The sequence below is a fragment of the Rutidosis leptorrhynchoides genome, chromosome 4 (genome assembly GCF_046630445.1).
Source record: "Rutidosis leptorrhynchoides isolate AG116_Rl617_1_P2 chromosome 4, CSIRO_AGI_Rlap_v1, whole genome shotgun sequence".
NCBI classification, from domain to species: domain Eukaryota; kingdom Viridiplantae; phylum Streptophyta; class Magnoliopsida; order Asterales; family Asteraceae; genus Rutidosis; species Rutidosis leptorrhynchoides.
The window spans coordinates 35,240,092-35,304,757 of NC_092336.1; the positions used below are offsets into that span (position 1 = coordinate 35,240,092).

The 64,666-nt window shown below is 33.9% G+C and overlaps 3 protein-coding genes across 3 annotated transcripts; all 3 read left to right on the top strand.

The window, feature by feature from the left end:
* Window positions 1-36,563: 36,563 nt before the first annotated feature.
* Window positions 36,564-38,641, top strand: LOC139840551 (beta-galactosidase 5-like). Its single transcript, XM_071830813.1, has 6 exons — window positions 36,564-36,608; window positions 37,625-37,720; window positions 37,809-37,921; window positions 38,021-38,087; window positions 38,169-38,261; window positions 38,624-38,641. Exons 2-6 carry the CDS (start codon window positions 37,625-37,627, stop codon window positions 38,639-38,641), a joined length of 387 nt encoding a protein of 128 aa, XP_071686914.1. The 5' UTR covers window positions 36,564-36,608.
* LOC139839371 (beta-galactosidase 3-like) lies at window positions 38,215-43,709 on the top strand. Its single transcript, XM_071829425.1, has 13 exons — window positions 38,215-38,261; window positions 39,046-39,189; window positions 39,304-39,392; window positions 39,479-39,584; window positions 39,675-39,762; window positions 40,052-40,170; window positions 40,249-40,410; window positions 40,515-40,696; window positions 41,107-41,326; window positions 41,454-41,564; window positions 41,648-41,964; window positions 42,323-42,659; window positions 43,207-43,709. Exons 2-13 carry the CDS (start codon window positions 39,121-39,123, stop codon window positions 43,318-43,320), a joined length of 1,914 nt encoding a protein of 637 aa, XP_071685526.1. The 5' UTR covers window positions 38,215-38,261; window positions 39,046-39,120; the 3' UTR covers window positions 43,321-43,709.
* Window positions 43,710-51,745: 8,036 nt separating this feature from the next.
* Window positions 51,746-60,363, top strand: LOC139839372 (beta-galactosidase 5-like). Its single transcript, XM_071829426.1, has 17 exons — window positions 51,746-51,904; window positions 53,373-53,468; window positions 53,548-53,660; window positions 53,760-53,826; window positions 53,936-54,028; window positions 54,479-54,622; window positions 55,220-55,308; window positions 55,407-55,512; window positions 55,626-55,713; window positions 55,805-55,923; window positions 56,017-56,178; window positions 56,260-56,441; window positions 57,723-57,942; window positions 58,025-58,135; window positions 58,759-59,075; window positions 59,169-59,505; window positions 60,138-60,363. The coding sequence occupies exons 1-17, from the start codon at window positions 51,746-51,748 to the stop codon at window positions 60,249-60,251; spliced, it is 2,517 nt and encodes an 838-aa protein (XP_071685527.1). The 3' UTR covers window positions 60,252-60,363.
* Window positions 60,364-64,666: the final 4,303 nt, after the last annotated feature.

Consider the following 64,666-nt stretch of genomic DNA (forward strand, 5'->3'; position numbering starts at 1 on the left):
GTTGGGGAGTGTTTAACTTGTTCCAAGGTCAAAGCAGAACACCAGAAGCCGTCAGGGTTACTTCAACAACCAGAAATCCTAGAATGGAAATGGGATGGTATTACCATGGATTTCATCACAAAGTTACCAAAGACTGCCTGGGGTTACGACACCATTTGGGTGATTGTTGATCGTCTCACCAAGTCAGCACATTTCTTGCCTATAAAGGAAACGGATAGAATGGAGAAACTATTACGATTGTATATAAAGGAAGTTGTTTCAAGGCATGGAATACCTATTTCCATTATATCTGATCGTGATAGTAGATTTACCTCAAAGTTCTGGCAATCACTACAGGAGGCACTAGGAACTCGTCTGGATATGAGTACCGCATATCATCCGCAAACCGACGGGCAGAGTGAAAGAACAATTCAGACTCTTGAAGACATGCTCAGGGCATGTGTGATCGATTTTGGAAACGGATGGGATAAGTATTTACCGTTAGCAGAATTCTCGTATAATAATAGTTATCATGCGAGCATTAAAGCTGCACCATTCGAAGCATTGTATGGAAGGAAGTGTAGATCTCCTATCTGTTGGAATGAAGTAGGAGATCGACATTTAACTGGTCCCGAGATCATACACGAAACGACTGAGAAGATAGTACAAATCAAGGAGAGATTGAAAACAGCCCGTAGTCGCCAAAAGAGCTACGCCGATGTCCGAAGGAAACCATTAGAGTTTCAGATCGGTGACATGGTTATGCTAAAGGTGTCACCTTGGAAAGGTGTAATACGTTTTGGAAAAAGGGGTAAACTAAACCCAAGGTATGTAGGCCCGTTCAAGATCATCGAACGCATTGGACCGGTAGCTTATCGACTTGAGTTACCGCAACAACTCGCCGGAGTACATAATACTTTTCACGTCTTGAACTTTAAGAAGTGTCTTGCAAAGGAAGACCTCACCATTCCTCTTGAAGAAATCTATGTCGACGAGAAACTACAATTCATCGAAGAACCAATCGAAATCATGGATCGTGAAGTTAAACGGCTCAAGCAGAGCAACATACCAATCGTTAAGGTTCGTTGGAATGCTCGAAGGGGTCCTGAGTTTACTTGGAAACGAGAGGATCAGATGAAACAAAAGTATCCACACTTGTTTCTCGATGACGCAAAATAGGTACAATTTTAAAATTTCGGGACGAAATTTATTTAACGGGTAGGTACTGTAATGACACGCACTTTTTCGATCGTTCTATACTTATAAGATTAATATTTACATAAATTAAACCTTACCAACATGATAAGCAATCCAAATTATTGAGACTTATGTTTTTGAAATGAGTTTTACACAACGTTTGACCGTCTAGTTTGACCGATGATATCACGAACTATATAACATATGATAATTATACGTTTGTGTATATATATGTATATATACATATTTAACATGATCTAAGGATGTTTTAATATCTCATTTTGTATTAATAACAATAAGTTATAAGTATATTTTGAAACTACTAACTTAAGTTTTCAAAACGATAACCATACGTAACGTTATTTGACATAAATACTTGTAACATATAATGTTTATACATATATCGTATATGTAATGTATTTAATCACTTTTAAAGACTTAAATACATAAAACAATATAAGTATATTCACAAAAGATAGCTATATTTGAATTCTCATTCCATTTTTCACAAGATTTTCTATACGTATATCTAGAGTATATGTACTCGTATCATACCTAGCTTCTATACGTATTTACTATTGGTATATACACATCAAATCACCACCAACCAGCCCTTGTTCAATGCCTTATGTATAAGGTAACTACTTTTGTTATCTAGTATGACAATTTCACATGATTAAAAGATTTTTTCACAAAATTACAAACTTATACACCTTTTACACCACCATTTATACTCCATTCCATTTTCATTTTACTACACATTTCCTTTAACTAAAACACACTCTTAAGAAACTCCATAACCATTCAGCTAGTATCCATGAAGATCTAGCCATAAAAACATCACTTAAACACCATAAGAAAAACCTTACAAAAACACTTCAAGAATCCTTTCAAGAACACAAGTTTACTTCCAATCTTTCATCCAATTCCATCACTCTTTTGGTTCTAGGTCTTTACTCCTCTTTTACAGCAATCTTGTCCAAGTAACTTGAGGTAGTAACTATGTTCATAACCTTATTCGATTCATATATGTATAGCTATCTTATTTTATGGTATAAAATTTTAACAACAAGAACATAGTTTGAATGTTTTCAAACTTGTTTGCAAACTAAATAGATCCTTCTAACTTAACTTTTAAAATACTTCAAGACCTATAATATATCATAAATATATGCTAATTTAACAAGGTATAACTTGGTTTTTCAAAGAACACCTTAAAAACTGAATTTACGACGTTGGAGTGCAACCGGGGGCTGTTTTGGGTTGGATAATTAAAAACCATCTTAAACTTTGAATTGGAGGTTTATTTTCTGGAAAAATGATTTTTACTATGAATATGATAACACATAAAAATTTCATGATTTAACTCAAAGTATAAGTATTTTTAGAAAAATAATCATTTAAGGTTGTTTACATGATGGAAAATGATTAACTTCATAAGTTTCACTAAAGTTTGACCTATGACCTGTGATTTCGAATACAAACTAAGGTATTTACAGTTCATAGTCTTAAAGAGGGACTCGATCCAAGGAAGTGGCAAGTTGAATCAACGAAAACGGAGTTGTAACGAAGAAACTATGACCAAAACGAGATCGGATATCTAAGACTAGTTTAGCTACGAAAATAATTGGAGAAAATTAAATAAATCACATCTTTTTAAAATAACATGATATTTTATATATATGTACTCATAATTTAATTTTATATGGTTCAGGATCACCCGTAAACAATACGAGAAGATTAATCATAAGATCCCATGATTGTACGCAACACGTCATTTGACAACACCGGTACTTTATGTACGCAACACGTCATTTGACAACACCGGTACCGTGGGTCAAGATTAATCTCGACCAATACATATACGATGGGGGTTTTTATTTATTTCATTGGGGGTTTATTAAACACCTAAAAATGAACCATTAAAATTGAATTACTAACATCGGACTGCTAACTACGGACTAAGGAATTATTAAAAGTATTAAAAGTATTATAAGTATATATATGTGACGTTTGTTTAAAAAGAAAAGGTATTGATATATTATATATGGATAGGTTCGTGATATCAATCGGAGACCAAGTCAAAATTACATATCTTCAAGACGAAAGTGAGTATATAGTCCCACTTTTAAACTCTAAATATTTCGGGATGAGAATACATGTATTTTATGTTTTACGTTATGGACACAAGTAACTGAAAAATATATTCTACGTTGAGTTGTACCACTGGCATACTTCCCTGTAGCTTGGTAACTGTTATTTACAGCGGTATTGTAAACGCGAATCCTGTTGATAGATCTATCGGGCCTGACAACCCCAACCGGACTGGACGACCAGTATTCAACGGTTGCACAGTACTTCGTTTTGTGACTACACTTGGTACGGTGTAGTAAGATTTCATAATAAAGGGAATATGCGACGTGATTAAATGTTAAGTATGGTTACCAAGTGCTCAACCACTTAGAATATTTTTATTAAAATGTTTATATATGAAATCTTGTGGTCTATATTTATATCGCTGCCGGCATTAAACCTATATCTCACCAACTTTATGTTGACGTTTTAAGCATGTCTATTCTCAGGTGATAATTAGAAGCTTCCGCTGCAACATGTTGAATTTAAGCAAGATCTTGAGTATGCATATTTGTGTCAAAAATAAAACTGCATATCCGAGGAATTGTAATGTAAAATATGCTAGAAATCGTATTGTTATCATCACATGTAAAGTTTGTAAGTCTAAGATTATCGCTAAACGATAATCATCTTTATATTGTCTAAAGCTTGTATTAACATAAGAGTTATGGTTTGTAATGTAAAATAAATGCAGTTGTTCTTTTAAAAATGTCGCATATAGAGGTCAATACCTCGCAATGAAATCATACGTTATCTAACTCGTTCTTATGGTTAAGGACGGGTTATGACATGAGATGTTTTCAAGAATCATGAAGGGTTTGAACGCAGATTGTAATCGTCAAGATACAAACGAGGTTTAAGATGAAATCAAGTGGTAAACTTGAAGAATTATTTAGTTTCATATGTTATAATCAGTATTTTAATTCATTTTAATTATCCAATGTTAGTAGTCCACAGTTGACAGTCCAATAATTCATATATAGCTTAATATATAATATTCGAATTAATTAATACGTATCGTGACCCGTGTACATGTCTCAGACTCGATCACAACTCATAGTATATATATTATTGTAGAATCAACCTCAACCCTGTATAGCTAACTCAAGCATTACTGCATATAGAGTGTCTATGGTTATTCCAAATAATATATATAGATGCGTCGATATGATATATCAAAACCTTGTATACGTGTCCCGATATTTAAAGTGCATAAAATAAATAACAGAAATTAAATGACGATAAATAAAGTGAGTAAAGTAAATAACAGAAATTAAATGACGATAAATAAAATTGCGATAATTAAATTGCGATAAATAAATTGCGATAAATAAAATGTAATCAGTTAGCTAGGAGCAGTTAGCTGGAAACAGTTAGCGTGGATTCTTAACAAAATTTTTTCTCATAGTTAATTCATTTGTTTCTAACAAATTTTATTTTGTCCAATGTTTTTCTTTATTATGCCACTTGTTGGATTTTGATAAATCAAAATCCAAATATGAAATTGGATGAAAATGGTTATTCTGTGGTGAACGGATTTGTATATCGGTGGATGCAAGTAGGATAGTAAATGACTATTGAATCAGCTTCGAAGAATGTACAGTTTAACTTATTAATGTGAAATCTGAATATTTCTCGGGTATTACCTACCCGTTAAAATATTTTCACCATTAACAGTTTATACAAAAGAATTTTTAATTATAATCTTTATGAAAATATACTTACATATATATTTTCTTCAGATGTAATTATTGATTTAATGAGTTAATATGATATTAATTTCATTTGATTTACCGTTAGAACTAGAATGAATAATCTCCAAAACTTTAGAGATTACTTAATCGCCATGTCGAACGAGGATAAATGATGTAGAACATCATGTAGAACGATGATTATGCTTGAGGTACAGAATGAGATGTTGAGGCATGGATTGTTGATGATACTGGTGTTGTTGCTGATGGTACTGTTGGTACCGGTGATGTTGTTGAAGCTGGTAAATTTTGCACCATATTCTCAAAATTTATATCTCGAGCGCGAAGTTTGTTGACTTCTTCTATTATTTCGGGATGATTGTCGGTCGGAACGAGTGAATGAATAAGGTTTAGAATTTTAGATAGAATATAATCGTGGTGAGATATTCGTAAATTGAGTGTGAAAATGGTGTTTCGAATGGGTTCGCCCGTAAGTGCTTCAGGTTCTTCGTCAAGAATGCAGGTTGGTGGGTGGAAAGGATTGCCTTCTTCTCGTCTCAATCGGTTAAGTCGACTACGAACTAATCCCCAATTCATCCAGAATTAAAGATGACTAGTTGGTTGATTCATTTTATTTACACTGCTTTCGGAGCTTAGGTGAATATCCATGTCAGAATAGCTGTCGGAATAACTATCGGAATAGCTATCGAAATCTGAGGGACTCGAACTGCTTGAGGGATTCATCTCGTACAATCAGATGAAGGATTTTCAATAAGAAATAGATTATAGGATGTAGATTAGTACCCTGCAATACATAATTTACATATGCATATATAATACTAAAATCCCATAAGTTACGGAGGAATCTACGGAAGCTGTCAGGCAAAGGTAACAATAACAGATACACTAAGATATGAATTTATCTATACACTGTCTATGCAATAGAGGCAGTAAGATGTGTCTAGACCTTAAGGATGATAAGCAAATAATTTTTGACACTAAATGATAAACAAAACTTTTGACATGCAGACACGGTCGAAGTCCAGACCCACTAATGCATCTAAACAACTATCAGTTAGACACACAAATGCAAGACCTGGTTCGCTAAGACCACCGTTCTGATACCACCTGTAGTGATCCGTCCTAATCCACCTGAATGAATACATTACATTTGATTACATCACGAGGTACTTAACCTCTATATGATACATTTTACAAACATTGCATTCGTTTTTAAAAGACAAACTTTTTTTACATCGAAAGTTGACAGGCATGCATACCATTTCGTAATATATCAAACTATCAATGACTTAATAATAATCGTGATGAACTCAACTACTCGAATGCAACGTCTTTTGAAATATGTCATGAACGACTCCAAGTATTATCTCTAAAATGAGCAAATGCACAGCGGAAGATTTCTTTCATACCTGAGAATAAACATGCTTTAAAGTGTCAACCAAAAGGTTGGTGAGTTCATTAGTTTAACATAAATAATCATTTCCATCATTTTAATAGACCATAAGATTTTCATTTTTATTTCTCATAAATATACGTCCCATGCATAGAGACAAAAATCATTCATATGGATTGAACACCTGGTAACCAACATTAACAAGATGCATATAAGAATATCCCCTATCATTCCGGGACATCCATCGGACATTATAAAATAACATTGAAGTACTAAAGCATCCGGTACTTTGGACGGGGTTTGTTAGGCCCAATAGATCTATCTTTAGGATTCGCGTCAATTATTAGATCGGTTTACTAATTCTTAGGCTACCAAGCAAAAAGGGGCATATTCGGCTTCGAACATTCAACCATAGAATGTAGTTTCAATTACTTGTGTCTATTTCATCAAACATTTATAAAAGCGCATGTATTCTCAGTCCCAAAAATATATATTTAAAAAGGGAGCAAATGAAACTCACGATACTGTATTTTGTAGTAAAAATACATATGACGACATTGAACAATGCAGGGTTGGCCTCGGATTCACGAACCTATATCATTCATATATATATTAAAACATATACTCGTAGTCGAACAATTATAACTTTATATATTATGTAATTAATTTGTATATATATTTGAAAATGATTATTATCTATATAGTTATATATATATATATATATATATATATATATATATATATATACATACATATTAAAAATACTTAATTTGTTATATATGGATATTTATATAAAGATTATTAATCTAATTAATTTATACTTATATGTAATATACTTATAAGTATATTTTTATATACTTAATAATATATAATATTAATAATAGTAAATAAAAGTTGTATTTGATTATGATGATAATATTAATAATAATGATAATAATGTTAATAATTCTATAAGTGATACTATTAATGATAGTTTTTATAATGAATCTCATAATAATGATAATAACAGTAGTTTATAATAAAATAAATAATCTAATAGTAATGGTAATGAAAATAATAATTTTGATAATAATACCTAATACTTACTAATAATAGTAATTATAACAATCTTATTTCTAGTGATTTTTTTAATAATAATACTTTTGTTAATAATAATAATAATAATAATAAAAATTCTAAAATGATACCAATACTAATGTTAACGATAATTATAATAGTTTGTATTATTTTCATACCAACAATAAAAATAATCCTATTCTTAATAATACGTATAATAATAATAGCGATGGTAAACATTAATAATCTTGTAATAATAATAATTTCGATAATGATAGTAATATTAATCCTAAATGTAATAATTATACTTATAATAATATTAGTAGTAAAAATAATAGTAATCTTAATGTTAACACTAATGATTTTAATAATAACTATAGTTATGATATTAATAATAACAACAATTATGCTACTTATAATAATAATAATTATAATACTAATAAGAACAATAACAATAATAATCATAATAGTAACAATTATAATCATAATAATAACTAGTAATATAATAATAATAATAATAATAATAATAATAATAATAATAATAATAATAATAATAATAATAATAATAATAATAATAATAATAATAATAATAATAATAATAATAATAAAAAAAATGGTTACTACCTTAAAGGCTCAAAAAGATAACAAATCGCCCAAGCCGGGACTCGAACCCGCGACCACTCACCAACCCGGTAACACCCTTAACCATATTCTCTACGTTTGCTTTTCTGAATTGAATCATATCTAACATTATTTAACCCGTCAGTTCCTGTCACCACTTTCTTCTTCTTTTAATTCTCAAATCGACCAGAGACACCATTTTCACAACCAGAGATTTAATTCAATTGTTTTAGGATATGAAATTAATTCCTAAAAGTTTTATAAGTGAGATAATAAATTAACAAAACACGGAGAAGGGGAAAAATTAAATAAATAACAGCGATTGCTGTGTCGATGTTTGAAAAAAAAAAATTTGATTTTGAGATTAACAACGTTTGAGACAGAAGTTATAAAACGAAATAGGTTTCAATTCACCTTCTGAAACTATTGGACTCATTAACTTAACTTAATTCATCACAGAAATTTCGAATTTAATTGATGAACACAGTTTTGACTTTTAAAAACTAAAACTTTGACTCCAAAATTCATCTTCGATTTTGCAAACTAGAATTTGAAATTTTACAGATAGTACGAATAGAGGATTTCCAACAAGACTGTATTTTTAGTTTTTGAAACGGTAATCAATTTTGAATTACGGGGTAAATTGTCAAGAACAGAGGTTATCGGTATAAAAAAAAAATTCGACTGGATTGACAATTTGATTACGTTTGAAAGTAGTTTTAATTGATATAAAGGGTGGAGAAAATGATTGAATTCTTTAATATCATTGAGCAACAGATTCGTTTATATTGAGGACTGGTTGGCAGTTTTATTCGATGCCAGAAGAAAGAAAACAAAAAAATAAATATCAGATAGATATTGGAAACATTATGATACTGATATATAAAAATTTAGACAGAAACAAAACTTGATAAAGTTAGATAGTGATATCAAACTAAATTCATACTAGCTTGTTGTATATATATTGAATTCAGCAGATAATAAAGTAGATCAGATGTTGACATTGAACAGAATACGATTCCTCATTTGTTTATATATATGTGATTAATACTAAAGAATATTAATACATATTAATAATAATCATTAATATTTATAATACTAAGGATAATAATAATAGAATTAATAGTAGTAATGATATCATAATAACACTAGTAATAAAATTAATTATAATAATAATGATATTAATAACAATAATATTAATAATAATAAATTAAATGTATCAACTTCATATTTGTATATTATATGTTATAATAATATTAATAATACAAAAAAAACTAATATTAATATTAATAACAATAATAATAATAATAATAATAATAATAATAATAACATAACAATTACATTTAATATATTAACCATACATATTATTAACTATGTACACTTATTTTATGTATTTAACATATTTGAATGTTTAATATTTATATATTTTATAATTATTACAATATATTAATACTTATTAATAGAAATCATATATAGATTTATAATAATACCATATACACATTTATATATATATATTCATTTTAATAGTGACTTAATTATTCTAATTATTATTTTACATTTTTAATTCCACTTGATCAAAGTATACCTTATTAATCAAGATGTTTATATATATATATATATATATATATATATATATATATATATATATATATATATATATATATATATATATATATATATATATATATATATATACTTTTATTTATATTTATATATATTTTCATATTTATTTACACACAATTGTTCGTGAATCGTCGGGCATAGTCAAAGGCTAAATGAATTTATATAAATAGTTCAAAAAAATTTTGAGACCCATTATTACAGACTTTGCTTATCGTGTCGGAATCATGTAAAGATTAAGTTTAAATTTAGTCGAAAATTTCCGGGTCGTCACAACCGTGTTGTATATATATAATCCACACGCGACGGACGCGTCATTCACATATATATACACCACGATTGTCTAGGCCACCACATGAGGAACCCAACCCGCAGGTTGATCTCTCCTACCGAGGCCACCAAGCAATAAGGACGCACTGGGCTCCAGCAGACTAGCATTAACCAACATGCAGTCATCACAACTAACTGTATCAGTAAGTATAGCTAACAAGCATGGCAATCATAATATAACATGCTACTCTATACTATATTCTCCAGTTAGTCCCACTCACCGAATACCAGCAACCAGCTCAGATAATCTACTACTGAGCGGCTTCTTTATCCTTATCACCTGAACATAAGGCAAATCAAGTTAGTTACTGTCCATTAACATCAAATAACACAGTACATAAATTTTTGTATCAAAAAGTGTCCGCTAAAATTATTTGCTTAACACTTGTGCACTTTCAAAATTTACATCATGCACATCAAAATACAAACGGGCAGCATAACGGCTAAAAATCAACACTTAGTAAAATATTTCACTGCCAAAGACACTCGGTCGACTGTCATAGACAGTCGGCCGACTGTCTTCACTCACTCGGCCGAGTGTCTAGTCACTCGGTCGATGGTCTTTCACAGACACACTCGGCCGTGGGTCTTACATACTCGGTCGATAGTCGAGTTGGTCGGTCGAGTGTCAGGAGACACTCGGCCGACTGTGTTTATCTGCAGAAGTTGAAGACAAAGTGACGGGTTTCACCCAAATTCATCAAATTCTTGCTCTAGAGCTCGATTACGACCTCAAAACTGACCAAATCAAAGACACTAAAAATGTTGAAACATAAACCCACAAAATTTAGACTCAAACAACATCAAATCTAACCATTTTGACCCAAATTACACACTTTGTAAAACTTTACACAAAAACTCAATTTTCTCAAAAATTAAAGCATAAAATGCTATGATTCTTACCATGATAGAATCAGTAAATCACAAGGAACAAGAAAATGTAAATGATTTGAGCTCAAGAACAAGGATTCAAGATTAGGGTTTGGTGTAGGTGGAGAAGATGAAGAACGAGGTGTTTTGGGAATTTTCTGGAAAATGCAAGAAAGGGATAGACACAAGTCTATTATTTGGGATTAAATCCCATACTGTGCAACAAACGGGTATTTATCAGTTATTTGATATCTTTCGTTCATCATTTGGCAACCCAAATGAAGTCCAAATTAAATAAACTAACCTGTTCTGTGACCCTTGTCACAAACTGGTCCTAACCACATCCTTAAATAATAATAACCATTAAATAAAAATAAAAGCATATAATAACACAATACTAACTTAAGGGCAATCTAGTAATCTTACAGCTAGGCCCGGTTGAGGATGTTACAGTTTAACACCCACTAGCTCGATAACTTCCACCAGTTACCAAACTCACACTGAGTTCTTTACCCCATAAACAATCCTAGAAAGCTCAAGGTCTACCACATATCCCAAGCGTCTCAAAATTATTTGGTCATCCCGATTCAAACCACGCAAGCATCCAACTTGTAACAACCATGCTTTTTCCGTAACTTCCGTTAACTGTCTGTTAATCATTTTAACGGTGATTATTTGACTTTTTATGTGTTTAGGTGTATTAAATGCATATGTGATCCTTAGTGGGTTATTTGAATTAATATGGGTTAATATTAATTGATAAACTTATTTCGATTAATGGAATACGATAAAAACGATACGGTTTGAATAACTGCTAAAACTACTTTTCGAGTAATGAAACGCTCGGGTTTATTTTAATAATTATTTTAATAATTATTAACTTTTAAAAATATTTAATTTATTTGCTATTCTAATAAATTAAACGTTTGGTTGCGTTTTAACGATCGGTTTAGCGTTCCGGGCCTTCGGTACGTTTAAACGACACTTAAAACGGACCACGAGTACAAGGAGTTGGACAACGAGAGCCCGGGATACCCCCTTGGGCCCCATTCGGCCGAATGGCCCACCCTCCCCCTTAACATTTCTTGTTTTGGACTTTACTAGTTACTAGTGCATGTAATTAGGCCCTAATTATATATTAACTTGTAAAAATCAAACACGGCCATAAAACCCCAACCCTAATTCAGTCTACATTTACCTCCCTCCCTCTGCCCCCATCAACGATCACACCCACCATCACAACCACATCAATTTTTCACTTTTAGATTAAACCTTGAACACGAACGTTACAATTCACATCATCCTCTATGCGTTGGTATAACTAATTTGTTGATCAAAGGTATATTTATATAAAACCTAATTTCTAAAATCTGACTTTATTGAAGTTTCATAGTGTATGTAGTCAATTGCTCAAGTCTATACGCGTACATGTTAATTGCATTCGTAAAATTGTTCGATTGATGTGATTAGGGTTAATCCCGAATTTGTTTTGTGTAATTATAGAAACTTGACTTTGCTAAATGTTAAATATTATTATATATTCGAAATCCCCTAGAAAAACTAATAATTTTAGGCTTTGTATTCGCGTATTTTCATTTCTGAATGTGTAAGTTACGATTGATTGATGTTTTGTTGATGAATCTGTGATTATGTCGAATTCTGGAAAATTGTGCATGGAATTAAATTGTATAATGATCATAAATGGATATAGGACTTAAAAACACTCGATTTAGACAAGGATATCATGCGATTTGGATTTTTATAGCTCATGTTATGCATAATTGAACGTTCTTGGTAAAACTGATTTACTCGGTATCATGAAACTGACTTTTTAATTCATTTGAAGTGAGATATTGATTTAGGTCTTTGAATATTTGAAAATTTCATATGTTGTAGTTAACTTTTCATCTAGGCCTTGCGTTATTTGGATTTGTGAAGCTTGAGTAATGTGCGTGCCGAAATGGTGACTTGTATGCTGTCCAAATCTATAACGTATGCACCTATAGCTTTATAGCATGAGTTGTGGACCTTTTGAGATATTGGCCTTCTAAATATTGAATCTTTATATTCTATGTGATAAAAGTCTAGTTTATTTCAAACCTCAAAACTTAATACATTATGTACACTAAAGTCGTAGATTTGGTAACTACTGGATTGAGCTGAAACAGAATGTCCAACTTGCACGAATAAACTGTACTAATTGGCTAAACAAAAATATCTCATTTTAGGATATGTGGTAATTTGACTTGTCCTTGAACCATGTCCACTGACCTTGCATTAATTTCATGTTCCTAGCTCCGGTTATAGCCATTACGAGATTGGTGCGCAGTCTGAAACTGATTCGGTAAACCATAACTGCACCTCTTCTGAAACCCTACTTGTAGACATCGTATAAGGCCCCTGGCCGGACTTTTTGGAATCTTTTTTGAGTCTACTTGTGCTCTGGAGTTTGCCATATTTTCATGACTTACGTGCTATGAAATATTGTGCGTTGGTTGCAACTTGTGCATGAACTTTATGCTAGACGATAAACCGTGAACGCGTACTTGACAAACTGTGAACTGAAACATGTTAGTTGACTTAGGATTGACATGTTGACCAAAATTTGTCATTAACCTACTGATGTTGACTTTAGTTGACCACTTTGACTAAGTTTGACTTTTGGTTTGACTTTGGTTGACTTGCATGAACTAGTTGACTATGTGTTGACTTCTACTTTGAAACGCGTCGAGTCAAGCAATAGGACAACTTACTCTATGGAACCACTATTATATAAGACATAAATATTGACCAACCTAAATATGTATACTTATGTTGCATTACTCGGCAATAAACCGTACAAGTTACTTGCTTACTTTTCGTTCAGAGCTTTTCTAAGGTGAGTCTACAGTCCCGCTTTTTACATATTTTCGGGGATGAGAATACACGCTGTTATACTTACATTTTCAAATGTTTTTATGTTGACACGAGTACTTATTATTACATATTGAGTTATTGTTCACAAAGCCCCTAGCTTGAATACATTTATTACCTTCATGTAAGCACAATTTAGATGGACGAATCCGTTAGGTTAGACGAACCTCACCCTACTATAATTGTGGTGCATTTACTTTGAACTGTTTGTACACTCGAACAAGTGTATACATTTTTATAGGGTAAAGGATAAGTGTAGTGTATACTATACGCAGGTCTTTATGCTAGTATTCAAGTGCTCATGGATTATGTATACTTTTCAACTTTGGGTTGTGCTTATTGAAATCTCGTGGTCAAATGCGATTAAATTATTTTTCTGAATAATGTTTTTCAGATACTATGTTACGTTATTTAAAACTGTTGTTTACAAACAAGAGAGATAAAACTCGATATTGTATTGTCTACGAATATTTAAAATTTGACATGATAGTGTCTACAAATATTTGAAACAGGACACAGTGTTGTCTACAAACTTTAAACATGAAACTATTGTGGTCTCATACATTATAATTGGTCACTTAAACTTGTGTTTTGCAAACAGGAGAAAAAAAACATTTTGAATGTCATACACAACTGAACTTGACATTGATGTACACAAACAGACTAAAACTTGACAAACGTTGTCTGCAAACTTTTAATACTAAACCTTGGTGGTCTTTCACTAATAAACGTTTTCTGAAAATCATTTCTTAAATATATTGTATTGTTTACCTAAAACCTGTAGATTCACTCAACATTATTGTTGACCCGTATTGCGTGTTTTATTCTCAGGAATTAATTGCTTCCGCTGTAAAACATTGCTGTTACGTTGATGTTAAAGCGAAGGGGTACAAAATAGTAGTATTTTTGCTACAAAATACTAAATACGATACAATTTTACACAAGTTATTTATTTATTTATAGAGTGGATATACCTAAACTTTGCTACAACACTTATAGGCAGTGTACTTAATCGTACAGTAGTGTAGTTTTTAGTAAGTCCGGTTCGTTTCACAGGGATCTTTAGCCAAGTTTAACGCTATATTTTTAAAACTATATTAGTATAAATATAAATATAAATATAAATTTAAGTAGTATTATTATTATAAAATGGGGTTTTTACCGTTTAATGACCGGTTTGTCGATTTTAAAACTTTAGTCGCAGTTAAAACCTAATGTAAAATATTAAATATATAAAAGACTTAATTTAAAGCATAAAGTAAATGACAATAATTAAAGTGCGATAAATAAAAGTACGATAAATAAAATGACAATAAATAAAATTGCGATAATTAAAAGTGCAATTAAATATGAAATAAAGGAATTATGCTTATTTAAACTTCCGTAATCATGATGTTTGACGTGTTGATTTTAGTTTATTACCATGGGTTAATTGTCCTTTATCCTGGATTATTCAATATATCCGTCTGGTTTTTGTCCATAACAGTCCATCAGTCATAAATATAAAGTGCGAGTGTCCTCATCAAATTATCCTTATATCCGAAGTCAAATATTCCAACTAATTGGGGACTTAAACTATAATTACACCAATTTTTCTTGTATATAATTCACCCCTATTTTAATAAGTCCATTGACTATTAATCCATTCCCGTGTCCGGTTAAATGAACGATTATTAGTACTTATAAATATCCCGCCCATCGTGTCCGATCGAGTGTATATGGTTATTTATAGGTACATCCAATTGTAAATCTTTATATTAAATTAACAAACTATAATTTAATTAAACAAATATAAAGCCCATTAATAGTCCATAGTCTAATTTCTACAAGTGTCGTTCTTTTGTCCAAACCCCAATTATGGTACAAAGCCCAATTACCCAATCTTTAATATTTAGCCCAACATCACGATTACTTCGGCTTAAATAAGCATAATAATAAATTAGCTACGAGACATTAATTTAAAAAGGTTGAACATAACTTACAATGATTAATAATAGCGTAGCGTTATACGGACAGAATTTCGACTTACACCCTTACAACATTCGCTAACATACCCTTATTATTAAAATTAAAATTATAATTAAAAATTAAAATATATATATATATATATATATATATATATATATATATATATTTATACGTTGAGAGAAAGGAAAGAAAAAGATGTGTTTTTGTTCGCTGAAACTCGTCGCCTTTTATAGATGTGGCCAACATTTCAAGGCCATGCGATCGCATGGAAATTTGCACTTCCAGGCCATGCGATCGCATGGCCTGCTTTTCCAGCTCACATGGATTTGTTTTCTTGTTTGCCAATGGTTTTATTAAATATATATAATATATAAATAATTTTAAGAATTATTTATATATTATATTATATTTATGTGCATAGTTGACTTGTAATTTTTGCTCCGTTGCGTCGCGCGTTAAGAGTTGACTCTGGTCCCGGTTCTGAATTTTTGAACGTCCTTTCGTACAATTTAATATCTTGTACTTTGCGTTTTGTGTCTTGTACTCTTGTAATTTTGAGACGTTTCTCATCAATAATTTGAACCACTTTGATTGTACTTTGTACTTTTTAGCTTTTTGGTCGTTTGCGTCTTCAATTCGTCGAATCTGTCTTTTATCTACACCTTTTATTATTTAAATGAATATCACTTGTAAATAGAACAATTGCAACCAAAAGCTTGTCTTTCTTGAGGGATAATGCTATGAAATATATGTTCGTTTTTAGCATTATCAAGTATTTCCACACTTGAGTGTTGCTTGTCCTCAAGCAATATAGTCTTGAAAATAAAAATACTAGAATCACTTCTTTTATTCTTCACACTTTGTACATCAGTGATTTCTATACGGCGGTATAAACAATGATAGTAACGTTGTGGTTTACAGTCCCACATGACTATGAAAATTTAGATCCTTTAGAAAATTGGATCTTTATGAAAACATTTGATCTTTTAAAAATTCAATCTAGCATTTACCCTAGATAAGTTTTCCGGAATAACCCTTCACCGGTGTTTGCAAAATTGTTTTTGTGGGTTTTGTGGGTTTCAGATTTGAAAATTTTAGCTCAAAACTTGCGGTTTTGTGTCACCCACTTGCTAATCTTGTATTAGGACAGCAACGCGTCCAGTATACTTGCTCCGTATATTACCTTTCGGTAAACTACCGTCCGGTTGTAAAGGAAAGCGTTGAACAAGTAACTGTTAAGGCAATGTCCCGTGACATGCTTTTGATTATGGTCTATAACGTGACATGCTTTTGATTATGGTCTATAACGTGTCAGATGCAATTACTATCCTTGGTAGGAGCAATAGTAAAGCTCACCCTATAGTTTTTCGGTCTGGCACAAGGTCCTGTCTTTGACCATGCTATGCAACCACCGTTCTTACGGTTGACACCCGATTTGGTTTAGGTGACCTAATGAATTCCAGGTGAATTCCTAGGATTTTACGTTCAATGGAAATGAACGCATTAAAAATGGGTTTTCAGAAAACAAATCAGTTTGTAGTTTTGATCAAAATATTTTCTCGTTCAAGCTCGAGTTTAGATATCATCTAATTCCATGAGTTTGAATTCTCAATCTTTAAAAGTCAATCTCAAGGATTGAGTAATATCAGTCTTAAAGGCTGATTTTTGATCTTTTAAGGAGATTATCCTTTCTGGGGATCTGATTCATTAGTCTTATCAAGCTAATTTGCACGGCGCCCTCCCCATTTTACGAGACAGATCCTCTCATGGTTAGGATAAGTCTGACCACATGGCGACCCTATTTGATGCTGAGGTTCGTGGATTTCCAGCTGATTTTCGAGAAAACTTTTCAAGGTTTTTTGTAGACTCTACAATTGGTCTGGACGACAACTTCCTGACCTAAATCAAGAAGCGCGTGTCTTTTTCAGAAGACTTTAATTCCTTTTAATGATGGAATTGATTCATCGTGTAGATCCATCTTTCTTTCAAATGTATTATAAGAAATTGGGTAAAACTTGATAAAATTTTGTCCAAAACAAAAGTATCTTCAATTATTTGTACAAAAATATGTGATATATGTTTTAAATAACTTGGTAAATTTTTCCCACACTTGGCTTTTATTTTCCTTTCTTTGTCTTTTTATTGTCCTCTATTCCATTTTTAAATGAATTCTAACATTTTGGGTTGTTTCTCAATTTATGTTCTTTCCGAGGTAACAATAATTTCGGTGTTAACACCTAGTTTTACCGTTCATAAATATGTATAAACATGATTTTGAATTCATTTATTTGAAAATTTTGAAAAATTTTACTAGAATTGGGTAGTCAGTATATAAGACTAGGGTAGTTCTTTATTATCAGAGAGCACTAGATTCTAATACAACTACTGTGTTACTAGTATTTTTAATGGTAATCAAGTGTTTAAGCCAGAAAATTTTAAAAATCTGAAATAATTTAACCCCTTCCCACACTTAAGATCTTGCAATGCCCTCATTTGCAAGAAATCAGTAACAATTTAAATTATTGAGGGTGATTAGCGTAGAAGAATGATTAAATTTTATCAAAGTTTCCAAACATATTGGCGTTTGTTTGTTGAATGATAAATGGTGCACATTATTTGTTCATTCTGTCTTGTTGTTACATCACATTTATTTTTCGTTTTGTCGTCAAAATTAGTAGTTTTTGCTGAACTTAATGCCAGTCTTTGAAAATGCGCTGTTTTACCCTGTTGTGTATATGAAATAAAATACATACAATACAAATATAAACATGCATGGTAATTTGAAATGGGACTTAAAATCCCACTTTCAAATCAAATATGAAATATCAGTACAACATAATAAAAATATTAAACTTACATAAAAGTATCAATATTTGTATGTTTAAACATAAATAAATAGAAATAATAAAAAAGATAAAAATCATAAAGATCACCAACGGAACTATATCAATCTGGATAGGGGTTCCAGTTCATGTCGTCGGGCGGGTTCCATGGTTGGTTATAGGTGTACCGATAGGCCTGGTTAGGGTCGTAGAGAGTAAATGGTGGTCTCATATCGGGCTGGTGTGGAGGAAATTAAGCAGGTCGGGTCGGTACGTAGTGATCCTGAGGTGATAGCCGGCTCATGATCTGATGCTGATGATAGTGCCATCTATCATGCTGTCGTTGCCTGGAATGCTCGTACTCATTCCGGGCTTGCCACTGCTCGTATCAACTATGTCTATCCTGGTTTGTCATTTCTACCTCATCTATACGCTGGTAGACGTCAGTCATAGCCTCCCTAATGACATCCCTAATGAAATCCTTAATGTCATATGCTTCCTCTATTTCCTCATCTGAACCTCTCTCTACCTATGAATGACGACCAACATATGGTACTGCCTGATTACGTCTGCTCTTCAATACCTTAGCACCCTGATAGACCTTCAATCCTAAAGTATCATCCTGTTCCCTACATACCATAAGAGGACCCCCTTGATCCTAATCTACACCCAAATACTCTCCAATGAGAGTAACAAAAATACCTCCTCCTATTATTCCTCCTACCTGTATTCCGGCTACCACTTTGGACAGATAAAAACCAACACATTAGGGAATATTAACAAAGCTTCTATTGTTTCGAATACACTTAAGGTAAAATAAGTCATGTAAGGTCATCTTCTCCTTATTTTTACCTCTTTGTGTAATCGAATTAGCTAAAAATCTATGTATACTACGTAGCTCTGCTTTGTTAATATCTAAGTAGGAGTGTCTTCCTCCTAGCGAAAAACATTATAATTTGACATACGCCTCCAGACGGTGTTCGCGTCAAAATTCCTATCTACCCTTTCACCATGATAAACCAAATTCATACAATCAGGTAGTAGTAATTCACTAGGAGTGTAAATCTGTAAAGCCCTACCATGTCCAGCATGGACATCCTGTACATCCTACAGCCAAGTATAAATCTAAGAAAACTTCTATCATCTAATCTATCTACATCTGCATTTAATGCTATAGTACTCATAAGTTCAACACACCATTCCTTATATACAGGCCTACGAATGGTGAATAGACGTTCCCAATCGGGAAAAGAAGAGCTGCCATACCTTTGGATCATATGCAGTTTAACTGAGTTAGCTAGTTGGACCCTTTCCAAAGGCTCCCAATCGATTACCCTCGGTACTTCTACATTTTTCGTTACCAGTTTGAATTTGTTACTTTGATATGTCGGGTAATCTCTCCAACTCCGATCAAATCTTAAATTGGGATGCAACTGTTCTTCATGAATCGTTGGGTATTGTACTATCGGATGTATCGGAAATACTATGTAGGCATCAACATATTCTTGTTGCGGATCATAATAAGGTACGTGTTGATCAGGTTGTTGTTGTTGTTCCTGTTGTTGCTCCGGTTCATATTGCATTTCTGGTTCAGGTTCTGGAGCAGGTTGCCTAGATGATGATGATGCACCATCAGTATTGGTAAATCTCTGCAAAACACATTAAAGACAAAATTTGTGCATCCAAATATGCATTAGTGTTAGCAAAATAACAACCTGAAACAATTATAATAACATGTTCAATCAAAATTAAACTTATACACATTTTCACAATTTTCGCAATTCTACACTTTTTTAAATAAGCATATATGAAAATATTTACAAAGTTCATAAGCATTCAACTCAAATAACATGTTAAAACAACCATTACTAGTAATTAAACAAGTTTCAAATGGCATTTACATCAATTTAATCAAGTTCGTGAATTTTAGACCTAAAAAGTCCACTTTAATTCTCAAAAATCATGTTTAGGATCAAAGTTTGGATCTTTTAGCTACCTAAACATGTTACACTACTTAATTTAGCAATAATTCATGAAAAAAATGCCATAACCTGTTTATATCAAAAAGCCCCAAATTGCTCAAGAACACAAACCCTAGATTCCTAAAATTTTTGAAGTTTTTGGCTTCAAATCATATTAAATAGCATCAATCTAGGTTATACAGGCACAATATAATAACAATTTAACTCTAATTACACTAGAAATTAACAAAATCAAATTAGGTAAATTATAGCTCAAGAACAATAAAAATCAAATTTAAAGAGGTTTAGGGGTGTAATTGTTACCCTTCTTGATAAACTTCTTATCAAATTCATGATTAGAGCGGATTATAGCAAGAAATTTGGCTAATTTTGGTGAAAAATTGATGAAAATTGAGAGGATTTTGGGTGTAGGTTCGTGTATGTGTGTGTGTTTGTGAAGCAGCAGAACAGCGAGCTGCTCTTTTCAATCTGGCCAGTTTTTCTCCTCCATGCGATCGCATGGAAATGAAGGCAAAACCCCATGCGATCGCATGGGGTCCGATTTTTTTTTTTTTTAATATAAAAACCTTTACTAATAAAACATAAATTAATAAATTTTAAAAATTTGTTTCTTTTAAGAATGAGGGTGTTTCGGATCGTTGTCCTAGTCCGTCCCTCGACAAAATTTTAAAATTTGACATTTTTAAGCGCGGTTTTAAAAGCAAAGATTTTTGGGTTTTTTTTTAATGTTTTTGGCTTACTTTAATTCAATAAGATTAAAAATAATGATAATAAAAGTTCTCGTCCCTCCCTTGGGTAGAGCAATTTCGGTTCAACGACCTAGTTTTCAACTCACGATGAATTTTTAGAAATCACATTTTTAACTTAATGAAATAAAGTACATTTTAGTTTTTAAATTCACACCAAACTTAAATTTAAAATGCATAAAATTAAAAATTCATATTATTAAAATTAAAAATTCACACCAAACTTATATTATATTTTTGTTTTTATACATACAAACTTATATTAAAAATATTAATTTTTCAAATATTTACAAACTTAGATATATTAATTTAAAATTTTAAAATATTAATTTAATATTTATATATTAAATTTAAAAACATGGTAAAAATTTAAAATTAAAAATCTTTTTGGTCTTTTATCCCACTTTAATCAATCAAATATTATCAAAAATATACGCCTCTCTTTTCGATAAAGTAATTTCGGCTATATTACCTAGTTTTACTCCTGACGAATTTTTGAAATATTTTGGGTTGATTGATTAAAGATATTAATACCTTAAGAATAAACGATAAATTTCGCAGTGATGTAATAAATTTTTGTATGATATCAATAATTTCGGTTACGCATACCTAATTTTATTGAATACCAATTTAATACTTTATAGCGAACGATTCAGCGTTTATTATCAAAAGGTTAAAAGTAAAAAAAAATAAAAATAAAAACTGTACATACTTACCTGTGAGATAGAATTCTCAGAGACCTGCTTTAGCTGACTCATATGAGAGTCGTGTGATTTGGTTCTCCATCGCTACATAAGCATAACCTCGATTCTTCAATATCTTTTCTTCTAAACATATGAACGGTCCTTCTCTGCATAGAGTAACAAATTCGGTATTTGAATATATTTGATAATTTGAACATTTACCTTCGTGTGACCATTTTCCGCATTTATAACATCTTTCAAGGTGTCGTGCTCTTCTTTTTGTTGCGGATTTTGATTTTTCTTTACCAAAATGTAACTTATGATGATCTTTTCTGAGTTCTTTTCTTACTCCATCCATTTTGCCTCTTATGAATGATACCAGTTCACTCGGAAGTGTGCCATTATTACGTTTAGTAATCATAGCGTGTAGCATTAGACCATGGTTCAGATCAAAGGAATTCTTCATCTCGTAAAACCTAAAAAAATAAAAATTCAGAATGGGGGGAGAAGACTAGTCCTTTAGGGTCTGCTAGGGAAAGACCATTCGGATTCCATTTTCGGAAACTACACGAAAACAGAATATCTAACTCTAACAGAAATCTATATTACCCTAAAAAGATTCGAACCTTCCCGCACTTAGTTAGCTGTGGTGTCGAAATTGTGATTAACTTCATCTTCAACTTCCATTAGATTATCTATGTAATGTTTAACTATGTGACCATTAACTTTAAATTCAATCTCATTTTAATTTATTAGTTCTACTGTTCCGTATGGGAAAACTCTTTTGACTATGAATGGTCCAGACCATCTTGATTTCAATTTTCCAGGAAATAGCTTGAATCGTGAATTGAAAAGAAGAACTATGTCTCCTTCTTTAAATTCTTTTGAACTTCTGATTCTTTTATCATGCCATTTCTTCGTTCTTTCTTTATAGATTAACGAATTTTCATATGCTTCATGTCTTAATTCTTCTAATTCGTTTAGTTGACTTAACCGTAGACGTCCGGCTTCATGTAAATCAAGATTACATGTCTTCAAAGCCCAAAATGCTTTGTGCTCAATTTCTACTGGAAGATGACATGCTTTTTCGTAAACGAGTCTAAAAGGTATGGTTCCAATTGGAGTTTTGCAGGCTATTCTAAAAGCCCAGAGTGCATCCTCCAATTTCATGGACCATTCCTTCGGATTTGATCCTACGGTTTTCTCTAGAATACGTATTAGTGCTCGGTTGGTATTTTTAACTTGTCCACTTGTTTGTGGATGATAAGCAGTTGAGATTTTATGAGTTACTCCATATCTTTTGAGAACTTTATCAAGTTGATTATTACAAAAATGAGTACCCTGATCACTTATTAAAGCTTTCGGTGTTCCAAACCTTGCAAAAAGACGTTTTAAGAAGTTGACTACAACTCGTGCATCGTTAGTTGGGAGAGCTTGTGCTTCCGCCCATTTAGATACATAATCAATGGTAACGAGAATGTAGAGATTATTATGAGATTTTGGAAATTGACCCATAAAGTCAATACCCCAAACGTCAAATACTTCACATACTTGAATGACATTTTGTGGCATTTCATCACGTTGACTTATTTTTCCGGCCCTTTGACAAGCATCACAGGATTTACAAAGAAGGTGTGCGTCTTTGAAAATTGTAGGCCAATAGAATCCAGCATCGTAAACTTTTCTTGCTGTAAGTTGAGGCCCATAATGCCCTCATGTTGGTCCTGTGTGACAATAGTTTAAGATTTGACTGGCTTCATCCCCCAATACACATCGGCGTATTATTCCATCGAGACAACTTTTAAACAAATGTGGATCTTCCCAGAAATAGTGTTTTATATCACTAAAGAATTTCTTTCGTTTTTGGTACGACAACCCTTTTTCAAGGAATCCACATACTAAGTAGTTTGCATAGTCTGCAAACCATGGAATTTCATTATAATCTATCTTCAATAGATATTCATCAGGAAAGTTATCTTGTATGGCCAATTCATTTAGAACTTCTAATTCGGGATTTTCAAGACGAGAAAGATGATCAGCTGCGAGATTTTCTGCTCCCTTTTTGTCTCGGATTTCAATATTGAACTCTTGTAAGAGTAAGATCCAACGGATTAATCTTGGTTTGGCATCTTGTTTTGAAAATAGGTATCTAAGAGCAGAATGGTCGGTATAGACCACCGTTTTAGCTAGAACGAGATATGAACGAAATTTGTCAAAAGCAAAGACGATAGCAAGGAGTTCTTTTTCAGTAGTTGTGTAATTTGTTTGTGCTCCTTGTAACGTCTTAATAGCATAATAAATAGGTTGAAATCGTTTTTCAATCCTTTGTCCTAAAACGGCTCCCATGCAAAGTCACTTGCATCGCACATAAGTTCAAACGGTAGATTCTAATTTGGAGTTATCATGATCGGCGCATTAGTGAGTTTTTCTTTAAGAATATTAAAAGATTTGATGCATTCATCTGAAAAGATGAATGGAGCATCCTTTTCTAGGAGTTTATTCATATGTAACACCCCAGCTTAACATGACCACAATATTGTCCGCTTTACCCGCAGGCGCACGGCTTTTTCTTGGCGACCACACACGATAAGCACTTTCCCAGGAGGTCACCCATCCTGGTAGTGCTCTAGCCCGAGCACGCTTAACCATAACGTACTCGCACTTTTACTCAGCCTGTGATCCCAAAACGCGTTGTGTCATTTAAGCGTGGGTATTACCTTATAATCCCATGATCACTCATGTATGTGGGCGATGTGGGATTTGCCTAGGGTGTTACATTCACCCCCCCTCAGGGACTCATCGTCCTCGATGAGGTTTGCCCCACCACCCCCAACGGCACATGAGTGGCTCTGATACCATTCTGTAACACCCCAGCTTAACATGACCACAATATTGTCCGCTTTACCTGCAGGCGCACGGCTTTTTCTTGGCGACCACACACGATAAGCACTTTCCCAGGAGGTCACCCATCCTGGTAGTGCTCTAGCCCGAGCACGCTTAACCATAACGTACTCGCACTTTTACTCAGCCTGTGATCCCAAAACGCGTTGTGTCATTTAAGCGTGGGTATTACCTTATAATCCCATGATCACTCATGTATGTGGGCGATGTGGGATTTGCCTAGGGTGTTACATCATAGGAATGGCAATTTTAGAAAAATCTTTTATGAAATGTCGGTATAAACCGGCATGCCCTAGAAAACTCCTAACTCCTCTAACATTGGTAGGATGTGGAAGTTTAGCAATTACATCTACTTTAGCTCTATCCACTTCAATTCCTTCCTTTGAGATTTTATGTCGAAGAACGATGCCTTCTTTAACCATGAAATGGCATTTCTCCCAATTAAGTACTAGATTTGATTGTTCGCATCTAATAAGCATTCGTTCAAGATTAACTAGACATGTTTCAAAAGTATCACCGAAGACTGAAAAGTCATCCATGAAAACTTCCATGCATTCTTCTATCATGTCATGAAAAATTGCCATCATGCACCTTTAAAAGGTTGCAGGGGCGTTGCAAAGTCCAAATGACATACTTTTGTAAGCAAAAGTACCATTAGGGCATGTGAATGTGGTTTTCTCTTGATCCTCGGGTGCGATTGGGATTTGAAAATATCCGGAAAAACCATCAAGAAAACAATAGTAACTATTTCCTGCTAATCTTTCCAACATTTGATCAATGAAAGGTAAGGGAAAGTGATCTTTTCTGGTGGCGTCATTTAATTTTCTATAATCAATACAAACGCGCCATCCTGTTACAGTCCTAGTAGGAATAAGCTCATTTTTCTCATTTGTGATGACAGTCATGCCACCCTTCTTTGGTACGCATTGAACTGGGCTTACCCATGGACTATCAGAGATTGGATAAATTAAACCTGCATATAGCAGTTTAATAATTTCTTTCTTAACAACATCTTGCATATTAGGATTTAGTCTTCTTTGGCGTTGCACACACGTTTTATGACCTTCTTCCATAAGGATTTTATGTGTACAATACGAAGGACTTATTCCCTTAATGTCATGAATCTTCCATGCAATAGCTGGTTTATGAGCTTTTAGCACAGAAATGAGTTGAGATTTTTCATTTTCAGTAAGAGAAGACGATATTATTACAGGTAATTCAGATTCACCATGTAAATAAGCATATTCCAAATGGTTTGGAAGTGGCTTTAACTCTAATGTCGGTGGTTCTTCTATCGATGATTTATATCGATATCTGTCTTCTTCTTTTAGCATTTGAATTTCTTCTGTTGTTGGTTCATATCCATTAGCCATAAGTGTAGCTAACATTTCAGCTTCATCAATTGGTTCAGTTCCTTCTCCTAAAGAACATTCTCCTATTTCTTGTAATTCTGGAAATTCTTCTAACAATTCTGCATGTGAATCTATAGTTTTAATATAATAACATGTATCATCTGCAGATTACGGTTGTTGGATTGCTCTATCAACTGAAAAGGTAACACTCTCGCCTCTATACTTAGGGTCAGTTTCTTACCGAACACGTCTATTATTGCTTTAGCCGTGTTTAAGAATGGTCTTCCTAATATGAGAGGAACTCGAGAATCTTCTTCCATGTCCAGAATAACAAAATCTACTGGAAATACTAAAGTACCAACTTTAACTAGCATATTCTCCATTATCCCTCTAGGATATTTTACTGATTGATCAGCTAGTTGTATACTTATTCGTGTTGGTTTCAATTCTCCAAGGTCTAGTTTAACGTATAGTAAATACGGCATTAAATTTATACTAGCACCTAAATCTGTCAATGCTTCTATTGAACTAAGACTACCTAGAAAATATGGAATTGTGAAACTTCCTGGATCTGAAAGTTTTTCTGGTATCTTATTCAACAGTACTGCAAAATAATTAGCATTCATGGTAACAGCCGAGAGTTCTTCTATTTTCTTTCTATTTGTGATTAGATCTTTCAAGAATTTAGCATATCTAGGCATTCCTGAAATCACATCAATGAAATGAAGATTTACATTTATCTGTTTAAACATATTCAAAAATTTGGATTGCTCGGCTTCAAGTCTTTCTTTTCTCATCTTACTCGGGTAAGGAAGTGGTGGTTGGTATGGTTTAACAAAAGGTTTAGCCTTAATTGTGTTATCTTCATTAACCTTTTCAACTACCGATTCTGTTTCCTTATCTTGCTCAGGTTGTGATTCTTGTGGAGTAGGAATAGAGTCATCAAAAATTATAGGTATTTCAGGTGGTTTAAGTGTAATACCACTTCTTGTGGTAATGGCTTTAGCTGTTTCATTCCGGGGGTTGGCATGTGTATCACTAGGTAGACTTTCCAGTTTTCTTTCACCTATTAACCTTGCTAGGTTACTTACTTCTTGTTCCAAATTTTGAATAGAAGCTTGTTGATTTCTAAATGCTTGAGCATTTTGTTCATTGGTTTGTTTCTGAGATGTGAAAAACTGCGTTTGAGATTCAACTAGCTTCGATATCATGTCTTCTAAATTTGGCTTTTTATCATCGTTTTGTGGTGGTTTGTTTTGAAATTTAGGTCTTTGCTGATTGTAAGTATTATTGTATACTTGTTGATTGCTAGGACCTTATTGGTTGTTGAATGGAACATTTCGATTATAATTCTAGTTTTGATTGTAGATTGGTCTTGGCGGTTGATACTTATTCTGATAATTATTTCCAGACCTTTGGTTTATGTATGAAACATTCTCTCTTTGTTCCATTGTTTGTTCAATACTGAGACAATCTTTTGTCAAATGTGGTCCTCCACACTGCTCACAACTAATTCTTATTGAGTAAATATCTTTAGTCATCTTTTTCATTCGTCTCTCGACAACATCTATCTTTGCGGAAATGGAATCTAAGTCATGGCTACAATCGGCTCTAGCTGCTTTAGATGATCTAACGATGTCTTTTTCTTAGTGCCACTCATGTGAGTGGGAAGCAGTGTTATCAATAATTTTGTAAGCGTCAGTTGCGGTTTTCTTCATAATGGAACCACCAGCTGCTATATCGATGTCTTTTCTTGTAGTGATGTCGCATCCTTGGTAGAATATTTGTACTATTTGACAGGTGTCTAAACCATGTTGCGGACATCCTCTCAATAACTTTCCAAATCTTGTCCACGCTTCATATAGAGTTTCATTTGGCTTTTGCGTGAACGTAACAATTTCTCCTTGAAGTCTCACGGCTTTAGATGCCGGAAAGAATTGTTTAAGAAATTTTTCAACTAAAACATCCCACGTATCAATCGCCCCTTCAGGTAACGATTATAACCAATTTTTGGCTTCTCCCTTTAAAGTCCAGGGAAATAACATGAGATATATCTGTTCATCCTCCACTTCTCTTATTTTAAATAGAGTACAGATCCTATTAAAGGTACGAAGATGTTCATTTGGATCTTCCTTCGGCGCACCACTAAATTGGCATTGATTAGTTACCATGTGTAGGATTTGTCCTTTGATTTCATAATCTGGCGCATTAATGTCTGGTTGAGTAATTGCGTAACCTTGGCCAGTGCGTTTAGCTCTCATTCGGTCTTCCATACTTAGAGGTTCCAGATTCTCCATTATTGAATTTGTTGAATCTGAATCACTAGAGGATTCTGATTTAATGGGTTGTTCATCGACAATCTCTGTTTGAAGGATTGGTGGTTCCGGAGGAAAGATTAATGGTTCAGGATCTCTGAATTGTCCCTAAATATCCTCTTGATTCTCAATTGTAAGGTCGGGTTCAAAAAATGGATTATCAGAAATTTGAATTGGAGTACTTGGTCGACTTGATGACGATTCTAAAGAAAAATCAACGGCGACAATATTGGCTAGATGTCTTGATCGAGTTACAGGTGGTGAACGTATGAAAGGTGGTGAACGTTTTGCTCGGTGCATTCACTGAATATCCTATTAGTTATAAAATATAAAAATTATATAAGTTATCAAATTAATAGACTTTTCTGATTTTGCCCACGTTTCGATGCAGCAGGTAGCCAAGACCCTTTAAATCGGAAGTCCACAACTCGCCACTAACAAATTCAACTATTACTACGAACCAGAAAATTTTGGATGTCTATCAATTTAACCACTTAAAATAATTTTTCGTCGAAATTTTGAAAAAATCTATGTCCTAAAAACTAGAGCGTCGAGAAATAAGAAAGAAAAAGAGCGCGTCGGAAAACGTCGAAAAAATAAATGGTCGAAAAATAATAAAAAGAACGTAGCGCGTCGAAATTTAAAAGTCTAAAAACTAAGAATTAAAAGTTGCGTCTAAAAATATTAAAGCTTAAAAAAATTCTATATCCAAAACGGTAATAACTTAAAAAGTACTAAAATCTTAGAACGGCGTCGTAAAATTCTAAAGCACTTAAATCTTAGTCTAAAGAAAAGGGCATTTAAGGGATTTTACGGCAAAGCCTTAAAAATCTAGAAATAAAAATAACTACGGTAAAATACTATACTTAAAACTAATTACAAGAGAAAAATTATAAAATTACGCTTTAACGAATAAAAATATACAAAATATAAAAATAGGCTTAAAGTTATAAAAATACAATTTTTTTTTTAAAAATATTATTTTTATATTATTTATTTTATAAAAGTATTGATTTTTAAAACTAATAAAACTATTTTAAACTAAATATTACAAATTTATTAAAACTAAAATTAATTAATTTAAAACTAAACCCTAATTAGGGTTTTAATTAATTAATAATAATAATTAAAACTCCGTAATTAATGCAGAAACAAGTCAACCATGGCGTGTCAGATCATCCCATGCGATCGCATGGTCTTTGCGTTATAAATCTATGCGGTCGCATGTAGTATGGTTTCGGGCCAGAATCTGGGCTGCTACAGTGTAGCCCGATTACTTATATATATATATATATATATATATATATATATATATATATATATATATATATATATATATATATATATATATATATATATATATATATATATATATATATATTTTCTGTTTTATATTTAATTTTTTGTTTTTATAAAATATTTATATAAATAAAAACTTATATTTTAAGAACTAAAATAAAAATAAAGAAACTTGATAATTTTATATATATTTAACAAACTATTAAAAATATATTTTTTTTTGTTTTTCTTTTTATATTTTTTTTATTTTTAATAATTAAAACGTATTTTTACAAAAGCGTATTTTTACAAAAGTAAACTAAGAATCTTTTTTTTATAGCATTGCGCTTTCGGCGTTTAAGCAGTCCCCAGTAGCGGCGCCAAAAATACTTGATGTTAAAGCGAAGGGGTACAAAATAGTAGTATTTTTGCTACAAAATACTATTAAATACGATACAATTTTACAAAAGTTATTTATTTATTTATAGTGTGGATATACCTAAACCTTGCTACAACACTTATAGGCAGTGTACCTAATCGTACAGTAGTGTAGTTTTTAGTAAGTCCGGTTCGTTCCACAGAGATCTTTAGCCAAGTTTAACGCTATATTTTTAAAACTATATTTGTATAAATATAAATATAAATATAAGTAGTATTATTATTATAAAATGGGGTTTTTACCGTTTAATGACCAGTTTGTCGATTTTAAAACTTTAGTCGCAGTTAAAACCTAATGTAAAATATTAAATATATAAAAGACTTAATTTAAAGCGTAAAGTAAATGACAATAATTAAAGTGCGATAAATAAAAGTGCGATAAATAAAATGACAATAAATAAAATTGCGATAATTAAAAGTGCAATTAAATATGAAATAAAGGAATTATGCTTATTTAAACTTCCGTAATCATGATGTTTGACGTGTTGATTTTAGTTTATTACCATGGGTTAATTGTCCTTTGTCCTGAATTATTCAATATGTCCGTCTGGTTTTTGTCCATAACAGTCCATCAGTCATAAATATAAAGTGCGAGTGTCCTCGTCAAATTATCCTTATATCCGAAGTCAAATATTCTAACTAATTGGGGACTTAAACTATAATTACACCAATTTTCCTTTTATATAATTCACCCCTGTTTTAATAAGTCCATTGACTATCAATCCATTCCCGTGTCCGGTTAAATGAACAATTATTAGTACTTATAAATATCCCGCTCATCGTGTCCGATCGAGTGTATATAGTTATTTATAGGTACATCCAATTGTAAATCTTTATATTAAATTAACAAACTATCATTTAATTAAACAAATATAAAGTCCATTAATAGTCCATAGTCTAATTTCCACAAGTGTCGTTCTTTTGTCCAAACCCCAATTATGGTACAAAGCCCAATTACCCAATCTTTAATATTTAGCCCAACATCACTATTACTTCGGCTTAAATAAGCATAATAATAACTTAGCTACGAGACATTAATTTAAAAAGGTTGAACATAACTTACAATGATTAATAATAGCGTAGCGTTACACGGACAGAATTTCGACTTACACCCTTACAACATTCGCTAACATACCCTTATTATTAAAATTAAAATTAAAATTAAAATTAAAATTATAATATATATATATATATATATATATATATATATATATATATATATATATATATATATATATATATATACGTTGAGAGAAAGGAAAGAAAAAGATGTGTTTTTGTTCGCTGAAACTCGTCGCCTTTTATAGATGTGGCCAGCATTTCAGGGCCATGCGATCGCATGGAAATTTGCACTTCCAGGCCATGCGATCGCATGGCCTGCTTTTCCAGCTCACATGGATTTGTTTTCTTGTTTGCCGGTGGTTTTATTAAATATATATAATATATAAATAATTTTAAGAATTATTTATATATTATATTATATTTATGTGCATAGTTGACTTGTAATTTTTGCTCCGTTGTGTCGCGCGTTAAGAGTTGACTCTGGTCCCGGTTCCGAATTTTCGAACGTCCTTTCGTACAATTTAATATCTTGTACTTAACGTTTTTTGTCTTGTACTCTTGTAATTTTGAGACGTTTCTCATCAATAATTTGAACCACTTTGATTGTACTTTGTACTTTTTAGCTTTTTGGTCGTTTGCGTCTTTAATTCGTCGAATCTGTCTTTTGTCTGCACCTTTTATTATTTAAACGAATATCACTTATAAATAGAACAATTGCAACCAAAAGCTTGTCTTTCTTGAGGGATAATGCTATGAAATATATGTTCGTTTTTAGCATTATCATACGTAGAAGTCAAGCTAAGCACTGGGACCAGAGTTAACATTCCGTTAATGGATTTTGACGGGGTGTTATACAACTTCCCCGAATAACTCTCACTATTGACTTTCAACCGGATGCACCCCATTCATTACAACACCACCCAAATCTGAGTTAAATCACCCTACTGAGCTCCCGTAACAAACCAACATCCCCGAAAACACAGCTAGTATCACTTGAAGTTTCACACGACAAAACTGTCTCGCACTCACGTCATCAAACCCGAAAGTTCATCCTGAAACTTTCCAAAATCAAAAATTCATATCTCAAAATCCAACGGTCTGATCATCACCAAATTTTTACCACATCTAGATCTGTGTGTGTAATACGATCTCAAAAAAAAAAGAAAAAGAAATCTATCCATTAGTATATGAACCCACAATGAATTTTCTCTCACAGTTGCGCAAACAAACCACAAAGGGTTTTCAATGAAGACTGTTAGTTCGAAAAAACATAACTCCAAATTGAACGGTCCGATCGCTACCAACTTTTTATATGATTTATATCTAAGTGTTGCACACCTACATTAAAATTTTCAAAACGATCTAACGGTTAACGAAATCATTACGAATTTTCTCTTAATGTAGCTCCCGAACCTCTGAATTTTGATAGCTCAACCGATCGTTCACACGAGATAGCGAGGAACGAGAACTCGGATCCAAAACTCGGACATCCCGAAAATATCTCCTGCAACAAACCAATTAATCTGATCACCAAATTTGTTTCCACAGCGAAAAAACTATCGTTATAACGCAACTTTCCCGGGTTACGTTATTATAAAATCATAATCTAACACATCATGACTTATCAACTATTGAGTATAAGGACCGTACTCACTGAATTCATCGTGAGCAACCTAAACAAAGTCCATTGATCACGATACATGTTGCAAACAAAACCCTAGATCCCGTCGTTTAATAACCCTGATGAAAAACCGAATCAACTGCCATATCGTATACCTGCTTACAATTCGTCATCGTGCCGGATCTTGTACCCTATAACTCTGATACCACTTGTTAGAATTTTAGGACCCAAACAAGACAAACATTTGATCGTCATAACTAACTCATGAATGATAAACTAATAATATAATGTATAAGAATGATAAGTAAATGCATAAAATGATATAAGGATATAACGTGGTTATATCTCAACTCCAAACACGTAGAATGGTTAATCCACAGGCGCAAACTAAAGGATTTTTTTTTTTTTTTTGTTATTTTCGTGCACACATTTACTTGTTACATATGTATTCATAATGCTAAACTAAGAAGAAATCAAACACTAACATGGACTCCTAAACAATTTCTAATTGCTTGTTGCGAGACGAGATTTCGCGATCGCAATAAGCTTCTCGTGATCGCAAGACTTATCAACCACCAAACCTGTGTTTCTGTTAACACGTCGCGGGTGTGAGGTATCTCTCCCCGGTCGTGAAAATTGACTTTCAGTTTCTTGTTTCTTGTCTTCTTCACACTTAACAATTTTCACTATAGTCGATAAGTTTCAATCCTGTTCGAGTATATTAATGATTATTAGTCTGGATCATGGGATTGACACAATACTTGATATAACATGTTTATTGTATATATTTTATTTTATCATTAAATTACGAGAAATGGGTTAAGTTCGTATCGCTGGAAATAGGCTCGATTATTGAGGAAATGTAGTGAAATAGCGCCAAATTAAGCACATTGATAGATAACGGCAAATAAGTGATCGTTGGGGAAGGTGATCCTGAAACTAAAACTGGATGTTCAAAATTCGATGTCCAATACAAGATCCGACTTTTACTCTAACTAATTAATTACATCTAGCCGTTATATATAATTAATAATAATAATAACTAATTTATATTTATATTTATATATAATATATAAATTAAAATATATAAAAGTAGAAGTAGATCTTCCATTCGATTATTTTTAATAATCAAAGTTACAGAAATATATATATTTGTTAATTGTTAATTGTTAACAATTTATCTTACTTGCACGTAGTTATATACTTCTGCAATCTAATAATTCGTTATTTGATTTGATTAAAATTTTGACTTCTATATAATCAAACTTCTATATTCCGTAAGCATTAAGTGAATTATGATATACATTACTAGTGCATATGTCATTAATTATGAGCCTATTAATTAGTTAGTTATCACATACACATTTCGTGAACCTGTAATTAATTTGTTTTATAGATCAAAGGCCACAAAAAACTTGTTGACCTTTATCTTTTAACATAGCTATACTTGCTGATTATTAATATTAGGGTTAACGTCAGGGGCATACGTTACGTCGCATCTAATAAACTCGGAATTTTTTTAAATGCCAAAATTAATATAAAAAAATCTATAGTATGCGCACATGTCATTTATCGTTTTGTTTATTCGTTTCTTATATGTGGGAGCAATCTGATTACACAAATCTTGTGTAAATTATGTTTTTGCTAATGAGGGTATCATTAGTTTGAGTTATCCGCTACCAATTTTTAACAGCTCACTTAGACTATGACGGTAACCACTTAGCTAAATAAAGATGATTTATAACTATATCACATTAGATTACCATCCGATACAATTATATATCATACCCATTTTTAATATAAAATGGTTTTTATAAAGATAGTTGTTTATAAACGATTTGACACACCGAGTTTCAACTACAAGTTTTACTTTAATTAGATTGTGTTTGAATGAAAGTAGCTGAAGTTTGAGCTTATAGATGAAGTTTATGGGCTAGAGCTAGAGCTGAAACTTATTTTTAAAGAAGGTACCTAGAGTTTATTATTTTTTATAAGTGTTTGGTAAACTAGTTTGAGTTTATTTTCCAATAAATTATAAGCTCTAATTTTTTCATAAGTTACTATGAAAAGCTTCTTTTTTAAGAGCTTATAATTTTCATAAGCTCTACTTTTTATGTCTACCAAACGAAACTTATGACTTGAAACTTAGTAAAAGCATAAGTTCAAGCTTCTATAAACTCCCAAAAGCTCCAATAAGTTAGTGCGCCAACCACACATGAACTTTATGTTTTATGAAATGTACACATCCTCATGGTACTATATGAATCATGTTGCTCATCTAATTAACTTTAATTGAGGTATATACTACCATTAACAATTACAAAAATGTACCATTTACATTAATAGAGAAGTAGTACTCTAGAGTATCCGGGGTTTCATTGGATTGAGGGTTTAAATTTAGAGGGAGTCATCTCAAATTGTGTGTTATGGATAGTTAATTTGGGGTTTCTCCTTGGAGATTTTCTCTAGATTGTACCTTCTTGGCAAACACTCTGAATTTCATGGTGACACGTGGTCTGGATGTAATCGGTTGGGTGGCTTCTTGCCCCACCAGTGACTCCCAACATGCTGTTAAAAAACATAATATAGAAATATGAAATAATATAGCTTACACTTAAAACCTTTCTTTTTCACGTATATCCATTTTGCTTTTACTACCTCAAACTATCTAGCATTAATTTTCTTTTTATAAATTCATTAAAAATGTATGTATTAAAAAGTTGTATAGCACAAACTCCGCATATTTACTTTTCACTTAATGATCTGTCTCTTCTGTACAGTTTTTAATGATCCGTTTCTCTACAGCTCTTAATTCAATAAGTAAAATTTTTGTTTCGTTTTCATTTAATCTGGAAATTGTTCTATTTTTATTTTTATGAGACATAAATGCAGAGACATAGTCAAATAGAAACATGACTTGATACAGGAAAAAAAAAAAAAGGGTAAACAAACCCTTGATACATAAACCATTGATACATAATCTTAATCTTAATGGACTTATCAGAAAGTATTATGTAGACATTAACAAGAGAAAAAAGTTAGTACAAGAAATATATATTATATACTCTGTATTTGTTATATCTACTTTGGAAAAGGGTGAGTATGATAACATTACAAACACCGATTGAATTAAATATTTCTCCCAAAAATAGAGAAATAGAAATAGAAATCTAAAATGAAGTAAAACTCACAAAATCCTGGCTGTTTGCCTGCCATCCTGCTTCTTAGTCTTACACCACCATCAATACACAGAGTGTTTAAGTGTAAGATTACAGCAACAACACCTTGGATTCATCAAACAATACTCCAAGAATATAATCATCACTCTACATATTTACATTTAAACCCCTTCAACACTTGTTATTTTTTCTGTCATCACCACCGTTTCCACATCCCTTCATCCCCATAATAAATACCAAACATCACCATTTTACAAACAAAAGGAAAGAAAAAAACAATGGTGGTGGTGATGAAGCTTTTAAGTTTATGCATAATCTTTACATGCTTGCAAGTGATTCATTGTATTGTGACTTATGATCATAAATCTTTAATAATTAATGGTCAAAGAAGAATTCTCATTTCTGGCTCCATACATTATCCAAGAAGTACCCCTGAAGTGAGTTTTCGTTGTACTCTTTGTGTTTGTACTTGGATAAATTTAGAAATTATAATTATTTTTATGCATACTTTGCAAGATGTTAGTAATTGAAGCTATAGCAATGAGCTAATTAACTTTTGGTGACTAAAGTAATTTTCATCAACGTGCTATAAAACGGGTAAATGGGGTAATGGATGAGGTTTTTCCATCCAAAGAGGGCGCTAGTACTTTTACTTAGATGTATATATGCATTTGTAGTGGGTTATCCGTGACAGTTTTGACCCTTTTTTTGATCTTCACATGAGGATATCAAAACGCCAATCACTGGATCATCTTGTGATAATTGTCAACGGTGTGTAGCTCAGTTGGTAATGTGTCAGTTGGTAATGTGCGAGGCATTTTCCCATAAATAAGCAGGTGTTTGAACCCTACCACCTCATAGCCACAGCCGCTGAGCCATGTATACCTCACATTATGAAATTGATAGCCAATTGTGTTCCGGCCGGGGTTGCCCCTTTTATTGCTACAAAAATTCTTGTGATTTTTTTTTTTCAAAATTAAAAACTATCATTACCAAGGGCATTAAAAAAAGCACATATCAAAACAAGATACAAACACCAAGCCAGCTACCCACACAACTAAACAAAACCGAGACAACCACGAAACAAAACCTATCCCTGACAACTACCGGTCACGCCAACAAGCAACCCTAAGACAACATAAACCTAAAGAAACCAACAAAGCCGAACACAACAAGCATACTCACAAAAACAACTCGAATATATCCCATGGACATATACATGTCTACTAAGAGACTCGAACACTAACATCTTAGTTGAAGTGGCTCCTCACATACCGCTAGATTATAAGCCATCTAGTAGTTAACTTTCACATTAAACCGTCACAAGTTAAAAGTTTGTTATTTTAAGCTCAAAGTTTGAAAGTTTATTATACAAAATAACCCGTTCCACCTATGAAGTAGATGTTACATTGATGTCTTTCTGTGTTTGTGTTCTCGTCGTGGTTTGTTGCAGATGTGGGATGATTTGATGATTAAAGCAAAAAATGGGGGCTTAGATGTAATTGACACTTATGTGTTTTGGAATGTTCATGAGCCCACACCAGGGATTGTAAGTTGTCTAGACATATGTTTTATTTCATTAAATCTAGCTTGTGCTTCAATACAAATGAGTTAAATTTGTGTTTCTTGCTTTTCAGTATGATTTCAGTGGCAGATATGATCTAGTAAGGTTTATTAAGACAGTGGCAAGACATGGACTTTATGTAAATTTACGAATTGGTCCTTATGTTTGTGCTGAATGGAATTATGGGTACATTGAGTTAGATCGAATTTTTATCTGTTCCTGCAAAATTTTTGAAGTTTGACTTTTGTATGCTGAGGGTTTGACTTTTTCTCTACTTTGGTATAGGGGTTTACCTGTATGGTTAAAGTATGTTCCTGGTATCAGCTTTAGAGCAGACAATGAGCCCTTCAAGGTTTTTAAATTTTATCATTTATTTATTTTGACTAATTCTAATTTGGCCCCTGACTTTGTGGTTTATTTGACATTATTATAGGCAGCAATGCAAGGGTTTACGCGAAAAATTGTTGAGATGATGAAGGCTGAAAAGTTGTTTGAATCACAAGGTGGTCCGATCATCCTCTCGCAGGTTCTACTTTGTTTCAACTCTTTTAATCACTGTACTTTATATAACGAGGGCTAATCATAATGATATTTGTTATAAAAATGCTCAAGTTAACATGTGTTTTTGTTTCATCTAAAAACTCACACTACTAGCATATGTGTTGCTCTGTTTTCCCATTTTCATAAGATTCGTGATCGATTTAGTTAGCAGGTATCAAGAGCATGTGATCCAAGAATTAGTGTCAGTTTTTAAATGTTGACTTTTATTGTCATGTGGAGTAATTTTTAATCAAACATATGGTATGCAATCAGTAATTGGAGGAAAAACTGGTAACACACTAAGTCACTAACACTATACATTGATCTTTGGGATGCTTGCAAATGCAGGAACATATTTTAATCTAAATTAACTAACGGTTACATAGTTTATGTTTAATAATAAGGCTCCAAGAAGGTACCATTAATGTAAATTACAACCTAGAGACTGATGTTTAATTATATTATTCTTTGAGACTATTTATAAGTGTAATTCATCAAAAACAGGACAATATTTCATTGTGATGGAAAAAAAAAAAAATCTTTATACATTAAAAAACAAATTTTACATATGTTTCATTTTAAAGGTAAATAGGAAATTAGACTAGCAATTTATTTTGGAACAGTAAACATGCACACCCTTTTTGTCTACGATCGGACTCGAACTCATAAACTCAAGTTTGACGTCTTCCCTTGATACCCTAGGGCAGAAGCCCTTTTGTCCATTAGACTAACAACTTACTTTATAACATTTGGTATTTTGTATTAATTAGATTGAAAACGAGTATGGTGCACGACGGAGGTCACTTGGACCAGCAGGAAAAGCGTATGTAAATTGGGCTGCGAAAATGGCAGTTGAGCTGAATACCGGAGTCCCATGGTCTATGTGCAAGGAAGAAGATGCACCTGACCCTGTGGTCAGTTTCCTAATTAAACACTCAACATTATTTTTTTATATAAATAATTAGTCTGTCAAACAATTTTATTTATTTTTAATGTTTTACGTACAACTAAATTTGTATCGACAACAGATAAACACATGCAATGGTTTCTACTGTGACACTTTTACTCCAAACAAACCTTACAAGCCAACAATGTGGACCGAAGCTTGGAGTGGCTGGTAATGTTTTATTTATTTTTTTTAACATGCTTTACATTAATATCTAGTACACGTTATGAAATCCATATGTTTGCTGTTATATTCAGGTTTACGGAATTTGGAGCCCCAATTGAGCAGCGGCCCGTTCCTGATTTGGCATTTGCTGTAGCTCGTTTTGTACAGAAAGGTGGCTCGTTTTTTAATTACTACATGGTCAGTAAGTTTTTTAAACAACGCGGGATTCATTGCCTTAAAGTTAGTTTAAAGAATTTTGTTGAATCTATTATTTTGTATTCGTTACAGTATCATGGGGGCACAAACTTCGGACGCACTAGTGGAGGACCTTTTATCACCACGAGCTACGATTATGATGCACCTATAGATGAATATGGTGAGAAAAATAAATTTTAAGTTGCGCGTAAAATGTATGTACTTTTAGTTAAGTTCTACTACAGGAACGTACTTCGAAAATCAATATTTAAAGGAATATGTTATAAGTTTATAATCAAATAAGGGACACCGTTATTTAAACTACTATTAACGGAATCCTTATTTGTTTCTAAATTTTTAACATACCTCCTTAAATAATGATGCGAAAAGTAAGTTTCTAAATCATAAAAGTACTAAAACAACTTACATGATTTCATATACAACTAATCTCAACTTTGAACCATTTGCAGGCTTGATTAGAGAACCTAAATATGGTCATCTTACAGAGCTTCATAGGGCTATTAAGTTATGTGAACCGGCTTTTTTCTCATCGGATGCAACATATATTTCTTTAGGGCAGAGGCAAAATGTTAGTTTTTATACCCTATTTTACAATTGATTCAGTTCTATAAAACTTATACTTGATCGAATAATTTGTGTGCACCAGGCATACATATATAAAGGAAATGGACATTGTGCTGCATTTCTATCGAATTTCGAAACAAACACTGCTGTAAGAGTTGTGTTCAACAATCAGCATTATAAATTGCCACCTTGGTCCATTAGTATCCTACCCGACTGCAAAAACGTCGTGTTCAATACAGCAAAGGTACGTTAATAGAAAGTCTGTCACATAACGATTATCGCTATATATACTATTATACTATAATTGTTAAATGCAAACTAACTTTGATCTTAACATGTTTTTTTAAGGTTGTAACTCAAACTTCACGGATGCAAATGGTGCCAACGGGTTCTATTTTACAGTCATGGAAGAGTTATCATGAAGATGTATCTCTGTTAACGAACGGTGGGCAATCGTTGAGTGCTGTTGGACTTTTGGAGCAGATTAGTATCACTAGAGATACAAGTGATTATTTATGGTACTCGACTAGGTACGCATATCAGTTTTTTTTAGAGGTTTTTGTGTGTTTAGTAGTATTATATCAGAGGTGACAAATTTGATCATCGAACGGGTAGATTCAAAAATATTTTCGATAGGATCAAGCTAAATTTTTTTTTAAAAAAAAGCTTGTCGAAAATCATCCAAATGGCATTTTTAATGGATGTAGCCTTCTAAAATTGGAATAAAATACTATCTTTAATCAGGTTTAAGATACCAATTATTTATAATATAAAAAAATGAAAATTTTGGACATAAGGTGTTTCGGGTAGACTAATATGATGCGACCAATAACACAAAAGGTACCTGCTTTTTTCATTACTTGACACGCCCATTTTGACACTTCTAGTTATCTGTTTACAGTATGTAACTTTTGAAAACACTTTATTTCACATTAACCAGTATCGAAATTAATCCATTGGAGAGATTTCTTCATGGAGGGAGAAGACCAATTCTCACAGTTCATTCTAAAGGACATGGAGTTCATGTTTTTGTTAATGGAAAACGTTTTGGGTCTGCATACGGGTCGCGGGAGGACACTAGATTTACATTTATTGCACCAGTTGATCTCCGAGGTGGAACAAATAAAATTGCGTTGCTTAGTATGTCTGCCGGACTACCAGTAAGTCATTTTTGTTCATGAAGTTTGAAGTTAATGTTCATTTGGTTTGACTGAAATAGTCAAAAAGCACCTGCAATTTCTACTTTTCTTATTGCTAATTTAGTTAAGTTCTTGTTCTCCATTCAAGAATGTCGGAACACACTTCGAGTTAAGAGATACAGGGATCCTAGGACCTGTTTTGCTTGATGGACTTAACCATGGAACAGTTGACTTATCGAGGTCAACATGGACCTATAAGGTAAGTCCACAACAATACATACTACTAGTACTACTATACCTCCTCTGTTTTTGACTATTGAATGACAAATATCCTTAAAACAGGTGGGGTTGAATGGGGAAATGGTAAATCTACATTCGCCAAATGGCATCTCATCTGTTGAGTGGAGTCGTGTTTCATTACTCAACCGTTTCAGGCAACCATTGAAATGGTACAAGGCTTATTTTGATGCACCGCAAGGTAACGAGCCTCTGGCTTTAGATATGAAAAGTATGGTCAGGGGTCAAGTATGGGTCAATGGTCAAAGCATTGGAAGATATTGGACAGTCCATGCGAACGGAACGTGTGGAGTTTGCAAGTATAATGGGGCTTTCCGGCCTGGGAAATGTCATGCAGGCTGCGGCAAACCAACTCAACGATGGTAAAAAAAAAAACATAAAAAATGTATCCCTGTTGCAATCCTAAATTTGTAGTTTATAAAACCAAAGGTTGAAGTTTTGACCCATTTACTTATGGATGGGTCGAGTCAGGATATGTTTTTTTTCGGAAGTGTAATAAAAAGAATCAACTCAAGAGGAAGCGGGTACAGGGTAAAATGTACGGTATATTACTTAAACATGTTAAAACTTGATTCCTTTTATAACCTGATAGAATTATATACAATGCCAATCAACGTTGCAATAAGTAAACGGGTCAAATTTGCCCATACGGGTCAAATTATTCCATACGGGTCAAACAAGTCGAAAGTCCCACAAAACTGACATGTTTTTCTTTACTAGGTATCATGTTCCCAGATCCTGGTTAAAGCCGACCCGGAATCTATTGGTGGTATTTGAAGAAGTTGGTGGGAACGTTTCGGATATAAATTTGGTGAAAAGAACACAAGCCCATGTTTGTGCTTCAACTTTTGAACACCACCCGATGATTGAAAATTTTCAAACTGAGAGCACGGGTGAAACGACAATGCTTCACGACACTAAGGTTCACCTGCGTTGTGGACTTGGCCAATCCATATCCGCAATTAAGTTTGCAAGTTTTGGAACTCCTTTCGGTGCTTGTGGAAGTTTTCAACATGGCACTTGTCACGCGCCAAACTCCGCCGAGCTCATAGAGAAGGTATAACTTTCCTTTACAACATTCTTTATTTCTATGCTCATGCCCTTAGGCAGATCCCCTATAAACAATAACTAGTTGGACCCAAGAGCCCGCTTCGCTGGGCTAAAGGCACAAAACAAAACAAAAAAGTCCAAAATAAAAAAATAAAATTAAAATGACCGATCTGCCCTTAGGATACAGTACCATCGTCCATTGGCTAATATATATAGCAAATGTTAATGCATTGCATTAGAAGGTGACATTTTCGACCTGTTTACTTAGAAACTGGTCAAAAAATATTACTCCCTCCGTCCAATTTAAGGTGTTCACATTTCTATTTTTGGTTGTCTTATTTCAAATGTCCACCATGTATTTCAACCAATCAAAATAGATTTTAGTGGAGAGAAGATATTTTATTGGTGGAGAATAATGTCAGTAGGATTTTCTAAAACTGTATGAAAAAAGTAGGTGAACACTTATAATGGGACGGGAGTAACTAAAATGTTTCAAAATTAATTTATTCTTGCCACCTTTAGGTTACATTTTCTTACACCTTTCCTTTTAACAGACATGTGTAGGGAAGGAGAGCTGTGAGGTTATGGCTTCAAATGCTTACTTTGCAACGGATCCATGTCCGAAAGTCTTGAAGAGGTTATTAGTGGAAGCAGTTTGTTCGGGCTAACCAAACTAGGAAGATGTAGATGACAGCAGTTAAAGAACTAGGAACTATTTAGCGAAACTGCAACTACTCGTGAGCTTGAAGAAATCAAGATTTACGAGTTACAACTACGTACCTAGTCGATAGCATGTCATTCTCAAATCCGGATATTTGAGATTCAAGGAGAAAGCAATAAGAAGAAAATAGGCAGATGAATAAAGTGGTTTTTGTGTATGCCACACAAAATTGATATCTTGGTTCTAGATGTTTTTTAAGATTTAGGTATAGATAGGAGTTAGATCCGAAAGATTGGTCTTAGTTAAGAACACACCAAAATTATGTATGTTATGAACAGGGAAAGTGACAAATATTATGATAACCGGTATGTTACCTCTATGATTTGAATTTGGCATAACGTGAATTGTAATTGTAACAAGTATCCAAGATATGATACTCCTATACAAACCAATATTTATTTTCATAGTGTTTCTTTTTCATTTTGATTTTAAATAATTTTGTCTGTATTATATAATATTTGCTAAATATTATATGAATGGATTGATTTTTAAATGTGTTTTCGTTGGTATAAATTGTATCAAATTCAAATATTATATAATACGAATAAAAATATTAAAAGTCAACGTTGAATAGAATGACTTAAAATGCAAAGTTTAACAATTATTTTAGGACGGAAAGAATATCTATCTTCTATCTATTTACTCTTTTAAAAGTAAATTATATATCAAAAAAGTTCACAGAACAAAAATATTTTTGTTATTTAATTTGAAAATGGATGAGTATGATTTTTTTTTTTTTTTTTTTTGTTAAAAATACGACAAATTATATATACGCGAAGACGTTTTCAGATACAAAAACGTGGGACTGGACGAGCCCTATAAAGCTACAAATAAACAATCGATATAAATTATCTATAGCCGAACGTCCCCTGACAAACCAAGCAAACCGAAACAAACCTAGCTAAACAAGGAAACAATCTACAAAAGCCAAACCACTAGAACCGATCCCAAGAAACAACAAACATACAAGTAACCAAGGAGCGCAACAAACTAAAAAGATGATAAAAACATAAATGATGACAAAGTATGGAGCAACCTTTTTTAAGTTACCGTTGACATTACAAACACATTGTATCAAATATTTGTCTCTAAATAAATACTCTCTTCATCCCATAAAAAGTGGTGGTTGGATTATTAGTTGGATTTAAAATATGTATTATAAATGTCAGTTTTATCTTTATGTTCAAGATAAGTTTGACGGAATTTATTTAAAATATACGTAAATGATTAAAGGTTGAGTAAATTAGGAAGGTTAAGTCCTTTGGTGATCCCAAACTAATGTGTGTGTGTGTGTGCATATATATATATATATATATATATATATATATATATATATATATATATATATATATATATAATACTTTCTCCGTTCCATATTAATAGTTCACACAAAAAAAACACACATTTTAAAGACATGTCATAAAAGTACTGTATTTTCTGTTTACCTTTCAGTTTTACACCTACATTTTCTTTCTCATTTAATCTTATCAGCATATATTAAGGGCATAATAGAACTTAAGCTTTTTATTCTTTTCTATTTATGAAAGTGGACTATTAATTTGTGAAAATCCCAAAATGAAATACTGGACTATTAATATAGGACGGACGAAGGGAGTATTTACTTTGTGCAAGTTAATAAATAGTTTGAATGAGATGGACACCTTTAACGGGAGGGAGGAAGTAGAATAGAAATATACAATGGAGCCAAAGTTATAAAATCCTGGCTATTGGAAAAGACCAAACTCTGTCATTCATTCAGCAAGGATCTTTGATGTTCCAACACTCAAAGCAATAATAATAAACAAGAGAGAAAAATGTGTGAGAGAGAAAAACAAGAGAGAGAGAGAGAGAGAGAGAGAGAGAGTGAGGCAAGGCACGTCTTCGGCAGGCACGGCGGGAGTTCGAGGGAGATACAACGGTCGCTACGAGAACAACAACAATCATGGGGGGTCAAACCGAAATCGATTATCATCGTACATGTTCTACAATTTTCCCGATGACTGGAAGGTGGTAGATTTTTGGAAACTCTTCAAACAATATGGGGCGGTGAGAGACGTATATATGGCCGGAAAAAGACTTTTCAACGGCCAGAAGTTCGCATTCGTAAGGTTTGCGGATGTTAACGATGCTGACAAACTGTTGAAGAAGTTAGAATCAATCAAGGTTAACGAGGTGATGATTAAAGTTTTCAAGGCAACTGTTAGGGCTCCAAAGAAAAAAGTTCCAGCTCCTCATAATAAGATTCCAAATCAGTCTACCGGTTTTGATGCAAATCATCTTCATGATGGGCATACCTTTACTGATGTGTTAGGGAAGAGAAAGGAGACTTTAGATCTGCGTGACAAACTTAATGAAAAGAAAAGATGGGAAGAGGTCAAGAGGGATGTTCCAGATTATGGGGATGTTAAAAGAGAAAAGGTGGTGGTTATTGATGATGTTAAGAATGCAGATAGTGATGATAAATATGCAGATAATGTAGAGTTATTAAAAAATGCAGTCGTTGGGGAGGCAAGGAATAATGATATTATTCTAAACCTGGATGCTATCATGACTGCTGAAGGTTTCTCAGAAATTGAATACAAACGACTAGGTGGGTTGGGATTAATGTTTATCTTCAAAACCTTAGATGCTGCAAAATCTTTGGTGGAAGGTTTGCACCCTCTAAATAAATGGGTCCATAAAGTCGGTATGTGGGATTTCAATAATTGGCCGGAACAAAGAATGGCATGGCTCACTATTAAAGGAGTTCCACTACCATGTTGGACAGATAGAACTTTCACTTCGATTGCCGAGTGGTGGGGGGTGGTCTATTTGTTGGAAAATTGTTCGCTAACAGGAAATCAAGATCTATTGCAAGGAAAAGTTTTTGCTAAACTACATAATCCGGAACTTGTTAATGAGTCTATTAAGCTAGTCTATAGATCAAAAATATATTTTATCAATGTTAAGGAGGAAGTTAAAGAAATTGTTGAGAAAAAGCCATCAGATGTGTCTCAACAGTTCATATGTCATAAATGCAAAAATAGAAGATGTCAAGATACAGGATCATCAGAATATGACGATTCAGAGTCTATTAATTCAGATGATTTTTACAGCGAGTCAAATGGTAGTGATATTGATGGTCATGGTCCTATCAAAGATGATGACGAATATAGTCTTTACAATGATGTTCTACGGAGTGAAGAAGATGAAGGCGAAGATTCTAAAATATCGGGTGATGACATGCCGGAATTGAGAAAAAATCAACCGGTTGTAGAAGATGAGGAATCAGGCAATCTTGGGAATAGTGGCCCTAGTAATGATGAGGTGGTATGCGAGACAGCTGAGGAAAATAATGAGGTGGGGACACTTTTCAAGGAAAATACGCATGGGGGTCCCAAGGATATAAATACTGGTGCCCACGAAGACAACAATAAGCATGCTTCTGACCCTACTAATATTTCAAAAGATGCAAAAAATGATGGGAATAACGGTGCCAATGAGGAGAAAAATACTAATGGGCCAAGGAAAAATAATGGGCCAAGTAATAAAGGGGAAGAGGATAGTCATGGGCCTAATAAAATATGTAGCTCTAATGGGTCTTCAAAAGTTGGGTCAGATGAATTTATTGGAGATACTAATGATGGGCTGGGGTCGGGTAACAAAGCTGATGGACTTCCAAAAGCTGGGTTTAGTGCTAATGGGGTTTCAAAGGCTGATGTACATGTGTCTCAGAATTCTGATAACTCACAAGAAAACGTAGAAAGGGTTAGGCACCGAAAAAGAAAAGATAAACCAACCAAAAGAAAAGATAAATCATCCAAATCATCCAGGTCAATTCCTATCTCCTCTTTTTCTAACCACTGTTCAGAAAGCATTGACGATTTCTCGACAAGCTTGAGTGACAAAGCTGATTCCAAAGTCTCGAACAAAAAATCGATCGACATATCATATTGCAGTGATTGCTATTTAGTTGCAATGACTAATCAGAAGGCTGCAAATAGAATTCAACATTTCAAAACCATAGGTCGATGTGGAACCAATTGTGGTAAGTCATACAAATGCAAAACATGTGGGAAGAGATCTAAGGTGAAGAGTAAGAAAGGCAGTGATATCCAAAACTTTAATGAGGTTCCAATTAGATCCGTTAATAGTGATGAGATACGTAAATATGGCGAACAAATTGGATTGAGGTGGTCCACCTCTATCCCAATGTAAGTCATGTTTTGTTCCATATCGTCTCCCTTTGTTATTTTATGAAGATTCTTTCACTTAACATTCGTGGTTTTGCGGTTAAGGGCAAGTTTGGGTGGGTGCGTAGTATTTGTATTAAAGAAAGACCATGTATAGCAGTATTTCAAGAAACCAAGAGTAAATGTGTTTCGGATAAATGGGTAAATGCCTTGTGGGGGGACACAAATTTTGGGTTCATTCAAAAGGAGGCCATAGGAAAATCGGGGGGTTTATTAGTCATTTGGGATAAAGGTTCCTTTGAAGATATTGAGGCAACGGGCGGTGATTATTTTTTAGCTTTAAGAGGCAAATGGAAGAAGTCGGGTGAAGAGTCTATTGTTGTCAATGTGTATGGGCTACATAGTGATCATAAGAAAAAATTGATGTGGGATTCATTAGATAGGCTTATTAATAGTACTGACTCAAGTTGGTTGTTGTGTGGTGATTTTAATGAGGTTAGAAATAGTTCGGATAGGTTAAATTCTCAATTCCACCAATGTAGAGCCGATAGATTCAATGAGTTTATATATAGGAACAAATTGATTGAGATCCCGATTAGTGGTCGGAAATTTACGCGTATTAGTGATGATGGGGTAAAATTTAGTAAACTTGATAGGTTTTTGGTCTCGGATAGATTCATTAGTTTGTGGGATGACCTTTCTATTATTACTTTAGACCGTAATCTCTCGGATCATTGTCCATTAATTCTTCGTGATAAACTTATTGATTATGGTCCAAAGCCTTTTAAAGTTTTCGATGAATGGTTCAATTATGTGGATGTTGATAAGGTAATCATTGAGGCGTGGAAACAACCGGTTAAAGGTGTGAAAAAAGATTGTATTTTTAGAGATCGTTTAAAAAATGTAAAAGCGGCTCTAAAAACATGGAACTATACTATGTTTGGGGGTCTTGACAAAGAAATCAACAATCTTAAAAAAGAAGCAACAGATTGGGAAATTAAGGCGGAAACACATCCGCTTAATGACTCGGAACGTGCTACATGGTTAGATTGTCGACGTCGTTGGGCCGAAAAGGAAAACATCAAAACAAATATGTTGAAACAAAAGGCAAGAATTAGATGGACGCTTGAGGGCGATGAGAACTCGAAATTTTTTCACGCTACGATACGAAGGAAATATAATAAGAATAATTTTCATGGCATTTTCATTGATGGGGTTTGGTCGGAAGACCCGATAAAAGTTAAAGACGCCATCTTTTCTCACTTCCAGACATTATTTTACAAAGATACAAGTCGCAGGCCAAAATTAACGGGCCGTGTCCCTGTTCAGTCTGGTTCAAACAGTCCATCTGGCCTTTCAGCTCAACGGGCCGCTCAGGCTACTGTCTGTTCTGGCCCACGTACTGTCTGTTCTGGCCCAAGTGATCACATAACTGGGCCTGCCACTGGTCTAGATGCCGGGCCGATACATTCTATATCCAATGAACCTGGCTGCTTTAATATTACCGAAAATGAAGCAGCTGACTTAGAAAAAAGATTTAGTGAGGAAGAAATATGGGGTGCGATTAAAGAATGTGCTAGTAATAAAGCGCCCGGCCCAGATGGCTTTAATTTGAGTTTTTTTAAGAAATTTTGGGCAATCATCCGTGAAGACTTGGTTGATGCGATCAATGGTTTTTGGGAAGAAGGGTCAATTTCCCCGGGTTGCAACGCGTCTTTTATCACTCTTATCCCAAAAAAGCAAGATCCCTCGTGTTTTAATGAATATAGGCCTATTAGCTTGATCGGAAGCTATTATAAGATCATTTCCAAATTGTTATCTATTCGTATTAGGAAGGTGATTCCTCATCTTATCGGCTTCGAACAAAGCGCGTTCATAAAAGGGCGAAACATTATTGATGGTATTCTAATTGCCAATGAATCCCTTAATTTTCTAAAGAATAGTAACTCGCGAAGCATGATTTTTAAAGTTGATTTCGAGAAAGCCTTTGATAGTCTTCATTGGGATTTCCTAGATGATATGATGGGTTTTATGGGATTTGGGATAAAATGGAGGAGGTGGATTGCATCGTGCCTTAATTCGGCCTCCATTTCCGTTTTAGTTAATGGCTCTCCAACAAAAGAATTCAAGCTTGGGAAAGGAGTTCGGCAAGGCGATCCTTTATCGCCTTTCCTTTTTATTATCGCGGCGGAGGGTCTTAACCTTCTTACTAAATCGGCGATTTCGAATAATCTTTTCAATGGGGTTGAAATCGGCAATGATAAAATTAATATCTCCCACCTCCAATATGCGGATGATACGATTTTTTTCGGTACTTGGAGTTTAGACAATATTGAAAACTTAATGAAACTTTTAAAATGCTTTGAATTGTGTTCCGGATTGAAGGTAAATTATAATAAAAGTAACCTCTTTGGAGTCGGGGTTGATAAATGTGAAATTGATGAGATGGCTAAATTGTTTGGTTGCAAGATTGGAACTTTTCCATTCACATATCTCGGGTTACCAATTGGAGCAAAAATGAATAAATCGTCGAGTTGGAAACCAATTATTGAAAACTTTGAAAAGCGATTGTCGGATTGGAAGGCACGTGCGATGTCATTCGGTGGACGTTTAACTCTCGTGACTTCGGTTCTAAATAGCTTGTCGTTGTATTACTTTTCGCTCTTCAGTGCCCCGCCTAGCGTGCTTAAAAAATTAGAGTGTGTGAGACGTAAATTTTTTTGGGGAGGGGCGGGTGACGAGTCAAAAATCTTGTGGGTCAAATGGGATGATGTCATACGCCCTTGGGCGGATGGCGGACTAAACATCGGTTCTCTTAATTGTAAAAATCTTGCACTAATCGGCAAGTGGTGGTGGAGGTTTAAAACCGAAACTACCTCCTTGTGGGTTAGTGTTATTAAAAGCATTTATGGGAATTCGGGGCGACTTACTAAGGGTGGGGATATTTCTTTTTCATGCTCTAACTCTACTTGGAGCAATATTGTCAAAACAGGTCTCGATATTGACAAGCTAGGTGTCGACTTCTCTTCTTCTTTCACAAAAGTGATTGGTGATGGTAAGGCTACTAAATTTTGGGATGACGAATGGTTCAATGATAAAGCGTTCAAGATGTTGTTCAAGAGGCTCACAAGGCTAGATGTGGATCCTTTAGCTACTGTAGAAGATCGTATACAATGGGATGGACAGAATTGGGTTCCAAGATGGTGCTGGCTTCGTGATCCAGGTGGAAGAACTCGGACTGAATTGCTGAATTTGGAGCAGGTCATTGCGAACGTTAAATTACATCCGGGAAAAAATGATACATGGTCATGGAAGTTAAGCTCAAGTGGTACTTTCTCAACTCAAAAGTTAACATACATTATCATGTCTCATTGCTTTCCTCCTAGTGCAAATAATGTATCAACTCAAAAAAACAATTTGATCCCAAAAAAAGTGGGGGTCTTCGTTTGGAGGGCAAAGCGGAAGAGGTTGCCCGTGCTTGTCGAACTTGACAAGCGGGGTGTCGACCTCAATTCCGTTCGTTGTCCTCTTTGCGATGACACCTTGGAGTCGGTTGAGCATACATTATTTTCATGTGTTCATGCAAAAGTTGTTTGGGAAAAGGTCTACAATTGGTGGGGTAACTTGACTTCACTTGGTGGTTTCGATGATGCATTTGATGGGAAATTCCATACACAAGCTTCAATTTTGGGTGCGAAAATTTGGCAAGCGGTACAATGGACAACCGGGTATTTAATTTGGAAGAATAGAAACCAAAAGGTGTTCAAAAACTCGTCTTGGTCTCCTCCGATGCACTAAACGAAATTCAGGTCAAGAGCTACGATTGGGTCGCGAAGCGGTGCAAATCTAAAAAAATTGAGTGGCATGATTGGTTAAATAATCCAATATCGGTCATACTGTAATTTATTTGCGATTTGTTTAGATGTAGCATAAGATTCTAGCTCGGTATTTTAGGTTGCATCTTTGCGAACTTTTTGTAATACTCTTATTATGTGATTGAATGAATATATATATTGCCTTTCAAAAAAAAAAATCCTGGCTATTGTAAGATTTCAGCACCACCGGTTCAACACTTGTACTTAATATAAAAACCCCTTCTACACTTTGTAATCTTTTTCTGTCATCACCACCGCTTCCACCACTCTTCATACCCATAAATACCAAACACCACCATTACAAAATAAAAGGAAGGAAAAAAAAATGGTGGTGATCATAAAGCTTTTAAGTTTATGCATAATCGTTACATGCTTGCAAGTGATTCATTGTAGTGTGACTTATGATCACAAGTCTTTAATTATTAATGGTCAAAGAAAAATTCTCATTTCTGGGTCCATACATTATCCAAGAAGTAACCCTGAAGTAAGTTTTAATTTGTGTTTATATATTTGGATTAATTTATAAAATATTTTCAAGCATATTTTGCAAGATGTTAGTAAATATGGTGCAATGTGGAGTAGTAATTGAACTTATTGCAATGAGCTAGTTAATATAGCGAAATCCTCACAAGATGTCATAGTGTTGACATCCCAATATTCTCTGTTATAAAACGAGTTATAAATATCCCTTTCTTGAATCGCGAAACACTTTCCTAATTAATTAAGTATTTCTACCCTTACAAGCCTCTGGTTACATGAAATCTTAATTGGGATAAAACAAGAATACAGTTTGATTGTAGGCAAGAACAATTCAAACAAGAGTATTAGTGAGAATTATCTTAATTGGATAAGACAATAGCACAGTTTGATTGTAGGCAAGAACAAATCAAACAATAGTAATAATATTAGTGAGAATGTGGTAATGTTTCTGTATGTGTTATTATGAAAGCTTAATTTGTTTTCCTGGAAAGAAAACAATATAATTTAGGTGAAACGAAAGGGTACAACACTTCGTTTTAGCGGGAAAATCGGTTGACGAAAACTCACCTTTTGCCGGGAAAAAACGTGTTTAGTAATATACCGTTTGGATTAGGTCAACTCTTACGAGCGTGTACTCCACACTCTCCTAACCCGTTGTTAAGTATAACTTGATTACCCATGCTTTTTGGTAAATCACAATTAACTAGAATAATTGTTAGATGACACAACAATCACCAAAATTCTCATAGGTCTCACTTCAACTTCATTATCAGCACGTCTTTGATAGTAGGAAAGGGTCGAAACAGTTATGGAATAATTTGATTAGGCTGCGTATATTTGAGTCAAAACACTCGTCGTCCCCGAATAATCTGAACAACGAAAACCTTATCTAAATAGTTAATTATTGACTATATCAATGTTGATGTACTATTATTAGGTAATAACCATATACCATATATTAGCTTGCTCCCTAAACTTTAGTTATCAGGTAGGACACATCAGAATTTTTACAATTTTCAGTAAATTTTCACGTTAAATGGTCACAAGTTAAAAGTTTGTTACATCAAACTGTAAGTTTGAAAGTTTGTTATACACAATAACCGTTCCAACTATGAAGTGCATCACCAGATGTTACGTAGATGACTTTTGGATAGCGTTAATTGCATTCCGTACAATAAGCCTTTGTAAGACCATTTTGTGACATATGCTACTCGTTTAGTAGTACTAAATTTGGCTCTTATTACTTAAGTTTTTTGGCAAATGGCGCACGTAGCTCAGTTGGTAGTGGGTGGGGGCATTTTACCACAAATCAGTGTTCGAACCCTTCCACCCCACAACCACTAAGTGAGCCAGGTATGCCCCACATTATGGTAAATGTCATCCGATTGTAGGCCATCGGGGTTGCATATTATCAACTTTTTGTCACAAAATATTTTTTTCTGTGTTCGTGTTCTCGATGTGGGTTTTTGCAGATGTGGGGTGATTTAATGATTAAAGCAAAAACTGGGGGCTTAGATGTTATCGACACTTACGTGTTTTGGAACGTTCATGAGCCTTCACCCGGGATTGTAAGTTTTCTAAACATATATTTCTTCATTAAAGCTAGCTTGTTATTTAATGGTCAACTATGTGTTTCTTCATTTTCAGTATGATTTTAGTGGAAGATATGATATAGTAAGGTTTGTTAAGACAGCGGCAAGACATGGACTTTACGTAAATTTACGTATGGGGCCTTATGTTTGTGCTGAATGGAATTATGGGTCCGTTGAGTTAGATCCAATTTTCATATGTTCTTGCAATTTATCTGATGTTTGACTTTTGTATGGTGACGCTTTGACTTTTTCTTTACTGCGGTATAGGGGTTTTCCTGTATGGTTAAAGTATGTTCCTGGTATCAGCTTTAGAACAGACAATGAGCCCTTCAAGGTTTTTATTTTATCATCATTTATTTGTTATTTTATAGAGGAAATTTGTTTTTGCAGGATGACTAATTTAAAATTGTCCCTGACTTTGTTGTTTATTTGATGTTTAATAGGCAGCTATGCAAGGTTTTATACGAAAAATTGTTGAGATGATGAAGGCTGAAAAGTTGTATGAACCACAAGGTGGTCCAATCATCCTCTCACAGGTTCGATCATTGTATATGGTTTTGCATCACAGTATTTAACCGCATTTATTGAAAAGTTACCGAGAAACGTTCAGTTTCACTTTGTAAAATGAGGGCGCTATCGTAGAGACATACATTATGAAGATGTTCATATTATCTCGTGTTTTTGTAAAACAGAGTACTCACTACTAGCATAACTGCATAAGTGTTGCTTCAATTTCCTATTTTAATTAGATTTGTGATTGTAACAACCAGTATCACGTTGTGTGAGTCGCTTATAAGCTAAAAGTAGTGGCTAATTAGTACCTTTCACACTAATTTTATACTTTACTAATATAATTAGTTGCGATTGATTATAAGTTTAATAAATTTTTCACCACAATCGGGACAATATTACATTGTAAATAAAGGTGAGTTAGATTTCCAACCTGCTACTTTATTATATATTCCATTTGTATTTGTATGTGTTAGATTGAAAACGAGTATGGATTCAAACGGAAGTCATTTGGACCAGCAGAAAAAGCGTACATAAATTGGGCAGCGAAAATGGCAGTTGAGCTGAATACCGGAGTGCCATGGTCTATGAGCAAGGAAGAAACTGCACCTGACCCTGTGGTCAGTTTTTAAATACTCAACATTTTTTATAATAAATTAAATTAATTAGTCTGTAAAATGTGATAACAGAAAATATTATGTTACAATACGAAACTAAATATTGTACCGTCCCATATGTGAGTTCTTTATAGCCTTAAGCTTATAATTGTGAAGAATTAATACTATATTATATCATGGTTTTATTTGAAAACATGAAGACATCTAACTAGTCCAATGCTTTAGCTTTGAGGGACGTTTATGTTAGTATCATATCCATAGCCTCTCGAGGTGTGACGGACACATGACTCGTGCATCTCCTGACGACCACACGGGTCGTGTATGTCTTTGGGTATGAATGAGTATTGATTATGTTTCGACATGAGGACATCAGAAGTTCAAGTGAAGCTTTAAGGTTAAATTAATGGCTAAATAATATCATCTACCATGGCATAACCAGAACGACTCATTCTATCTGTTTTATTATGTTATTAATATTTGTTTACATTTACATAGCTGCTTAACTCGTTACGGATAAAACATAACTTTTACAAATCTAGTCATATGTAAATGGTTCATGAAATTATTTCATGTATGTTTTACGTCATGTATTGGCAACAGATAAACACTTGCAATGGCGTATACTGCGACTATTTTACCCCAAACAAACCTTACAAACCTACAATGTGGAGTGAAGCTTGGACTGGCTGGTAATTAAGCTTTTATTTATCCTTTAACAAGCTTAATTAACATCAACTTCTAATAATCATGTTATGAAATCCACATCTTTTCAATCTGTGATATTCAGGTTTACAGAATTAGGACTCCCAATTGATCAGCGACCCGTTCGTGATTTAGCATTTGCTGTAGCTCGTTTCGTACAGAAAGGTGGCTCATTTTTCAATTACTACATGGTCAGTAAGTTAGTTTCTTAATAACATACAAACAATTCATTAATTGCTTTATATAAAGCTAGTTTATATTTACTTAATTTTGTTGAATCTATCTTTTTCGGTTGGTGATCAAGTACCATGGTGGAACCAATTTCGGACGCACTGGTGGAGGCCCTTTTATCAGCACGAGCTATGACTATGATGCACCTATAGATGAATACGGTGAGCTGAGTAAACTGAATTCTAAGTTAGTTGTACATAATAATATGAACTTACATGATTACTACTAATCTCAACTTTGAACCATTTGCAGGCTTGATTAGAGAACCTAAATACGGTCATCTGACAGAGCTTCATAGGGCTATTAAGTTATGTGAACCGGCTCTTTTCTCATCGGACGCAAAATATATTTCTCTAGGGAAAATGCAAAATGTTAGTTTGTTAGTTATAAAACATTTTACGATTGTTTTGTTTCCTTGTTATTAAACTACCTTTTCTCGATCTGATTAATTTGTTCAAATTCAGGCATACGTGTATGAAGGAAATGGATATTGTGCCGCATTCCTTTCGAATTTTGAAACAAATATTGCTGTAAGAGTTATGTTCAACAATCGGCATTATAAATTGCCACCTTGGTCCATTAGCATCCTACCCGACTGCAAAAATGTCGTTTTCAATACTGCAGAGGTGGTTATCGCTCATTTAGTAACGAATAATGGCAATATTGTTAAATGTATACTCACTTTGATATTAACGTGTTTTTTTAAGGTTGTAACTCAAACTTCACGAATGCAAATGGTACCATCTGGTTCTAGTTTAAGTTCATGGAAGAGTTACCATGAAGATGTCTCCATGTTAACAAATGGTGGGCAATCGTTGACTGCTGTTGGACTTTTGGAGCAGATTAGTATCACTAGAGATGCAACTGATTATTTGTGGTACTCGACTAGGTACGCCAATAAGCTTTTCAAGAGGTATTTTGTCTGTTTAGTAGTATCATGTCACAATTTTGATCCATCGAACGGGTTGTTTCAGTTTATATAATATTTCTGAAGGGTCAAGCTAGCAAGTAAATTTATAACAAAAAAAAAAAGCTTGTCGAAAGGACATTCAAAAGGAATTTCTTTTAATGGATGTATTTGATATGAAACCGATCAACATCATGATTGTTAGGTGCACGAGTCGGCGGCACACCGGTGGGTGTTCAAATTTGTAATGCCTAAATCAACTACCAACAATAAACCTAGGGTTTATAGTGTTAAGTATGATCTATGGTCATTCTTTAAAGTTGACTGAATTGAAACAAATGCTTGTCAGTGAACTAACTTGTGAGGGTTCGATAAATAGTTGGGGGTTTGGGTTATGTAATTTCTTTTGCATATAAGTAAACTATGTAAGTAAACTAAAGTAGACTGAGATAAAGCGTGTAAGCAGTTACGATAGTGTTGGTGCTAATGGACCTTAGAACAAAGGTTTTAACTCGAGGCGGAATTCAATAGACCAAGTATTAATAGGATAAACTTTAACTTTTGGGATCGAGTAATCAAACCTACAAGAGATTAGAGCGATTCCTAGAGTTGTTATTCGTGTTGGGTGTGATTGGAAACGAAAAATAAAGATTCTATACGGCTAGGGTTTGTGCAAAGTGTGTAACATTAGAATGAAACCCGTAACCCATACATATGTATACACTGTCAGGTCTCTGTCAATGTCGTGTGATTGACTTGTCTGACGAAGTCTTACACCGACCTAACTCTGTCATGCAACAGAGTCTTTCTATCGTGCGACACGAATAGACTGTCATGCAATAGTCAGGTCAGTTTAACTTTGGATTCAACATTTAACGAACTAGTTTTCGTAAACAATAAACAAACAATATCCAAAGTCCAATATTTGGTTACAATAATGTTCATGACCAAATGATTGAAATATACAAGAATACTCGATACGAACTAGGGACTTACACGTTATGCACTACCAGATAGTATAGTGTATCTGTTTTGATTTCATCAGCTAAACAGCGAGATTATGTGTGAAAAAGTGTAGAAAAGTGAGCTTTAAGACACCAATTATTAATAAAAAATGAAAATTCTGGACAAAGCGTTTTGGGTCAACTAACATAACACACAAGGTATCTTCTTTTCCCATTACTTGGTCAGCCCATTTTGACACTCTTTAATAAATAGTATACACTATGTAACATGTGAAAATGCTTTATTTCCATTAACCAGTATCGAGATTAATCCATGGGAGAGAATTCTTCATGGAGGGAGAAGACCGACTCTCACTATTCATTCTAAAGGACATGGAGTTCATGTTTTCGTGAACGGAAAACGTTATGGGTCTGCATATGGAACACGTCAAGACACTAAATTTACATTTAGTGCACCGGTTGATCTTCAAGGTGGAACGAATAAAATTGTGTTACTTAGTATGTCTGCCGGACTTCCGGTAAGTTTTTTCTTGTCAAAATGCACCAGCATTTCTACCTTTAATGTTTCTAATGTGGTTAAGTTATTGTTCTCCATTCAAGAACATTGGACCACAGTTTGAGTTAAGAGATACAGGAATCCTAGGACATGTTTTGCTTGATGGGCTTGACCATGGAGCAGTTGACTTATCGATGTCAACATGGACCTATAAGGTAAGTCCACAACCGAAATTTTGTAACGCTGCATACAACTACTAACCTTCAAGCTCAGCGGTCGAGGCCTTGAAATCTTTGCAAGGGTCTCATGTTCAACTTTTGGGGTGGCAAGGGTTTGGAAACAGTCACAGGATAATACGGTTAGGTCTCATACATCAGATTAAAAATGCTCACCTTCTCTGGTAAACTGAACGGGGAAAACCTTATACATACATACTTCAATGCGTTATGCAGGTGAGCATCCGAACAGGGTGTGTTTGTTTACCTGATCATTGAATGGTTTAGCATTGAATGTCATCATCCAATGCGTTTGTTTTTCATCTTTGAATGACGTTGAATGATGTTTATCTTTAACTATTAGACACTTAAATATTCTATATATAATATGCTCCTAAAATTATATAAATAACAGCTATCAAACAACTCTATTTAACATTTTGAAATGTTAATAACGCTAGTTTAAATTCATTCATAATTAAGTTCATTCAGAACCTTTAAATCATTCGAATTGTTAAACAGTTGGCACTTAGTCATTATCTTTTATCGAATGCACACTTATACATACAACTACTAATCCTCCTATGTTATTGACTATTGATTGAAATATATCCTTCAAATAGGTGGGGTTGAATGGGGAAACGATGAATTTACATTCTCCAAATGGCATATCATCTGTTGAGTGGAGTCGAGTTTCATTAGTCAACGGTGTTAGGCAACCATTGAAATGGTATAAGGCTTATTTTGATGCACCTCAAGGTAACGAGCCTCTGGCTTTAGATATGAAAAGTATGGTCAGGGGTCAAGTATGGGTCAATGGTCAAAGCATTGGAAGGTATTGGACAATCAATGCAAATGGGACATGTGGAGTTTGTAGGTACACCGGGGCTTTCCGGCCCGGGAAATGTTACGCAGGCTGTGGTGAACCAACTCAAAGATGGTAAAAAAACATAAAATTGTATCCATATATAGAATCCTAAATTTATAGTTCATAAAAATATGTACTAGTATCTAATATTTTTGTCTTTACTAGGTATCATGTTCCACGATCCTGGTTGAAGCCTACCCGAAATCTGTTGGTGGTATTTGAAGAAGTTGGTGGGAATGTATTAAGCATAAATTTGGTGAAAAGAACACACACCCTAATTTGTGCTTCTACGTTTGAACATCACCCGATGATTGACAATTTTCAAACCGAGAGCACAGGTGAAATGACCATGCTTCACGACACTAAGGTTCACTTGCGTTGTGGACTTGGACAGTCCATATCCGCAATCAAGTTTGCAAGTTTCGGGACTCCTTTTGGTGGTTGCGGAAGTTTTCAACATGGCACTTGTCATGCGCCAAACTCTGCTGAGCTCATAGAGAAGGTACAATCTACCTTTACACCATTCTTAATTTCTATGCTCAATATTAGTGGCGGATCTAGAAATTTATTTCGAGGGTGCAAATTGTTAAATATTTTCAAAAACAAGTAAATGTGGGCAAAAAGTCGACTTCTAACATATAAATACACTAAACGTCGAACTTAAACACATAAATACACCGAAAAAAGATTTGGGTCATTGGGGGTGGTCGACCCTGCCTCCCTGGTTGACCCTTAATAGATATGCCCCTGCTCAATATCGATATCCCTTATAAAGAATGTTAATGCAATGCATTAGAGGTGACAATTTCGACCCATTTACTTATACATGGGTCAATTGGGGTTGTGTCTTGTCTCAACCTTGTCACATAAAAGAATCTAGCTAATAAAAATGGGTCACATAAATATAAATTACCTTTATTCAAACATTTATATTTGTTCACACTTTTAATGGTATTGATATAGTAATTGTAATTATATTCAACACGATCAACTTTTTGAAGATTTGAAAAATAAGTCTTTGTTGGTCAAACGGACCGTTTCAACTTACTAAAAGATTTTTTGTTTCGACTAGTGACCCAACCCACCTTTTGTCACATTTATGTTGTATTTTCTTACACGTTTCTAGTTCAACAGACATGTTTAGGTAAGGAGAGTTGTGAGGTTATGGCCTCAAATTCATACTTTGCAACAGATCCGTGTCCGAATGTCTTAAAGAGGTTATTAGTGGAAGCCGTTTGTTCGGGCTAATCAAACTAGGAAGATTCAGATGACCATGGGGTTGAAGAAACTTGGAACTATTTAGCGAATCTGCAACGACTATCGAGCTTGAAGAAATCATGATTTAGTCACAACTACATAGTAGATAGCATCTCATGTTAAAATCTAGAAATTAAAGTTTGTAAGAACAATAAGAAGAAATAGACGGATGACTTAATAAAGTGGTTTTTGTGTATACTAGTAGAGTGACAAATAAATGTACATGATATGCCACACAGAATTGAAATTTTTTGCTCTAGATGTTAAGTAAGATATATATGACATATAGATATAGAAGTTAGATCCGATAGATTGGTCTAAGATATGAACACACCAAAAAGACGTATTTTATGAATTTAGCAAAATGTGATTTTGTAACAAGTTCCAAATTATGATATTATATTTCGTTTGTGTTAAATAGTCGAAATCTTAACTTCATCACAAATAAGCTGATAAAAGTGCTTCAAAACATATCGCGCTAGATTCCAATGTACATAGTGTCTATCGAACTATGATGGTTTTCATTATGCATAGTGAGCTTCAAATTTATTGTTATTTAATATTTGAATGAACTTATATAAGTGTGTACTAAATACGGAAAATGATAACTTTACCCCTATGAGAACATAAAGGGGATGTTATAGATTCATTGAAAAGTCAATTAAACAGTCTAACATCTACTATTTTCATATTGAGGTTTGTAAACATTAAAGTTTTAGTCGTATGTAATTGAAATAGTATCATGTCAATTGTTGTTATTAGATGCACTCAGATAAATCAGGTATGTTAAGTAAATGATGAAGATATTAATATATGGTTGGAGCATTTTACAAGCAATTGAAACATCATCCAGGGAGCATGCAAGTGATACGCCTATAATAGATTATTAAAAATTGAGAAAAAGTTATTGGGCCTAAATAGAGAACTAAGTCACTTACTTTAGTTATTTGCCCCAAGTTCAGTCCGCCCAATAAATTAGTCACTCACCCTTCGGGACCCGTACGATACAAGTATGATGGCACAGATTCTTTATACCCGCAATCCGCCCGTCAAGATTGCTTTTTACACGTCACGACCCGTCCCTTCAATGGGTAAAAAATTCGCTCATACCCATGACCCGCAGATACCTACAAGTTGCGGGTTTATAAAATATGTTGAGAAATTACGGCCTCACTAATTCCCACCACCCAGCCCAACAATAATAGTAAAGAAATAAAAACAATACACAACACAAGATTTAACGTGGAAACTCCAAAACAGGAGAAAAACCACCGGCCCCCAAAGAGAGAAATACACTATATCACAAATTGTTACAATGATATAGACGACTCTCTTAAGCCAACTACACTCTCCAAAAATATTTAACTAATACAACTCTCAAACAAGGGTAAGAAAGAAAGAAATAATCAAATACTTAAAGTGTATTGATTGGTGCGATTTGGAATGAAGACTTAGCCCCTCTTATATAACCAAGTCACTCACCCCTCACATCTTCCTCCCACCAATGTGGGATAAACATATCTTCTACTAGCCAAAATAAACCAACAAATCTCCACCTTTTGGATAGAAGAAGATAACCATGCTTCCACATTGCAAGGATAACCGATGTAGACGCTTCCTCGACGACAACTTCAAGATCCTCATCTTCATACCGTTGACATTATCTCCCAAGAGACAAAACTTGCATCTTCATCGAACATTGTCTAAACAGACAATCATTGTCATCACAGACAATCATAACTCTTAACAAGAATTATCATACTCCACCATTAAGAGTATAGCACTTAGAATATCACATTCCAAGCATTTCACCTCGGCACATGTTGTTGAACAACCAGCTGAAACTTTATGGTGCAACTTCCCTGTTTGGCTTTCCCGAAAGTCCCATCAGCTACAACATCAGTTTCCACCACACAGCCTGCATCAACGCCAAACCAATGCCCATGTGTAATTGTGGAACCGCTAACGAACATCCATTTCCACGGTGGCGCGGACACACCATGAGGATGACGTGACTTCAGAGGAATTCGTCACTCTCCGTAACAACGGAGACAATGTTAGCGTCTTTGGAGCCATTTGCCGGATTAGCTCCACCGGGACAATTAACCCTTACATGTCCAGTCTTCCCGCACTTCCAGCATGTCAGATTCTTTCTAGAGTTTCTCTTCTGCCTATCCGAACACAACACTATCGTATCTCCTGATGACGAGACCCCGTTACCTTCCAGTCTTTTCTCCTCAGATAGGAGCTTGCTAGTAACGTCTTCAAACTTTAGAGTTTCTTTCCCATACATCAAAATAGGTTTCATGTGCTCATAGGACGATGACAAAGATAATATCAACCTCAAAGCTTTATCTTCATCATCCGTTTTAACTCCAATAGCCTCCAGTTCTGAAACAATACCGTTCAAAATGCTCAGATGATCTGAAATCTTTGAACCCCCATCCATACGCAAAGTATGAAACCGTTCCTTAAGACACAACCGGTTTGAGATGCCCTTGCCCTGGTACAACTTCTCCAACTTATCCCAAAGTTCCTTAGCCGTTGATAACCCGTGCACATTTGCAAGCACGTTCTTTGCAAGACACAAACGAATCGCACTTGCTGCCCTCAAATCCATATCATCCCATTCTTCTTCATCGAACTTACTGCTAGAATCACTGCCAGGAACAAGGGTGGGTTTACCCTTCAAAGCCTTGTGTAAACCGGACTGAATCAACACATCCTTGACTTGAACCTGCCACAAGCCAAAATTGATCCTCCCATCAAATTTCTCTACATCAAACCTCATTGGACTGAACTTCACATCGTATCTGTATCCTAAGAACAACACTTTCTCTAATTTTGCCCACGTTTCGAATAGCCAAAAGATGTAGCAGGAAGCCAGGACCCTTTAAATCGGAAGCCCACAACTTGCCACTAACAAATCCAACTATTACTACGAATCAGAAAAATATTGTCTAACCAGATACCCTATACGATCAATAGAACTCGTTTCTGATGTGGACGATCCACTCCCGTGGCAACCACAGAGCATACTCCGACTCCTATAACCGAGACCCCCGTCAAACCTGACGCTCTGATACCAGTTGTTGGGAAATTACGGCCTCACTAATTCCCACCACCCAGCCCAACAATAATAGTAAAGAAATAAAAACAATACACAACACAAGATTTAACGTGGAAACTCCAAAACAGGAGAAAAACCACCGGCCCCCAAAGAGAGAAATACACTATATCACAAATTGTTACAATGATATAGACGACTCTCTTAAGCCAACTACACTCTCCAAAAATATTTAACTAATACAACTCTCAAACAAGGGTAAGAAAGAAAGAAATAATCAAATACTTAAAGTGTATTGATTGGTGCGATTTGGAATGAAGACTTAGCCCCTCTTATATAACCAAGTCACTCACCCCTCACATCTTCCTCCCACCAATGTGGGATAAACATATCTTCTATTAGCCAAAATAAACCAACAAAATATACATACCATATTAATTTTGACCATGCTTAGAGTCCTGTACACAAGGGTTTTCCATGTTTCCCTCTTTTTCCCCGCTTAGTCCTACATCCAGCATGTAATATTTATTTTTAAATATCAATACTTTATAATCTAACCTCACAAAAATCCAAGAATGCTCACACCAACATATTATGTAAATAATATTGTCTTTAATTTGTATTAAAACGTACACCCAAAACATCCAAATGTTACTTTACGTTTTATTATCCATCTATTGATACCGATATCTCTATCTATATACTTCAAATAAATTAAGAAAAAAGTGTGGTGCATATCCTTACTTGGCAAAATTAATAAGGTTTCTAACAGCAAAATTCATAAGCTAGAGTCAGACCAATGTGTAACATTAATGCACCTACCAATAAATATCGTTGAAATGCAGTAAAAGCATGTGAATTCAAATAATTTTGTAAGCGTTGTATTGATATCTCCCAACAACCTCCATTCAATCACACTTATCACAGTGCACGATTAATTTAATTTAATTTCTATCAGGTCTTTTCCATTTATTTTAATTCAATTTCTGTTTTTTTTTTTTTTTTTTTTTTTTTTTAAGAAAAACACACCAATCACTATGCACGAGTTAGATTTACGAAATTTACAAAATATACATAATTATAAAAACCTTTCAAATTATACTGTACTCCGTATTATTTTTATATTTGTAAACGAAACAAATTAAACTATTTTATATTGTTAAAAAAGCACAAGTTAAAATCACTAAATACACGAACAATAATACTTATTCTCTCGAATATGAAGTATGAAAGATATGTTATGTAAAAATTTGTATAAGGACTTAAAAAAAAACTTTCTCTCTCCTGGCCGTTGGCGATTATGTCGGGAATTGTTCTTCCCCAATTTTCTGCCCTAATT

What these genes read in the sequence shown, in the direction of transcription:
- LOC139839371 (XM_071829425.1), top strand. Translation starts at nt 39,121, where the DNA reads ATGGCAGTTGAGCTGAATACCGGAGTCCCATGGTCTATGTGCAAGGAA. An exon ending in CTTTAGGGCAGAGGCAAAAT is followed by an intron (nt 40,171 to 40,248) that starts GTTAGTTTTTAT and finishes TGTGTGCACCAG; the next exon opens with GCATACATATATAAAGGAAA. An exon ending in TATTTATGGTACTCGACTAG is followed by an intron (nt 40,697 to 41,106) that starts GTACGCATATCA and finishes CACATTAACCAG; the next exon opens with TATCGAAATTAATCCATTGG.
- LOC139840551 (XM_071830813.1), top strand. Translation starts at nt 37,625, where the DNA reads ATGTGGGATGATTTGATGATTAAAGCAAAAAATGGGGGCTTAGATGTA. An exon ending in TGTGCTGAATGGAATTATGG is followed by an intron (nt 37,922 to 38,020) that starts GTACATTGAGTT and finishes ACTTTGGTATAG; the next exon opens with GGGTTTACCTGTATGGTTAA. An exon ending in CAGACAATGAGCCCTTCAAG is followed by an intron (nt 38,088 to 38,168) that starts GTTTTTAAATTT and finishes ACATTATTATAG; the next exon opens with GCAGCAATGCAAGGGTTTAC.
- LOC139839372 (XM_071829426.1), top strand. Translation starts at nt 51,746, where the DNA reads ATGGTGGTGATCATAAAGCTTTTAAGTTTATGCATAATCGTTACATGC. An exon ending in CATTTTTCAATTACTACATG is followed by an intron (nt 55,513 to 55,625) that starts GTCAGTAAGTTA and finishes TTGGTGATCAAG; the next exon opens with TACCATGGTGGAACCAATTT. An exon ending in GGTGAACCAACTCAAAGATG is followed by an intron (nt 59,076 to 59,168) that starts GTAAAAAAACAT and finishes TGTCTTTACTAG; the next exon opens with GTATCATGTTCCACGATCCT.